The sequence below is a fragment of the Miscanthus floridulus genome, chromosome 4 (assembly GCF_019320115.1).
Source record: "Miscanthus floridulus cultivar M001 chromosome 4, ASM1932011v1, whole genome shotgun sequence".
In the NCBI taxonomy this organism is placed as follows: domain Eukaryota; kingdom Viridiplantae; phylum Streptophyta; class Magnoliopsida; order Poales; family Poaceae; genus Miscanthus; species Miscanthus floridulus.
The window spans coordinates 85,028,674-85,089,621 of NC_089583.1; the positions used below are offsets into that span (position 1 = coordinate 85,028,674).

Below are 60,948 nucleotides of genomic sequence, written 5' to 3' on the forward strand. Positions count from 1 at the left end.
GTTTTTCCTTGAATGAATCTCTTTAGTCTTTTAAGCTTCCTTGTTCTCTTATAAGTATGCTTCAGAATATTATTCAGACATGATTATTGAATCAAAACATACTTGTATAGAATTTTGTTGTATATATGGACTAACCCTTGCAGAAAAATATTCAAATTTTGTTGGGAATATTAGGAGATCATTCATAGAAACAGATCAAGGTTTGAGGTATTTTTCAAAACAATTTTACACATCTTTGCCTTAACCTTGTTGAAAATTTGAAGTAGTGGTGAACAATCAAGGTACACTATTTAAAACATGGGATAAAGATTCTATGCAAATTAAAATGTTAAAACCAACTTTTCTGTAGCATAGAAGGTGACCTTTGGCTCTATGACAACACTATCCTTACTTTGAATCTTTTGTATATTCTTTTGGATATGGGGTTGTCCACTAATCCTTTGCAGAGAAGAAACAATGAGTAGAGCAGAAGGTCCAAACAGAATGACAAGATCCACAAAAGAAAGAACAAAAAGATGGCATGAGAAAAGAATGAGAAAGAAGGAGTGCGACATGGGAGACAACTCATGAATAGCTAAAGCAAGGAAAGCTTCAAGAGAAGACCACCACAAGTTATTTTACCTTCATCACATGGTGTCATCACGCTCCAATAATGAAGGTAACATCTTAAGGTAGGTGGTCATCATTTTTCTCTTGATCTTGGTATGCACATAAATGAAAAAACAAACATGTTCAAGTTACAACTTTGCTTAATCCAACCTGATTAACTCAACAAGTCTTGTTCCTTAAGTTGTTCATAGCACCATTTTCTTGATCTCATAGCACCAAATGAGCTAAAATGTTGCATATCTTATCTTTGGAAGATGATAGTCATAGTCATGAAAAGTTTGATATATTATATAAAGATGGACAATCCTTCCACAGGTTAAGCAACTCCACTCTTTTTGTCACAGTCAAAATGCTACATTCATGTTCATCTTTCTGATCTTATCACCCATGTTATAAATAAATAATGCACACAACATCAATTTTATCATAATTCAATGTGCCTAAGGCTAGAGAAGGATAAATAAAGTTATGGTTATGTTGGTGTTTTCCCACCAATAGAGCCCATGCACTTGATCTCTATCTTGTTTTTATGAGCAGAACACACTTTGAGCAAAGTGTGGGGGAGTCAATCTCCCAAAGTCTACAAGTAAAAGTTTTGAACCAGCAATAATAATGCACACAAGATGTCGCTAGTTTTTATTACTGATGGTTGGCTTCAAAATGCTAAACAAGGACGAGGAACAAGTCAAGAAAGGATGAACCTATCAAACCTAAATCAAACTCAAACCCAAGACGGGTTTGGCAAAATAAAGTGGCACCACCATTGGAAGTGCCACTACTGGAGGCGCCACCTCAAGAATCCTCATCCTCAATAGCGAACCGAAGTACTCGATCAATGAACTTCCACAACTACCAAGGAAAAGATTATGAAGCAACCTCAAGTGGGCATCAAGGAGGACGCATGTCTTTTTGTAGCCAAAGGTAGGTATGGGACACGAGATGGCCAACCTCCAGCAACAACAGTAACAGCAAAATCAAAATTGGAAGGCTCTGTTCCAGCTCCTCCACATCCGGCCACCTCGTTGAGCAACCACGACAACGACCAGCTTGGGGGAGAAGGCATTCCCCATATATCCAGATAAGTATTTCTTTCCTTTAATTATTCTTAGCTTGCTTTATATATATTAGAAAAAAAGATGAATAACTAAAAACGAAGTAAAAGTTATCTTTATAGAAATATATATAGTTATAATATGTGATCTAAAAAATGAAAACAAAATTAAGAGAGTGTATCCAGTTTGCTTTAATTTATTTTAAGAGCTGAATAAAATAAAAATGACTTTGAAGATAATCTCTTAAAATGGAAATAATAAATAGTTACTCTGTTGTAATTCCTTTCAAGTACCTAGTTTTCAGCCTTGAATTCTCCCAGATTTTGGATAAGATTGTTTTGATATAAAGATTTACTCTGAACTTGAAACTCGTGGGTAGCATATGATTGATCTAAGTCTAGGTGATTGACGGATATGATATGAGAAGGTCTAAGTTGTTGTTTATCTTGTTCCAAGTAACACTAAAGTTCTAGAGATTTATCTTTTGAAAAACACAAAAATGCTACATGATGAGTTCCTGTATGACAAGTTTGAATTCCCACTAGAGTCATACATGTTATTTAAGTTAGAAAAACTTCCACATATATGCTACTTGCTTTTGCATTGAGTTTTGTCAAGCTTTGTTGACCCTTATGAGAGGTTTGTCATGCTCTTCAAATCAAGATCACGTACACACCACCCAAATATGCACTACTCCTACACTGGGGTAGGTGCAAAAACATGCTTTCCATCTAGATCTATCTAAAAATGTTCTACTCCTACACTGGGAGTGAACACCAAAAACATGCTTGATAGGTTTTCCATCTACCAAATAAATGCTCCAAGTCCTTATTGCTATCTCTCAAAGTTTTGTTGCAGAAAAGAGACATGGAGCTATGCAAAAGTTATTAAAAATAGAGAAAGAAAAGAAAAAAGTTGAGAAAAAATGGATAAGTGTCCGAGATATCTAAAACAAAGGGTACTCAGATGCCCACCTAAAAAAAGAAGAGATGAATAAGATAGCCCCTGCTCTCTAGCAAATATTTTCGAATTTCAAAAGAGAGATATGTTTCCAAGGAGCATAGTAGAATTAGGTTAGCCACCATACATATATCCATCATATACATCCACACACATGCACATCTTGATTTAATTGTATGACTTAACTCTCTTTGGATCTGAGGTTTAACTTTACAATATATGTTTTGCAAGTATGCTCTAGCTTTCTTCCTACCTATGAACTCAACATAAGCCTTAGTGGTAGGAAGAGAAAAGGCATAACATCTTTATTGCCTTGTTGAGGATCCATAAATACCATATATATTGAGAGACTTGAGAGTGTCATACAATAGAATCTCTGAGTTTTATTTTAAAAACTTATAAAAACTCTAGAACAATGGTAGAACAAAGAACTAGAGACATAGTGCTTGACTTGATCATTCTGTCTTTCAATTAGTCAAGATCCAAGTGAAGGCTAAAAAGGCCCATGGTGGAAGCTAATATGGGTAAGTTTGAAAGTCAGATCAGTTTATTCTAATCCAGAGGAGAATTTTTGATTGAACACATGTGTACTTTTGAGAAGTGAAAGCATAGTAGCAACTCCTGATCTATTACAGAGTTTAGCTTTGGTCAAGGACTGGAAAAGGTTAAGTGTGGGGGAGCTTATTGACGGTTGTTAACGTTCATCATAAGTCGTTAATATAACATATATAAATGCATGAAAATGATTACCAAGATAGGTTTAGGGGTTTAAACTAACAAATTCCATGAGTTTTGGTGAATCTGTGTTTTCAGCAGGGTTTATCTAGAAAACCAGCAAGGAGGACCTATTCGTTAAAGCAAATCATGTTTATCCACAGTGAAACCGATGTGGGAAGACTCTAGAAGACTCCAGAAGGCAAACCACCGAAGTAGAGGGCATGTGGATGCCAGGTGGGGCCGGTCGACCCTACCTGTAGTCCGCCCACCCCCCTAGGCCCACCTATCAGCCCCTCCTTCAAATATCAATTCTCCACCGCCTCCTAAATTGCATCTACGCCATTTGTTCAAGTTGGTTTGATCCGAGGGTCCAGAATTGATGCTCTAGCCTATATATACAGCCCTGTACCCCCTCCCTCAGGCCATCCCTAAAACCCTAATTCATACCTCTCATTCAGAGATAAAGATACACCAGGAGGATTAGGTCTAGACTCTCTAATGTAGTAGATTAGTAGCTCGAAAGTGAGGGTCGAGTTGGGCTCATGCTCAAGTTCCAAATCTAGTCTTGGAGGCTCGACAAAGCCTTATATCTTTACTTCTACATCTTGTAAGACTTATTATAAATTCATCATATTACTATCTACATGGCTATGCTTACTTTTAATATGTATCTTGTTTAGTTCAGGTTATCATTACATTTGTGTGCGGGTTCATAGAGCGCTTAGCCTGCTAGCTTATCGATTGGGCTAAGTAGCCGAGTCTCGTGTAAGCATGGTGCTTATATGATGCTCTGCCTATGAGTACATCCTGTTCTCTGGTTGAGTGGTAGCAGCAGAAGGTGACAGCCCCGTCTATCCTTTGTAGTCCACTCTGAATTGAGCAAGTTCTTAAATTATAGGACCGTAGTCGCGTCGGTAGAGTTGTCTATTGTGGGTACTCTACCGCTAAGCTGCGTCCCAAAGTGCACAAGAGTAGAGTTAGTCTTAACTATAGTTGGATGTATATATATTTTGACCATGTAATAAGAATGTCATAGGAATCTACCTCACTCGTTGCCCTCCCGAGTTGACTAGTTTATGTTGTCTTATAGATCTACCCCATGAGTATCATTATCCTTAATTCCTATCATTACCTTCACCCCTGCTCTAGCCATGCTGGTATGTTGACTGATAGATACTCCTTTGATATTAAATAAGTCTTTACTCTATTGTTTTCCTATGGTAAAATATAAATAATGATACCTGGAATACTCCCGGTAAAATGCTACAATGGTATTCTGTGTACTTGCGGAATCCTTCATATTCTATTTGCACTTATAAATGCCAACACCGATGCAACCTTACAATTAACCGATGATAACTAACTTACACCGTGTTTGCAACCGAGGGCAGCCTTACAAACAAAATATAAGTCATGACGGATACTCACAGACAAACCAAAGGTCGGACTTAACCGATGGCAGTCCTGTTTGTAGAAGAACTCACCGAGATCTACTCTACTCCTACTCCTAGGGGGTGGCGTAAGCCGAATGGTAAAGGTATTATTTGTTGATTGATCACTGAGATGTCTGTTACAATAGTCGGGGTTCAATATTTATACCCAAAACTTGACTACGAGTCCTGGCCGAACAAGACCGAATACAAAACTTGGAAAAGAAACAAAGCTTCCAAAATTATGATAACTTGGACCTCAATATTTCCCTTCTATGAAGTGTGACGCGTCTTCTCGTTTCATATCTTGTCGTTCCTGGCAATGGGGCCCATTCCCTTGAAATGATCCCATTGATGGCAATTTAGTTAGCCGATCTTGCTAAATATCTCAGCTTTCCCTTGATAAGTTTTCAACCTTATGGCCTCCTTATCTCGAATGAAATTTCGGTGTCAACACTACTGAAAAAACTTATTAAAAATGATGGATCCCCGTTCCCTCCGGCCTCTGGCGATATGACGAAGGGGGAGGAAGGGAGACCAGCGGTGGTGGTGGCAAGGGGTGGCGGTGGCGGCCGAGTCGCTAGACGCGAGACGCGAGGGCTTCCCGAAGCGCAATAGATTGTTAGAGGTTTCTAGGTGTTGTTCATGTCGAGAACACTACTTCTTTGACACTTAAAACTGCAATTGAGAAATTGTTGATGAAGCATTCATTGAGCTTATCTATGGTACGTGGACAAGGCTATGATGTAGCTAGTAACAAGAAGGGTCATGCTAATGGTCTCAAGAAACTCATTATGGATGATTGTCTATCTGCTTACTATGTTCATTACTTTGCACATCAACTTCAGATAGCTCTTGTGGCAATTGCTAAGGAAAACCAAGATTGTGTTTGGTTCCTTGATCAAGGTAGATTTCTGTTAAACCTTATTGGGAATTCTTGTAAGAAGACACAAATGCTTTGAGTAGCACAAGCTCAGAGAATTGTATAAGCTCTAGAATATGTGACATTGAAACTAGAAAGGGTTTTGTATCAAGAAATGGGTTTGGAAAGGCATGGAGATACTCGTTGGGGATCTCACTATAAAACTGTTATGTATCTTTTATCTTTGTATCCTTCAATTCGGAAAGGTCTCATAAAGGTTGACAATATTTCAGTCATACGAGTTTGAGTGCTCACAGGCACAAACTGTGTTGACAATATTTTTGCCATACGAGTTTGTTTTCATGTCACACTTGATGCAAACAGTCCTAGGGTTCACAGCAGACTTGAATCATGCCTTGCAGAAGAATGATCAAGATATTGTCAATGCAGTAGAACTTATTTCTTTGACCAAGCTACAAATTGTATCAATTGCGGGAGGATGTTGGGTGCGAGGATTTCCTTAAAGAAGTGGACTCATTTTGTGTCAAGAATAAAATCAAAATTCCCGATATGGACACATTCTATAGGCGTATAGGATGGGATAGGAGGTTCTTTTATCAAGATAAAGAAACTCCATCGTTACCGTGTTGACATGTTCTTTAGTCTCATTGATAGGCAGCTTCAGGAGCTTAATGAAAGGTTTGATGAGGTAAACACAGAATTGCTCGTTTGCATGGCTGCATTAAGTTCTATCGATTCATTTGTTGCTTTGACGAAGACAAATTTATTAAGCTTGTTGGATTTTATCCTAAGGATTTCTCAACCTTAGAGTTGCTACATCTTCCCGATACACTTAATTTGTACATTATTGATATGCACAATGATGAAAGATTTAGAAATGTGAGAAGTCTTGCTGAGCCTTCCATTAAGCTTGTTGATACAAACAAGCATCAAAGGCATATATTTGTTTACAGGCTTCTCAAATTGGTGCTAGTGCTTCCAGTAGCAACCGCAAGTGTTGAAAGAGTTTTTTCTATCATGAATTATGTGAAGAACAAATTAAGAAATAAGATTGGGATCAATACTTGAATGATCGCTTGGTTATATTTATTGAGCTGGAATTCTTTCTATAAGTTAATGACAAAGACATCATCAACCGCTTCCAAGCCATGAAGAATGGCAAGGTTGAAGCAACATTATAGTATTTTATAAGTTCTCTTTATTACTTATTAGTTTGTTACATATATTAGAGCTGATTAGCTAAGCAACTTTATTATTTGACTTTTTTTTATCTTTGATTATTGGTAACGTGCTACTCTAAATTATATTTTAAACCTATGGAATCGATTTTTTTTATATGGAAGCGGGAATGCCTAAGTATTAAATCCTGACTTCGCCACTGACACTGTGATGCCGGGCTCTACACTAAGCCAGGTTTTAGTATTTGTAAATGCATATTTATTAAAAAATATTGAGTTTTTTTTTTAATATTTCTACATTTTTTTATAAAGTCTAATTGAATCTTTGAACTATCTCAAAAATCACCTCTCTCATAATTAACGTGGTGTGCACATCAGTTGGAACCGCTTTCAAAATCACTCAGCGAGGTAAGTCGGACGATTTCAAAAGTTAGATTCTAAAATTCTTGTTTTCCGATTGAAGAGAACAAATAGAACTTTTATGCAACGTATGCCTAACTCGCTATGAGAGAAACAGGTCGGGATGACTAATCTCCCGCCTAAACCATGCTAAGCGAGCGCGTGCCACCCGTACACACTCATGTAGCCAGGTAGTAGTATTTTTTACGACGTTTGTCACCCACAGCGTTACGATGGCTGTAAACAAAACCAAACTGTCGGACCCCGAGGCCATCGCCCATAAAAAGGGAAGAAAAACGCAAGAAAAGACGATCACACATTCACATGCGCCGATACGCGCTCAAGCAAAGTCAGGCCGCGAGGGCGAAGCCGAGGCCGAGGCACGCCGAGAGCCCGAGACGGACGCGCCACGTGACCGACCGCATGGCACCCCCGGCCGGCCGGCCCTGAGTAAAAGCTGCGCCGCATCCGGTCCTGCCCGTCGCGTTGCGAATCACTCGCTGGTCGCGGACTCGCCGTGGTCGCTCCGCTCCCCCGGAGTACCTGCCAAACTACTGCCCGGTCGCGTCGCGATCGCACAGCGACGAGACCGCGAAATCACAGAGGCTCGCGCCCCCGTGGACTGGACTTACCGGCCACTCCGCAGTATACACGGCCGCCGCGCCGCAGCTTTTAGTTTCAGACGGGACGCCAAAAGCTCATGTACCGAGTACCGTCAGTGGACCGGAAGGAGCGAGTTTTTTTTTTTTTTTTGAGCAAGGGGAGGAGCGAGTTACTGGAAAGGAGGTGCTGGAAATTAGGCTGATTACCGGCAATTTCCCACGGAAATCCGTGTCCAGCAACTCGCGTGCCCCGGTGCCCGAATCCTTTTTGTACGCACGAAAGCTACTGCTGCTGCTGTACATGGGATATTCGTGCAAGTGCAACGCAAGCTCAAAAGTACTGGGAGCGTGCGTGCCGCGAACCAATAAACACCCCATGTGAGCAGTCTTCTCCCTCCGCAAGCTTGGCTGCCGATCGAAAGCTGTCTTGCACCGGAACAGGATGCCGTAGTGGCCTGCAGCACCGCATCCTTCCTGTCCTCGAGTTTTGCCGTTGCTGTACGAGCCAGCTCCTCCCAAATGCAGGAGCGGTGCCGACAACGCACGCTCTGTGGTCCCGGAACTATGCCGCGGCAGTATGCGCAACCTTAATTAGGCGCTCGCGCACCGGCGCAGCACGCGAAGGCAAGCCCCGTCACCACCGGCGCCGGACGGCCGGGGTCCGAGTTTTTTATTTTTTAGCCTTTTCTTTAAAAAAATCACAAATATGTTTCTGAAGTTATGATTTTAAAATCTGAACCATAGTTATGATTTTAAAATCTGAACCATTAGCTCGGTACCATAGTTGGTGGCGCCGAGCTTACACGTCTCAGCGCCATAGATTCTAGCGTCTAGGTCGGAGCCATGTTGACGGCGTGGACGCTGACATGGCAGCCAGCCCGGCGCCATGGATCTTAGCGCCAAGCTCGGCGCCGTAGATCTTAGCGCCGAGCTTGGTACTGTGATTATTGGCGTCGAGCTTGGCACCGAGATCCACGACACCAAGTTTGTGTTTTAACCCGGCGTCCAACCTTCCTGTCCGAGCCTTCTTCCTCTTCTTTCTCCTCCCTCTCGGGTTTTTTCTCTCCCCACTTTGCCCTACCTCACGAATCGGTATATTGGACCTTGAAAACTTTGATTTGATACATAAATCTTTGAGAGCAAGGTATCCTCGCTCCCTCCTAGTTTTTTTTTCAAATCGATTCGGTATATATTAGTCGGATTTTTCAACTTAAGAATCGTCATTACTTAGGGTTTTCATGTAATTTTAATATTTATATTATACAACCGTATGATGCCAAGACGTGGAAAAGCTACCAAACCAAGGTAACCTCAGCGCACGTTGTTATGTTATGGGTTCATTTTTATGGATCAAATGGGAAACCCTAGGTGTAAGGTTTAATGTTAATTGCTTTCAGATCTTAGAACGAAAATGGCTAAATTATAGTTATGACCGGACGACCGGAAATGCCTTCGACCCATTGTCTCTGTCTAGTGGTGTTCCGGTGCCCATGTGTTTTTTGCGACGATCCTTGCAATATACCTAAGTCTGATGAAGAGCACACGTATAGGCAGAGGTTTTGAATGTGTTCCAATTTTACGTTTGAGCCTACACTTCGTCAGCGCCACATTAACAAGATAGTGAGGAATCGATGTTGCGTAATAATTATTTTGTGTTATATGACATCTGTCATGTTTTTTTTGTTTTATAACAATTGCATTTGTTGCAGACCCCTCCACCGCTCTGTGATTTTGATCAGTGGATCGACACTGAGATCAAGCTTGAAGACAAGGAATGGATGCAGAAACTGTTGCGATGGGAGGCAGAGGACAAGGAGATGATGATGAAGAGACACGGACTGGAGGCTGTAAAAAAGGAGCACAAGAAAGAGGAGGAAAGGAAGCGTGTTGTTGCGTATAGGGAGGAGAGGGAGAACAAGCTTGAGCGTCCACGTCGAGCGAAAGCAGCGACGGAGAAGAATCCCGATGCCCTGAGAAAGGGAAAGTGGCCTCGTTGCCCTCAGTAGTCTCCATTACTTGCTAGTTCTATGGTTTATTCATGAACAATGTTGTCTACTGTCAGCACGTACTTCTAGTTTTATTGTGTTGTTTAATGTGGCATAGTATTAGACTTTTTCATTATGTAGTTGTTTTTATTATTTGTGGTCATAATATTCAGTACAATATTGCGAACGTAGTGAAATGTGATCACGTGCTGTAAACAAAACCTAACGAAGTAGGATATTATATAATTCAACACATAAAACACATAAAATTGCATGTGAGAACATATACCGAACTAGGGTACAGAGTTCATTCGACTAAACCTAACATGCCTTAGGTAATTAAACCAAACAACAAACACATGGATATGCCATGTGAATAAGATAGGGTCGTCCTATTAGTGTGACCACATAGCAAATTGTGTTGCACCTTCTCCACAGTAGCCTTCCATTGTTGGTGGTGGTGGTGGCGGGGGTGACGGCAGAGGCCACTTGTTCTTGTGGTTAGGGCAGGTGCAATATGGATCATTGCAGAGTGCCTCATGTGAATCGGCACCATTGTTGTTGTCGTCCTGTTCATCGTCCTTGTAAACGCTGCTAACTTCCCTTTCTAGATCGAATATACGGTCCTGCAGGTAGTAGATGTACTCCGTTGATTAATACGTACTTTAGACATAAAATTTTGGCATAATTTTCCCTATTTTTTTATGCAATCCATACACAAATATGAGATGAATATTTAACCTCAATACAACAGGTTTAAACATACAAATATATGCCACATTCATCTGAAACCATATACATGAGCATATTAATAGTCCACACTGTCCATAATTATAGTCCATAGTAGTTCATATTCGATAATAATAGTCCATACAGTCTATAAAGTCCATAATAGTATATAATAACATCTACCACAAACCCTCAATGTCTCCTAATCTTACCCTTACCCTTGTGACCATGAGCGTCAGTGCCAGGAGTGTAAGGGTCAGGTGAACGGCGTCGCCTAGTGCCTAAAGGTTGTGTAAGCTGAGTCGAGGGAGCGTCCTGGAGCTAAGACGGGTCAAGCTCCTCATGCCTCAGGTCCACCTCGTCATCGTCCTCGTTTGCAATACCTATGGACCCTATATGTACTTGGCTAGACGAACCTAAGCCTACGGAAGGAACGTGCACGTCTTGCGTCGTGGCTGTCCTGCAACCACAACGAGCAGCCACACGGCATAGCCGACGTGACAGTCTCTGTTGTACAAAATTATATTAACTAAAAGAATTTAATGTATTAATAATATATTTGAAAGAATATTTTGAATCTTATGTCTAGGAAGCTACACGTGTCATCGTCCTTGACTCTCGGACAAAAGCGCTCAATGTTTTCAATCGAGCATTTGAGAGTATTGCCCTGCAACAAAGTTCTCAGTAAGATCATGGTGGATATTTAAAAATGAGGACGCTACTAATCTAGTACGGAGTACTAGTTAATTCTTGACCAGTTCCTCAATTCCATCTGTTGTACTGAATTGTCTTCAAAACACCTAGCTGATTAACATCTACTGCTAGTAGTAGGTTTGTTCAATTTTTATTTTTGCATCCAAACTAATGATAAGCAAACCTAGCTAAATGATTGGTTTATGAACAGAACGTGTCAGGGACCAATACTAGGATACCCAAAGAGGAGGAGCTAATAACCATCAACGTTGATTCATCCGAGCAGTCAAGAGTGCGACTACACCTCTTGCTGGGCTCCGCCTCGTCTAACCACCAAGGCCATGGGCTCAGCCTCATTCGACCCCTGAGGGTTGGCTCCATCTCGATGGACACTAAGACCGCGGGCTCTGCCTCGCCCGACCCCCGAGGGTTGGCTCCACCTTGGCTAACTTCCAAGGGTTGGCTCTGCCTTGCCCTACGTCTGAGGACCGGCTCTGCCTCATCCGACGTTCGAGGGCTAGCTCCGCTTTGGCTGACTCCCAAGGATAGGCTCCACCTTGGTTGACTCTTGAGGGTAGACTCCACCTTGGCTGACTCCCGAGGATAGGCTCCACCTCGGCTAACTTCCAAGGATTGGCTCCGTCTCATCCGACCCTAGAGGGTTGGCTCTTCCTCGCCCGACGTATGAGGATCGGCTTCACCTCATCCGATGTCTGAGAACTGGCTCCGCTTCGACTAACTCCTGAGGGTAGACTTCGCCTCGGCTAACTCTCGAGGATAGGCACTGCCTTGGCCGACCCCCAAGGGTTGGCTCCACCTTGACCGACGTCTGAGGGCTGGCTCCGCCTCGCCCGATCCTTTGGACATGGTTCCTAATGGAAGCTCACGTCGCTGCCAACCACTACGGGCCAGAAAGTACTACTCAAGGTCAAACTTCTAGCATCGTGTAGGGAGCAGTCACATCTCAGCATGATCCATCCCCATGACATGTTATTCTAGGGAACTCACATCGCCCACAGTAATCGATATGTGGTCACCGTGCTGCCAACTCCATGCTTGACCATTAGTCAACCGGTGTTAGTTGACCGGCACTGTACTGCTAGCCCCCCACATGGCCCTTGTTAGGGACCCTTTGACCATTCCATCCGCTCAGATGGGATGGAAGACAAGAACGATGCATGATGCCTGCACGTATGCTATAGCAGCCAAACAGGAACCCTAGTGCCACGCCGCTGCAACCACGATCTACAAGGTCAGCGGGACCCACGTGAAGCGGAGAATGACACACCTCCGGGAGCCTTATTTTCTCTTTCTTTTTCCCTCTTCCCTTTAGTTGCAACCCCTGCTTTCCCTTGGCCTATAAAAGGGAAAGCAGGGCATCCAACATGGGGACATCGAACAAGTGCATCACATAGCATCAGTTCACCACACCGTATCAGACAACGAGCAATCGAACCACAAAGACTTGGGAGCTACCTCCCTCTCTCGCCAGTTTGTAACCCCCTACTACAAACTCAGTGCTGGTAACACGAGCAACTCAAAACTAGATGTAGGGACATTCAGTCCGAACTAGTATTACCCTTATGTCCTCTTAGCACACCATCCGACCTAGACGCACAATATACAAATTTACTCGTTGGTGCTTACTCAAAACACCGATAGTTGGCATGCCAGGTAGGGGTCTTTTTGCGTGTCTTGACATCAACACCAGGCCTTAGATGGCTCATCGCAACATCAGCTGGGTCCTAGGCGCGCGTGTGTATTTTAGGAACCTGGACTTTGTCATTACGATGGAGGGAGAGTTGGTGCGGTCTTCCGCTGCCACACAACCCCTCCTCTTCACCAGCCTCGACGCAATCACCGAGACACTTGAGGAACTATAGCTGTCTACAATGGAGGTCCGCACCCCTAGGAACAACTAGCTCCTTAGCCTCGACTACGGAAGGCTGCACACCGTGATTTTGGTGCACGAGCGTCTCGAGCTCCACCGCGATGTGCATGACACCCTCGACACTCGTAGACGCAAAGCACCCTCAGAACAACCCGTCGAGGACGTACCGATCCATCAGGCCCAACAGGGCAGTGGGCCATGCACCGCGGTCTCGGTGCATGAGCGTCTCGGCCTCCATCGTGATGCTCGCGACACCCTCGACACCCGCTGGCGTGCCTACGGCAATGCGAAGCAGGGGGCTAGCCGCAGCTACCATCCATGCCATGGCGAACGCTGATAGTGGTGAGGACCAAAGCTCAAGCCCTGACTTGATAGGATCTCAGGCCTTTGGCTGACACATCCTCAAGGGCAAGGCAAAGCAGGACGAGGACGCCGACAAAGGCGCCTCTAATCCTCCCAACAAAAGGAAGAACAAGCGGCGGCATGAGAGCTCACTAGTGGCCAACGCCGCCCGCACGGGGGGCTAGAAACCTATGGAGGGCACCCCGAGCCACTTTGAGAAGCTGCTTGAAGGGCCATGCCCAAACCATGATTTCCCCATCAAGGACCTATACAAGGACAGCGTTCTTTTGAAGTGGTTCTTGTCCAGAAGCTCTAACAAGGGGGAGCATAGGACAGAGCCCAGCAAGATGAAGCATGCGATGCCGCCCTCCTTCACTCGGCCTAGTACCAGCGAGCATTGTGCTGGTACAACAGCCATCGAGTGTGGGATTGAGCCTTCAATGTCGGGGACCTTGTGATCCGCCACGTCTAGAGCAGCATTAACCACCACAAGCTCTCCCCACCATAGAGGGGATTGTATGTCATCACGAAGATGTTCTAGCCAGGCGGCGCCTATAAGCTCAAAACTGTCAATGGCGAGGTCTTCGTTAATGCCTGGAACACTGAGTAGCTATGTCACTTTTACCCTTAATAAACACACATTTTCTCTTATTATCAGTTTCACTGTCGAACTCCCCGATCTTTTGTGACACTCAACCCCAACAGATGGCGAGGGGTCGAGCCTCACTCGAGGACTAATAAGAGCATATCTGTTCAGTAGATAATCTCTATGTCCGACCCTTTCTCATGATTAAGACCTAGAAGCGAAGTTTGCGGAAATAAACCCTGAGTATAACTGGTCACGCATTGGGAAACCTACGTCCTAGTGGCTACAATGTCTTTGCTCACTAGCATAATCAGAGTTTCTTTTCCACACCCTGGTCTTTTTTGGGCCTTAGCCATGGAAGGGGCCGGTACGCGTTTAAAAGTCTATCCACCTAGCAAACATTCTCAGTGCCTAACCCTCTTTTGTGTTAAGACCTAAGAGCTAGGTTTGTGGGAACAAGCTCTAAGTATAACTGGTCAGGCTTTGGGAAACCTATGCCCTAGCGGCTATGGCGTCTTTGCTCACCAGAATGATCAAAATTGTCTCACCTGGATCCTGAGCTTTTATGGCATTAACGACAAAAAGGGTCAAAATGCACTAACCTTTTTATATAAAAAGGGAGAGGAGCTAAAAAGTTGTTTACTATAACGAAGTTTAAGAGCTTGTCCATTTATTACATGTTCTCCGCCTGGCTTATCTACCTAACTAAATTCATGCGTGGGATATCCTCATCCTCTATCTTCGCAGGAAAGCCTTGTCTCAGCAGGTAACACAAGTCGATTGGACGACTTGGCCACTGTAGGGAAACAGATAGGGAGCAGTAGGATGCCCCGTGCTGGTTATGCTGACCCCGTCATGAACGATGGACCTGGATCCCGCTTGATCATGTCTGATAAGAGCTCTCTGAACCCATCACTCTTACTATCGAAATAAATCATGTGCCCAGGTCCCCTGAGTGGCTCCAAGAAGCTACCGAGAGACAAGCTCATGCCTACCCAAATCTTCCCCGCGAAGGATCCGCCAAGCGATGGATCACCTTCAAAGGCTATGGGCCACCGCAGGTAAGTGGGATACAGAGCTGAAAACACTCCCATGGCCCATTAATGCCCAGGAGTTCGAAGGCTGGCCCACCAGTGGGTTTGCGGCCGCTCTAGGACACCCTAGAGTAAGGGGAGGTTAAGGGCAGGCCTGCTAGCGACCAATACCTAAGGCGCGTGAAGTGCCATGGGTGTCCTGACCCTCGTTTTGAGTCTTGGATGATGCAAGGTCCATGGTTTTTCCCCAAAGAAAGGCATCGAGCCCTCAGACCGATCGAACAGATCCAAGAAATATATGGACCAGCCACCAAGAACCTAGAGTCAGTCACTAGATGACCTCGAATCGGGCCCCCATGAAGGGGATGTCGGGGCTCCACTCGAACAGGCCTGTTAACAACTCACCGAGCACCGTGCTCCGTCCAGCGAGGAAAGCACAGCACGGCTCAACCTCTCCATTCTAGCAAATGGACGCATGAGGGACGACGATCACAAGATGAACCGACCCCCTGACCAGACCCTTGCTATGTGTGAGGGCTTGGCATCACAAAGAGATTGAACACGCAATCGCAGACAAACAACAAGTCACCTCTAGTTGTAGAAACTGATGGCGGGGTGACGCATGAAACATGGCCAACCCCTACCGAGCCCCATGGGGCTCGGGGGGCTCAAGCCACTCAACCTTAAATTGGGAGACCAAGGTTCAAAGGCCGGCCCACGAAGGGCCCGAGGACACCTCATGTTGAACAAGAGCTAGTGGAGAAAACACAAATTAGCCCCAGCGGCCTTTGCCCAACCCGCCTAGAAGCGAATAGGGTCATCTCAACCTTCTCATTCGATCCTAACTCCTAGCTGAGCCCATAGAATCCCCATTGAGGGGGCACTTGTTGGAAGGCGGGTTAAGGTGCAGTGGAATGCCACATGAGGGCTTTGCTGAGACCGTCGTGACCGACGGACCCGAATTCTACTCGAGCATGCTCGTTAGCAAGCTCATCGAGTGGGTCACTCATGCCATCAAGGCAAGTGATGTTAGCTCAACCCCTCCGATTGCAGAAACTACGGATGGGGTGACAATCACAAAGTCGAGCCAACCCTTGATCGAATCCCCACTATGCGTGGGAGCTCGAGGAAAGTTGGACTCACAAGGAGACCAAACACGCGGTCGTAGAATGATAGCTCAGATCCTAGGGAGGAGGTACGTATGAAAACAAGAGACGTTTTCTCCTACTAATCTCGCTATCCTCTCCTTGATCTTTAGTAACACCTGACCCCAGCAAAGGCAAGGGGTCAAATCTCACTCGGGGGCTAATAAGGGTATAAATACTCCCTTTCTAAAACAGTCGCCACACCCGACCTTTTCATCACGTTAAACTTAGTGGCAAGGTCTGCAGAAATAAACGATTGAGCATAGCTGGTTGGACTATGAGAAACCTACGCCCCTGCGGCTACGGTACTCTTACTCACCAGCGTGATCAGAGGACTATAAGAAACCTACGCCCCTGTGGCTACGGTACTCTTACTCACCAGCATGATCAGAGTTTTCCTCCTACCCCTTGGGCCCCGTAGTCTTAACAAATGGAAGGGTCAGAACACACAAACCCCTTTCCGCACATAAAAAGGGAGGAAAAACAAACTCAATCAAACAAAACAAAATGATAAGTTTGTGCGATAGTGCAGAAGGGTCGGAGTTTGTCTGCTTGTTACATGAATGATTACTCGACCTATCTAACTAACTAACCCCTCCAGGGGAGAACTATGTCTTTTATTTTGTCTGCCAGGTCCCACAAAAGAGGAGCCACCACCGTCTCTTTCTCATCCAGCTCATAAGCTTTGTAGCTAGGTGCAAAGCCAAGACTCATCATCTCTAGGTCAATGCTATCCCTGTAATGAGAATGAGCACTCGTGAAGGATTGATGGACCCCACCGTGAAGGGCATTCCTCTTGAGCTAGCGCACCCGCACCATGATCTCGACGACACAGGCCATGAGCGAACTAGTCCCCTCTGACCGCACCACCTCTAGGTCATCATAGACCACTCCGAGGGCGGTGCTCAGGATACCGAGCTCGTTGCCCTCCGCTTGAAGGTTCCTCCTCACCTCGATGAGGTCCGTGGCCAGCCCGGTAGAGATGCCCTTGGCCTCTAGCCTCTAGGTCATCGTGGTACTGAGCTTGGCCTAGAGGGAGCCAATCTTCTGCTATGTGCCATCATGCTCTCAGAGGGCCTAGTCATGCTCCTCATGAGCCATGCCATGCTCCGAGCAGAGCCTCTCCGTGGTTTGGAACAGCTCATCCCGCTCCTTACGTAGTCGGGCGACCACCATAGCGTCCAGACTTGCCTTCTTCTCCATGGCCATGAGCTTCTCCTCGGCCCCTAGCTTTAGGTCCTGCTCCTTCTCAACCTTGGCTAGAAGGTCGAGGATCCACCGGTAGGTCTCGGCGTCCTTCTAAAGCAGCTCATCCCTCTCCCTCCTGACCTTGGTAGCCTCCTTGTCGTCCTTCTATAACCTCATTGATAGAGCCTCGAATGCCCTCTCAGCCTCATCCGCATGCCGACGGGCCTCGGCCACCTGCAATCAGAGACTGTTTGCCTCCTTGGCAACGGGAGTCAGCTCGACCACCTTTTGTTGGGCGGTAGCAAGCTAGGCTGTCACCACCCTGTGCAACCATGCCTCCTCGACAAGGTGGTCCCAAGTTTCTTTCTGCTCATGAAGGAATCGCGACTTCCCTCGGCTATGAGCAATATGGGACTAAAAGAAGATGATGATCAGAATACAAGAATATGCGAAGAAAGGAAAAAGCGAGGAGTAGGATCAAGCACGTACCTGGCCAGTGGGAATGACAACATCGGCCAAGGCACCTCACCCATAGTCCAGAGCTTCGAGCACGGACATGACTCCCATGTCGAGGCTCTCCCACTCCATGCTCTCAGCAGCGACGTCGAGGGTGAAGAGCGTCGACACCGGGTCCTTTGGATTTGTTCATTGGAGTAGGGGTTTGCCCCACACGGGCGAGTGGCTGCCTCCCGATGTTAGGGCTAGGGACAATTCTCCACTGGTCCTCTCTACCACCGCCATGATGTCTAGACACCCCCTGGCCGCATCTCCCTCCATCCAGCCCACGTCGAGTGACGTCGCTTGGGCCGTCGGTGGTGCAGGTTGCGAAGCTACCTTGGGCGCCGCCACGGTTGTGTCTAGCTGTGGCCCGCCTGTCATAGCCACCTCCACCTTCGCCTGCATCGTCAGGACCTCGACTGCCTATGTCGCACCCACCATGGCTGGCACCACCAGCGTGGAAAGCAGCTCTGTCCGCCCCATTGTCGATAGTGGTATCGCCTCCATCGTCGGCTGCTCGGCGACATCCGAGGGCATCCCTTGATCCTCTACACTCGCTTGTCCCGCTGAAGGCATGGGCGTCACTGTGGGCAGCATCTGACCGGACGGTGACACGGTCACACCAGCACCGCTCCCACCCAAAACGGGCATGACACCAACTGATGGCTGCTGCCTTGCTTGAAGGGCAACGCTCTTCTTTGGTGCCAGCGCCAAAGGATTACGCCGCTTCATGACACTATAAAGAAAGAAAAAGCATAAGTCACGATGAAAACAGAGAAAAATAGAGGAGCTATGACTTAAATTGTCGTTATTGGGCGACGGATACGTTTGGGGGCGAACCACCAGACCCCTGCTCCACCTCATTAGGGCAGGGCCATTTTGAGCCCACCCCATGCTCCCGGGCAGAGGGGATCGCTACCCTTGCATCTTGGGGCACGATGGTGGAGCCACCCACCTCCACTGGCACCTCGGGCGCAGCGACAGATCCGTCCACCCCTATTGGCTCCTGGGGCAGACCGATGGTCTGGCCCGTCTTCGCCGGCCCCATGGACGTGCCCTCCACTCCATGGAACGGGAAGGGCCTAACTCCTGCAAAGACGAGAAGATACCCATCAGCACATCCTCGCTCTCTAGGTCATCCCGCTTGGTGTCATCGACTTCCTCGTCATTGTCTTGCTCATTGTCATCATTATTGCTGTCGGTATCCTCCTCTCGCTCTCATGTTAGCAGCTTTTGCTGCCTCTTCTTTCTCTTGTCCTCCTTCACCTTCCTAAGCCACTCGCCCTCGGCACGATTCGATGCCCTCACGGATGAACCCCTCGATAGTGGAGCCGGGTGATCCATGAGCACGAGGTCCCTCGGCTAGTCCCCCCATCTTAATGTTAGTGTCAAGGGGTTGGGAGATCAATTGAAGAGGAGGCATGAAGAGAGAAAACTTAAGAAGACAATGTGGCTCGATTCTGGCCACATCGGAGGATGCCCTGACACTGGGTACACAAAATCAAGAGGGACACCTATGTCGTCCCGCGAAGGCTTATTGCCTCCTTGATGCGTTACGCGACTTCAGAGGGGTAGAGTGCTCCCTCGGCTAGCACCGTCCCAACAAATGACACCTCGGGCGCCATCCCATGCAGCGAAAGTGTGCGCCTCATCAACGGCGCCACCCTCCTCGCTTGGTAGGCCCCAATGATGCCCCACCCCTTCAGGCCCCTCTCCATTAGGATACGGATGGCGGCGAGGTGGTCATGGATCTTCCTCTTCTCCTTCTCCAGAACACCCCACCTCCACGAATTCAGGGCCTCTTCGATTAGGCACCTAGTGAACTCTGATAGGGGGGCAGCACTGTCGTTCTTGAGATAAAACCAATGTGAATGCCACCCCTTGTTGGAGGTCGACAACCGCATCGATGGGTACTCGCCAACCCAGTTGTTCCGAAGGTGGATGCCGGTGCATCCCATCGGCATATTTAGCTCCTGCTTCTTCTCCCTCTTCTTCTAGAGGGTGACGGTGAAGAAGTGCCGCCACAGATCAAAGTGGGGACTAATCCCCAAGAATCCCTCACATAGGGTGACGAAAGCCGCCATGTGCTAGATTTTGTTGGGATTGAGGTGTTGCAGCTCGATCTTGTAGTAGTGTAGCAACCCCTAAAGAAATCCATGAGCTGGGGTAGCGAATCCACGCTCATGGAAGTGCATGAACGACACCATGTAACCAACAGGCGGTGACAACATGTCCTACTCATTGGGCAGCAACCACTCCTTGGCCGCGATCCATGCATAGAGAAGACCACGACGGTCGAGGCCCTCCATGTGCTGGAAGGTGATGTCAGAGCAGCACCATAGATCCATTATAAGATGGAGGAAGGTGGATGCGAGCTCGACGATGGCTAAGACGCGGATGTGGGAAGCCTAGGCGATTGGCGGTGGAGGTTGTAGGTGCGAAGGCAAGAAGGCAAAGTATGAAACCCTAGGGGCAAACCCTTTGATTTTATAGGGGCAATGGATGCGAGGAAACCAACCGTCCACCTAGATCTCCGCACCTACCATGATCTGCCACAACATCATGCCACAGGATATGCACACGCAATCCCTATCCTTTCTCTTAGAAGACTCGCCGGACGTTTCTCCTCCTCGGGCAGGCCACGACTCTTTACAAGTAAGAAAGAATACAAATCAAAAACACAACTCTACGGCCCATCTAGGCCCAGAAGTTCGATGGTTGGCCCATCAATGGGTTCGACAGCCGCTCTAGGCACCCTTACAATAAGGGTGGGAAGGGATGGGCCCGCAAGCGGCCAGTACCTAGGTGCACGAGTGCCACAGGCATCTTAGCCCATGATCCCCATGAATGGGATGTTGGGACCCTAATCGAACTATCTAGCTAACAAACTACCAAATCTCATGGCCATACCCATGAAGGGTCCAACCTTGGCAAGAAGGAATCACCGTTCCCAGGACATGCCGTGGGCGACAAAAGAAGGCCAGGACCCTCAGAGTCCTCCCTTTCAAAAAAAACCTCCAAAGGAGTATTCTACTCCTCCGTAGGCTCGGTGGCTACACCCACTGGATGCACTCGTGCGCACCCACGGGCAAGTCAAAAAAACCCTAGGTGATTCTACCTGAATCACCCGGAGGCTTAGGGGCTACTGTCAGGGACTACACCTCTTGCTGGGCTCCACTTCGTCTGACCACCGAGGCCATGGGCTTTGCCTCGTCCGACCCCCGAGGGTTGGCTCTGCCTCGGTGGACATTGAGACCGCAGGCTCCGCCTTGCCTGACCCGCAAGGGTTGGCTCCACCTCGCCTGACGTTTGAGGACCGGCCCCGCCTTGTCCGACGTCCAAGGCCTGGCTCCACTTCGGTTGACTTCCGAGGATAGGCTCCACCTCGACTGACTCCAGGGTAGACTCCGCCTTGGCTGGCTCCCGAGGATAGGCTCCACCTTGGCTAACTTCCAAGGGTTGGCTCTGTCTCATTCGACACCCGAGGGTTAGCTCCACCTCACCTGACGTCTAAGGACCGGCTCCACCTCATCCGATGTCCGAGGGCTGGCTTCGCTTCGGCTAACTCTCGAGGGTAGACTCCGCCTCGACTGACTCTCGAGGATAGGCTCTGCCTTGGCTGACCCTCGAGGGTTGGCTCCACCTTGGCCAATGTCTAAGGGCTAGCTCTGCCTTGCCCAATCCCTCGGACATGATTCCTAATGGAAGCTCACGTCACCACCAACCACTATGGGCTAGAAAGTATACTCAAAGGTCAAACTTCTGGCATCGTGTAGGGAGTGGTCACATCTCAACATGGCCTATCCCCACGACATGTCATTCTGGGGAATGCACATCGCCCACAGTAATAGACGTGTGGTCACTATGCTGCCAACTCCATGCCTAACCACCATCCAACATCAGTCGACCGGTGTCAGTTGACTAGCATTATACCGCTAGCCCCCCGCATGGCCCTTGTCAGGGACCCTTTGACCATTCCATCCGCTCGGATGGGATGGAGGACAAGAACGATGCATGATGCCCGCACGTATGCTGCAGCGGCTAAACATGACCCCAGTGCGACGCCGCGGCAACCACGATCTATAGGGTCAGTGGGACCCACGTGAAGAGGAGAACGACACACCTCCAGGAGCCTTATTTTCTCTTTCTTTTTCCCTCTTCCCTTTGGCTGCAACCCCTGCTTTCCCTTGGCCTATAAAAGGGAAAGCAGGGCATCCCACATGGGGACATCGAACAAGTGCATCACATAGCATCGGTTCACCACACTGTATCAGACACCGAGCAATTGAACCATAGAGACTTGGGAGCTACCTCCCTCTCTCGCTAGTTTGTAACCCCCTACTATAAACTCAGTGCTAGTAACATGAGCAGCCTGAAACTAGATGTAGGGACATTCGGCCTGAACCAGTATAACCCTTGTGTCCTCTTAGCACACCATCCGAGCCAGACACGCAATATATAAATTTACTCATTGGTGCTTACTCAAAACACCAATAGAATGCATTCTCTAAAGAATGGAAGAAATCAAACTCCATCCAGCCCTCTTCTGAAGGCATGATTATGTTGCATCATTAAATTAATTATAAGGATGCTACGCCTTGAAGGTGCACCACAGATAAGGAAACCTAGCTAAATGATTGATATGCAACTTAACATAGAAAAATAAGGTAATTGACTTACCACTCTATCCAAGATTGGTCCTGCATTCACCTGCCTTGCTACATGAGTAGTTTGGTCGTACACCATGTCTTCATCGTCGAAGGACTCGATGTCGGCGTAGTCATCTTCTATCCATTATAGCCTCAGCCTACAACGTGTCGCACGTTGGTACCAAGCTTGGTAGCACCAATTCTCATGGTTTGTGTAAGGCTCGTTGTTCTCGTCCATGTTGTCGTGCAACAGCTCCCATTGTTCAATGTAGTACTAGTGGTGCTTCTCCTAATCAAAAATCTTTCTATTCTTCTGACGATCCAACCTGCACGTCACATACAATGTTAGTTTCTTAATCCATGTACATGTCACCATATTAAAAGTGCACATATGTCATCATTACTTCATCCTATATATGAATTAATGGAAATGGACCATCATGAGACAATTGAAATAGTAAAACACTTACTTGCATAAGTCAACGCCAGTCGAGAACGGAGCCGTTGGCCAAAGTTGTCTCACTCCAAATTAGTATGCAACTCTATCTGGTAGGTGGAACTCGATAGCATAGAAACGTATTAGAGGGCACCTCATCCTATAGAAGTCATTATCGCACACACACATGTTGTTCAACTGAAAAGAAAGTGCCCCCTCTCCATCATACGGCTCCCACGACACTTGCAACATGTCCAAACAAGATGTTAGATGCTATACTAAACCATTTCAATCTAGCATGGAAAATAAAATTTACTTACACTAGATGTCGTGAGCGTGTCTAGCTCGTTTGTGAACTCAATGTACGCCTACTCTAACCTTGTGTGCGGAACCCTAACCTGGTCCCAAAGGTACGCCCACGCTGGCTACCGACGAGGAGACTGGCCTACGAACCACTCACGACAAGCCAGAACCTCAGGACGGCCAACTAGTAGACGAGCCCACATCCACAACTAGAGCAGGTACACGCATCCACCAAGTGATGATGAGGATGAAGTCCGACGACACGCCTTGCAAAGTTGCCGGCAAAGAAAACCAACACTGTAGAGGCCCAGCTGTACTGACTCGCTTGGTCCCAGTCAGTGAGGTAGTGGACCCACATCCATGACGCAGTGTCATCCGTGGCGTCGGGGAAGAGAACATAGGCAAATAGGTGTAGGATCCACGCCCTGTAGTAGTACCCAACTGTCTCCTCATCTGCCTCCTCAGGGTATTGTGTGAACTCTTGTCGGAGCTAGGAGATTAGAACTCTAGAAGTGTGAGCCCCTTGCTCGTCAACCTCACGCCCAAGGAAGGACTCTACTCGTGCTCTCCAACCTTCTAACCTGCACTGCCCAGTCACTGTATTGCTGAATCCTAAGACCTAGCATCTTCTAACAATCCTAGAGCATGACTGTCATATCTCCGAAAGGCAAGTGAAAGTTGTGAGTCTCTGGCCATCACCTACATTTTAGACAAAGCAAGATTACATGTCAAAAAGGCAAGCGTATGAACAAAAGGCTATGAATGGAGGCAATGATTGAAGATAATACCTATCAACCAATGCAGTTATGCCCGTTGAGTTGAACTTAGGCAACCCACGACAAACCTAAAAAGAGATGACATCTAGGCTAGCTCTTTGCAGGAAAGGAGTGTACCTATTGTTGTACTGCATGTCAAGAACCCATTGTGGGTTCTAGGATGAAGGAGCGGAAGGTCCTGCATGGAATAAAACATAGTCTCCTGTTACTTCATGAACACATGTACGCTCACAAAAATTTGAACAAGACATATAGATTATTACCTACCCCTCCGCTATGAGACATCCTCGGTGGGTCTCCTCATACGCGGGTCGAGCAGGTGGAATTACGCCATCCTACAAAAAAGTCAATGAAATAGAAATTCAATATACAATGAAACATAAACTTAGAAATATACAAGTAATTGACACAATTACAAGTATAAATTGAGATATGCATAAAAAAGTGAATGAATACGACAAATATGAAATAATGAAAACAACCAATAGTCGCATCTCACTAATCTACCAATGGCAAGTGCGTGAATTGTGGCCAAGTCTACCGCACTTGCCGCACTGGTACTGCTCGGGGTCAGTAAGAAATGGGGTTCCTCTCCCGCACCTCATTCTTTCGGGTATCTGATCCATAACCATCCTATGCCTCGTCCTCGTCCTTGATCCACGCTTGTTCTAACAGTAAGCTAGATCCACAATGTACTTTGACCCATCATATGTAGGCCACTCTCTAGGGTCTCGAAAAGGCATGAAGCGGGGGCTCCATGTGTGCATAAGCGTGTCAACACTGAACTCATGAGGTATCCTGCTCTTGATATTAAAGTTGTGATGCCTAGCTGCTGCCACCAAATGAGAACATAGAAAGTGGTACTGCCTTGATTTACCATAAGTGCATGTGAAATCTTGGAGGATTACCACATCCATCCTCGACTCTCGGACCTCGCCGTCGGACATTGTACCGCCCCTATGCTCAACCTGATAAGTCCCTGTGCCATGGTCAAAACATATAACCTTATGTGTGCTAGTCCTTTCGTTTGCCTTCTCTAGGTGTGTCTTTAGTTTCGGAGCCCACATCTCTCCATCACTCCGCAACTTCAATGCATGGACGTGTCTATCATTGAACCAAGCAACAAGCTTGTAGAAGGTGAATTGAACGATTGCATTCACGGGCATACCACGTATCCCCAATAGCAACTTATTGAATGACTCCGCCATATTGCTACACTGAAACTCGTACCTCCATCTACCGTCGTCGTGAGCTCTTGTCCATTTCTCTAAATCCCTCATCAAACCTGTGAGCCATTGTCTACCTTCTGCATTTGATGCGATTCTGACATGCTCCAACTTTTTCTGAAAGTACTTGTCCTCAAGCTGTCGAGCAGCCTCCTAGAACAGATTAAAGTTATCCTTCACACCATCCTTTCGGAGTAGATTCTCGGTAAGGTTGTCCATCTAGTTCAAATACATAACGAAACACATATCCTTTAGTCCAAATTAGACGATAGATAGTATCTAACAAGTACTTTCTAACTACAAACTAAGTAAATAAGATAATAACTACGTATATATACAGTGTACTCACTAAATAGCTAGATCCTATTTAGTTAACTAAATATATAAATACCTATCTAAGCAGCTATCTAACTATATCTATGTACCTATTTATCTATGTTTCTATCTATCTACATTTCTATCTCACTAGATCACTAACTAAATCGACTATCTGAGTCATCATATTAACGAGTAAATAATAAATAATCGAACTACTACACTACAATCAAAGCTAACTAAGTACCTACATTGCATATTCATAATTTTTACCAGTCCGACGTGTTCAAGAGCTTGAGCCGGCGACGATGTAGGCAAACGAGTCGAACCCGAGTTGCAGCGAACGTCGGGCATGGGTGAGGGCGACGAGCCGAACCGGCGGTGGCGCGGCTGGGCGCTGCAGAGGCCGGGGCCGGCGGTGGCGCGCGGTGGGCGCGGGTCGACCGGCGCTCCGCGCGGCGAGGCTGCGCGAGCGGGCTGAGGCGACGGGTGGCGGGCACGGTGGCCGACGCGGGCGGGGACGGCCAGGGCAACGCGCGGCGATTGGCGCGGCTGTGCGACAATGCTGGCTTGGTAGTGGTAGAGAGAGGAAGAGATAAAGAAAGGAAGGGCTCATACGTAAGACCTGGCTCGGCGCCAATAATCACGTCGTCAAGATCCACGGCGCCGAGTTAGCTATCATGTCAGCGTCCATGCCACTAACGTGGCCTCAATCTAGGCACCAGAATTATTGGCGCCAAGACGTGTATGCTCGGCATCACCAAGAATAACGTCGAGTTAAGGGTCTCGATTTTAAAATCATACCTCCATAGGCATATTTATAAAAAAAAATTCAAAAAAAGACTAAAAAAAACTGGCGGGGTCGGGGTCGAGATCGAGACATCGAACGCAGGAAACACACTGACACAATCGCACACCCCAAGAGATTTAAAAAAAATGATGCGAGACACACATTCTCCGGCGCGGACCGCGGTGGCCGGCGCATGTGATTGCCATAGTAGTAAATAAATTGACCACTCCGACAAAATCACCACCATATAGCACACAAAAATTACACGATGCAGTCGGTAGTAGAGCGACGCTTCAATACTACTATTATACTCTGGGACTACTGTAACTGGGCACGCTAGCCTGTACTAGAGTGTAGACTGCAGTCAATGAACACACACACACCGGTCCCCCTGTCCATTCCATCCGGACGGGTTGCTGGGGAGGAACCGTTCTTCTCTTCCCTTCCGACGCACAGACGCACAGTAATCACCAAGGACAAAAAAGTAATTACTACTACTCTCACTCTCGCTAGGTACTATAGGTAGGTACACTGGTGATGTTGTCGCGGTCCCGCAGACTGCAGTTACTGGTTGCCGCGGCGGCAGGTACTCCGGAGTCCGGTCGCTAGTCGCGGTTAATGAAGGCGACGAGCTTGGCCATCTCGGCGAGCGCCTGTGGCGAGCCGAGCTTGGTGAGGAAGTAGACGTGGCCCTCGCCGGGGGTCTCGTACAGCTCGGCCTCCCCGGGCCAGGCGCTGCCCCGGAGCGCGGCGTAGTAGGCGCGCTGCCAGGGGCTCAGGCGGTCCTGCTCGGACACGGTGACCAGCACGCGGGAGGCGCCGAGGTGCTGCCACGAGGACGCCGGCAGGACGAGCGGGTCCGCGTAGGGATGGTTGATCGGGTACCTCCCCGCGCAGATGAAGTTCCAGGTGCGCGCCGCGGACTGCAGGTACGCCGGGTCCGTGGAGTCGGCGCCCACGGGGCTCCGGCCCTGGAAGTAAGGGTCCAGCAGCGCCACGCCCTTGATCCGCGCGCCGCCGTCCAGGCCTTCGTCCCCCGCGCGCAATGCCAGGTTGTGCGCGATGTTGCCGCCCGCGCTGTCGCCGGCTAGGAACAGGCGGGACAGGTCACCGTACTGGGACAGCCACGGGTCCGACCCGCCGGCCGCCGCGTTCGCGAGCACCCACTTGAGCGCCGCCCACGAGTCGTCGTACGCCGCCGGGAGCGGGTGCTCCGGCGCGAGGCGGTAGTTCACCGACACGGCCACGACGCCCGCCCTGGCGGCCAGCGTGTTGAGGTAGGCGTGGTAGATGGGCGTGAACGCGGACTCCACCACGAACGCGCCGCCGTGGAAGTAGACGAGCACGGGCACCCGGGTGTTGGCGCGGAAGCTCGGGAGGTAGAGCCGCGCCGCGACGCCCGTGGACGGGTCGATGGTGACGTCGCGGGAGGTGACGCCCGTGAGCGCGTCCGAGGACGCCGCCACCACGTCGGTGCCCATCAGCCGCTTCACGCGCCCGTTCTTGTACTCGATGAGGAACGGAGAGAAGTCGAACTTGACCTGCGAGTTCGGGTCCCGGGCTCGCCGCGACTGCAGCAGCTGCCGCCTCGCCGCCGCCGCCCCGGTAGAGCAATGCGAGCCCAGCAGGAGGAACAGCAGCAGCAGCGGGGGCAAGATCCGCGAGGCCATGGCTAGAGGCAGAGCAGAGCTCAGACAGGGGAAGTAGCAGCAGAGTGTGAGACTGTGAGCTACTTTGAGCGAGCTGCCTGTCCGCACCTAGCTGCTGCCTGCTGCTCCTCGTCCTCGGGGACTGAGGCCGTCACGGGGCTGGCTGGGGTCCGGTTATATGCGCAGAGCGGAGGCGGAGGCAGCCGACAAGGGCTGGGCGCACCGCACTCTTTTGTGGCGCGGATCGTGGTGGTGGGCTTTCCACGACCGCTTTAGCGCCGGCCGGCCCGCCCGCCCGGCCTTTAATTCCTCCTCCTCCTCCTCTCTCGCTGGACCGTACCGTGCAGGGCATGTGCCCGCGCGATTCACATCTCAGTCTTTAATGCTAATGGCGCGATTTCTGCTCTTGATTTCCGAGGGGGGACGGACTCGCGCTTTTTGACGGCCCGGAAAAAGGGTTTTCCAGCCCCCACTGCTTTTGATAGTAAAGTTTCAGGTTCTTAAAAAAACTGACGGTTCATACTTAGTCTATACTAGACGTTTGAGCTCTCAGCTCTGCGAAAAAAAGCTGCAAGCGTTTCCTGAATCCTTCCATGTTTGTGTTAACCGCAGCATGGGTTTTAAGCTAATCAAAGCATGAACTCAATACTCAAGCATCTTTCCACCGCCATGGTACTCCGTACTTCTTACCAGGTGCTGAGCCTGAGTTGTGTCCATATTGTACTGATGTACATAATTTCACCTGTGGTTAAACAGCCAGATTTGTTTCCAAAGCTGGCGCGCACTGGTCACTGAGCATTCAATGCCATGCGTGTACTCAGCACCGTTCCTCCTCCACACAGTGCTGCCTCGGTTTTAATCCGGCTCCCATACCGATCTGTCACCCGGCGAGTGGGCCGGCACTCGGCAATCAATCAATTAGTGGCCTGAAACGATCCAGCACGGCCAAGCCGAGTGTGCCGGCCGCTCGCTTTGTCGCAAAGGCAGGGCATAGTAGAACTGGCACACACAGGGCGGTGATGCCGGGAGCCTGCACACCCTGTACTCTCGCAAAGTCACAGCTTTCGTGGAGCCGCGCCATAAAATTATTCCGCCACGGGATCACAGGAGCGCTGCTGCTGTGGTCGGACGCTTGCGAGTCGTGTCAGTGTCGCAGCAGAAATTTCGCTTGTTGGTCCTTGCGTATATCACCTGCTCAATGTAATGCGTAGATGGATCTGGCGATACAAATCGAACAAGACTAGATACCCGGTGTGAATAGAACAGCGGCTCTGGTTGTAAATCTGTATCGCGGCACGTGTAATCTTCGCTGGATCAACACGTGTTACCGGGCGGCAGAATTCAGAGCGGTGCTAGCGCGTTCAGTGCCATGAGTGAATGAATGCCCAGTGGGTTTCATCAATTAGGGGGTGTTTGGTTTCTACAGGAAAATTTTAGTCCCTGTTTCATCGGATGTTTGGACACATACATGAAGTATTAAATATAGATGAAAAAATAACTAATTGCACAGATTGTGGCTAATTTACGAGACGAATTTTTTAAGCCTAATTAGTCCATTATTTGACAATGTGGTGCTACAGTAAATATGTGCTAATGACGGATTAATTAGGCTTAATAGATTCGTCTCGTAAATTAGTCTCCATCTATGTAATTAGTTTTATAATTAACTCATATTTAGTTCTCCTAAATAGCATTCGAACGTTCGATGTGACATGGACTAAAATTTAGTCCATGTAACCAAACACCCCCTTAGTCTCCCTGAATCCGTTGTTTCTGCCCCCGTCACCCAACTCAATAATTCCAGAACTGAGGCCTCGTTCACTTTGCAAAAAAATGAATTCGATAAATAGTACCACTTTCGTCTTATTTGGCAAATATTGTCCAATCGTGGACCAATTAGGCTCAAAAGATTTATCTCGTGATTTCCAACTAAACTGTGTAATTAGTTATTTTTTTACCTACATTTAATACTCCATGCAAGCGGCTAAAAATTGATGTGGTGAAGAGAGAATGAAAAAATTTAGAATTTGGATGGCATCTAAACAAGGCCTGAAACCGGCCCTGATACGACATGAGTAGAGTAACAACGACATCATTGTGTGTATTCATGCGATCCTCCGGTAAAGAAAAAGAGCAGGAGGCTATCATACGTTGGAGTTGGACAACATTGTACTACAGCTCTGAACCTCTGATTCTGTGGACACGCCGAGAGTTGTTGCAGGCATGACATGATGCCGTGGCCGAGCACGGGCGAATCAACGTGCTGCGTCGACGGGTTTGATCTGTTCGATGATAGTGTGGACCAAAGGAAGCTGTGAGCTTTACCCTTGCTTGCTACAACTTCTTGACAACTCCGTTGCGCGCTTTCCGTTTAACATTCTGGCTACCATCAAGCAGTTGATCGTGCCGTACTAGTTAAAACCCTGAACTGCCGAGTTGCGCCCGTGCTTAAAGACAACGACAATGATCTCGACGGCGACCGGCGCCGCCATCACGCCATTTGGAGCTTGGGGAGTTGCTGCCGAGAGACGGCAGCCGGAAATACCGTTCCCGTGCCCTTTTCCAGCATCAAAGCCTGTCACGGGGGCCTGCTCGTTCTCAGCTCTGTGCGTCCGTCAGGTTGCCGCGCGCGGAGCCGGTGTTCGGATCAGCCCCGCGCGGAGTAGGTCGCACCCTAGCCGCGACCCCGGCCTCCGCTCGAACACCAACATCCTGCCCGTGTTGGGATGGCATTGCGACTTGGAGCCTTCACCGACCTCAACCACACCTTGGGCCCCAGCCGCGGCCGGACCGATCGCCTTCGCCGATTTCCGGGCGTTCGGGGACTGCGCCATGAATGGAGCTCCGTGCAGCGCACATGCCGTGCCCATGCCTCGCGTGCCCGGGCTCGACGACAGCCGGTCAGTGAGCAACTCAGCGTCAGCGTGCTCCGGTCCTTAAAGGCCACGACAGGGACCACTGAAAATGACCGAGGGCCATCAAGCACATGAGCCGGCCAGTTGCGATTATTCCGGCGCTTGAACATGTAATTGTTCATGTCTTTTTTTTAAGAAAAAAAAGTTTGTAACTGCTGGTTCTTGAGCAGAGCTGCTAATACTGACTACTGTACTCTAGATGCGTCCTTGGCTGTAACAAACCGGACGTGTCAGTGCTCGTACTGTTTCTGCTTCCATCGAATTCGCCAGTCAGTCTGTCACCGAAGCCCAGCTGTACTGGTTGTGCTCTGCTTCAGCGCGTGTCCAGTTGGCTGAACTTTGGATTTTGGGCTATCGTAGGGCTTTCGTTTTTTTGGGTAATTAGTGTTCAATTATGGACTAATTAGGTTCAAAACGTTCGTCTCGAAATTTCCAACCAAACTGTGCAATTAGTTTTTTTTCGTCTATATTCAATGCTCCATGTACGTATCGCAAGATTTGATGTGATAGATACTGTAGCACTTTTTGGAATTTTTTTTTTAAACTAAACGAGGGCTCAGTGCACCGCACGAGGGCCCGGATTATTAAAGTGCAGTTGACACAGGCTGGCAGCAAAACCTTTTGTATCAGTAGCTGGACACATCTTCGGAAATGAATGTGGTGAATCATTCTAGTAGGCTAGTAGCATCCACGGACAGTTTTGGGCTTTGTTCAGCTGGTATTAAATAGGTTTCTACTGATTTATACGGCTGTTGTAGAAGAAAAATACTATTTTATAGTTAATTTGATGAATTAACGAACAAGCCCACTGTAGGAGTACTCGATCTGCAGTCTGATCGGACCGCACCTCGTTCAGCATCCTTGTGTCCTGAGCCCAGGTGTCTCGACAGTCACCTGCCGGTAACAGTAGCCAGTACAAGTGCACAGGAGCAGGAGTCCTCTCGACATTCACCTGCCAGTGGGCGGTAACCCCGTACGCCTACGTACTCCCGGCAGCAAAAATGCGTCCCCTGCCATATTGATCTTCTTGTGTCCCGGAGACGCCGGTGGTAGATCAGATCTGACAAAACGTCCTGGACGCTATTGAAAGCGTCCCACGGGCCATGATCGACGTTCAGTCCTGTCCTTCACAGCCCACAGGCCGCTCCATCACCATTCTTCGTTCCCCCAACGCGCCGCGATCCTGGGCTCCTCGCCAAGGCCGCCTGCGCTGGCGGCGTGTCCTACAGTCCTGGCTGTGCGACCGTCGGAAAAGCAGATCCAATCATTGCCCTAAATGAGGTCGCGAGATTGGCCGTGATATCGCGGGAATACGCGCCGACCACCAGTTGAGATCCCCCACAGGGCCACAGCAGTCCGCAGCTGCATCGGTCGGCCGGCCTCCCGCTCGGCACTCGGCAGTGGAGCGGGCCGGGCACGCACGCATGTGAGCCGCATAATTCCCGGCGCCGGCAGCTTGCATCCCCGTGGGCGCGGGGACGAACGGTCGTGCGCCCGCACGGCCCGCTGGCTGCAGCGGCCGGACCAGCCTCGACGGCCTCGGCATCTGATCCCAGCGGTCCCGTTAGTGCATGCGTGTGCGCTTCGGAGGGAGGCACCAGCAGCGTCGCCGGCTCCTCGCCCGCCCGCATTCCTGCAAGCTACCGGACGGTTGCTCCGGCCTCCGGCGCACGCCGTGCACATCATCATGATTCATGAGGCGCGTCGGTGCGTGCGTGATTACGTTTAGGACGGCGCGGCGGGCTATCATTGCGGCCGTTAGCCGTTAGGTAGACCAAAGCCACAGTTTTTTTCGCTCCACAATTACCGCGGATTCGGTGTGGTTTCCATGCGGGGTCGGACTTGCGTGTTACGCGTCCGTCGTGGTGGCCTATCACATCATCTCTAGTCTAGAACCAGAACCAGGTCCTTCATCCTCCTAAAAGGGCTCTAGATCTGACTTTTTTTATAGCAACTTCTCCTGTAAAACTAAAATCATCTTGAATTTTTTTTGGTGAAAACAATATTAGTTACAGTTTTCATTATAATTTGTACTAAGTTTGCAAGAAGAAGCTAGAAAAAACCAAGTTTTTCTTGGCTCCAACTTCTTTGTATAAAAAACGGCTCTAGCTTCTTCGCTGAGCTGCTTCAGCGCCCTTCGTTTGGCATGGCTTTGCAGCAGCCACCGCAAGGAGCCAGAGCCGGCAATGGCGCTGTGCCAAACACACCCCTAGTCTCTACAGTCATGTGCAAACGTATCGGGCGTGTTTGCGACCACGGTGTGATGGTTATATTATAATGCGGTATCGTGACCGCTACCTCTACCCACAACACAAAAAATGTGGTGAAAAAATTATCGATGCCTCAACAGGTTTAGCAGTTTTTTATTTTTATGGTAGGATGGCCAAGAATCCAATTTTATAAACAGACAAAAAAACGCCCATTTAAAAAAAAAACAAATAAAATGTCGAGAGGTCATAAAAATATCTCTAGATGCATCCAAAATTTAATTTAGCTCTTAAAAATTATAAAAATATTAAAAAATGTAGAAAAATTCTAAAACATTGTAATTTATGGATAAATACATTTTAAAACTTTCCAAACCAAAAATATGAGATAAATAGTAAGAAGAAAACATAAATTTGATGTTGTGTGGATTCATGCTTGGTGTATCTCATGCTTTCGTGGGGGGAAATTTTTAAAAGAATGGTTAGACATAATTAAATTGAAATATTCTGAGAATTTTCCATATTTTTTTTGTATTTCCCATTTTTATAGAGCTATTTTTTTTGTAAGCTTGATCCAAATATTTTGTTTGATGTTATCGTGTCCTAATATTTTTAAAATCATAGAAATATTTTTAACAATTTTAAGACCTTATCAAGTATTTAATGTTTTTTACCACAAAAGTTGATGAAACCGCCTTGAAAACCACTCCTAACCTGGCTAAGAGCTAATTTAAACAGTTTTGTGACTTGAGAGGCTAAGATTTCTGGTTTTGAAGTTTGAGGAAAAAATTAGATCATGACATAGTTTTGGAAGATAAAAGGGTTGTTTTCCCCCTTCAGCCTTCTGTGGCAGAATAGCTCATGGGCCAACGGATGGATGGAACTATGTGCTTTCCCTCTATCGGAGTACGAAAGTCAAAATAGGGCCAAACATTATAAAAAGAGGCCCGTCGATGTCAGCAAAGTATTGTTGTCCGCACGGGCCCAAATGGGTCGAAAGTGCTTACCTACTACGGGCTCGGGAGTGTACACTCTACGTGCGGCGGACAGGACCTTCCTCCCTCTATCCCTCGTGATATAAAAATTGGAGAATTTTTACGATGGTCATCGTAAAATGAACGGCTCATGAGGGCCGATCCGACGGCTAAAAAGACAGAGGAACCAATTAGATAGGCACCGAGTGCGTACTAAATGGTGGAACCATACGCACCAAGTGCATACTAAAATTGGTGGGATGAGCCCTTAAAAAAAGATGGGATAATTCTATTTTTGAAATTGTTTTATGTAATTAAGGGTAGAATAGTAAATTTATAATAGTAAAATAATGTTTGAGTAGTATAGGAATGATTGAAGTAGTATAGTTTGTCACGTTTATTTCTCAAATTCAACTAAAGCCACTCTCTCGTATGTCTGTTCTTCCTTCCCACCGAGTGTGTGTGCTGCGGCGGCACTGGCTACCAAGGCGAGGGCAAGGCAGGGCTGCGGCGGCGCTGACTACCAGGGCTAGGGCGAGGGTGGCAAGAGCAAACCATAGCTTCTCACCAGTCCCCGACGAACGGCGACACCGCGTAGATCCGGCGAAGGCAGTGAAGGAGGCGAGATTTGGGCCCGGCGATGGCGGCTGTCCCAGCTGCCGAGAGGGTGCGGGCGACGTGGTGCGCGCGTCCGTGACCGTCCGTGGTCGCTCAAATCGTCCGCCACAAAGACGGTGCAGGAGGCGAGATCCGAGACCAGCGGTGTCTGCGCTCCCGTTCGTCGCGCTGGGGGTGGGGCCTGGCTCAGCCACCGCGCGTCAACCACCGACTGTGAGCGGTTCCTGGAGCAGCCCATGATCGTGTTGGGGTGCTCCTCCTTGTGCTCTTCCTCACGGGCCTCACGGGGGCGCTCTGCCATGCCTCGTGCATCCTCTGGCTCTTCCTCCTCATCCTGCTCCTCTTTGCCTTCACTGTCTTCACCTTCGTCGTCACCAACCGCAGTGCCAGGTGGGTCGTCTCCGACAAGGGGTACAAGGAGTACCGCCTTGCGGACTACTCCACCTGGCTACAGAGGAGGGTCGAGGACTTGCAGAACTGGGCTAAGATCTGCAGCTGCCTCTAGGACGGCGAGGTCTACCAGAAGCTCATGGCCAGGAAGGAGACAGTCGCCCAATTCGTCAACAGCAACCTCTCCCCCGATCCAGGTACATACACCAATTCCCTAGTTCTTAAGTTCTCCAAGTTCTAAGTATTCCTGGATTGTTGAATTTGTATAGAATTGTTGATTTTGTTCTGCATTTCACTTCAGGAGCCAAATGTTCACTAAATATAGAAGTTCTGTCAGTTTTGTCTAGCAATCACTGCATTAAACCTACAATTTCTTATTGATCTGAACCTGCAATTTCTTATTGATCTGAGCTTGATTGGCTAGGTCATCTCGAAGTGATGTTAGCCTGTGACGAGTCAGAGCCCACTTAGTACTTTGAACCCTCTCACTGGGCTACTGTATATGTCTGATAAGCACTATCAGTCTGCTATCATGTCCGGTTTTGTAATTATTAGCCTTGTCGATTATCAAATAGCCAAATTAGTAATGGTACGTACTCATATTTATAGTGAACTTACCCATACTGCATTATCAGCTTGTGTACTTTTAGTTATGTCCAATGTTACTGATAATGATTTGGTGGATCATCAGTAAAAATAAAGTGATTGCACTATTTTTTTAGGCTATTGAATTAGAGGCCGAAGCTTACCCATTACAAGATGAGCTGATAGCAAAAATTATTTCCATCAACATGGAACGAGTCCGACGCTGATAATTTGGCAACCTGGTTGCATTGACATGGAGAGTCTAGAATATAAAAGTATGGTCATAATGATGCTTTTGCTTGCTGCGATCCTTTTAAAACTTTTTTTTTCAATATTCCAGTCCATATTTTTTTACTTAAGGTCAGAGATGAGATAGAGCAGCTGATGGATGACGATGGTGATATGGCTGAAATATATCTCACTGAGAAGATTGAATGCTGCTTTTTATTTTTGATAGTAGCATAATAAGTTAGCATGGTTATGTTAGGTGCACGACTTAGCGAGGTTGAATGCTCCTTTTTGTTTGAGAATGACATGTTAAGTTGGCTTGGAAATGTCAGGCACACTACTTAGTGAGTCTGAATGCTCCTTTGGATTTGTGAGTATAGCATGGCAAGTTTCGGTGATATGATGTGATAATGAGCCTAAACTAGCGCCAGTAGCATGAGCCTCAGTTGAGCTACAACATTGTGCAAACGAGTTTAATGTTGGCACATACAGAGGCTTTAGGCAAACTCTAGTTGGCTTGCATATCAGATGTCTGCAGGTGGGTGCTTGCCTTCAACTGCAAATACCTTCCATGTTGTTGTAATTATAAGGATTTTTAGATTTCTGTGTGGAAAAGATATTTCCTTTGAACCACTAGATGGAGTGCAGTTGTCATGTGTGTGGTCCTTGATTTATGATGAATCTGCATCTAAATGTGATGCATGCCAACCCCGCAGACACCTTTTAAGCACTGGATGGAGTGCATTTGTCAACAAGAAGAAGCTTGTCTCAGGGGACGCCAGATGCATATCTTTAGAGTACCCAAAGAAATGACAATTTATGGAATGACTGAAACTTGTGGGATCATATATTTAGAGTACCCAGAGAAATAACAAGTTCGTCAATTTGGGTCAACTGGAGCACTTGTCTCAGGAGTTGAAGCAAAAAGTGATGATGTAGAAGACTATATGGCATTTGCTGATTTAGTACTTCATTTAGAAGACTAGTTTTACTATGAAGCTTAGCTGCTGTTATTTCTCTGTTAGTAGTATTGCATGCTTGTATGAGGGGCACATTCCATACTTCCAGTTAGACATGTATCATATGGATGTTTGTATGAGGGACACATTTCATGTTCAGTTTTTTTTCAGAAAGAAACAGGAGACCATTAGTTTCTTCTTTAATTGTGCATGTTTGGTTAATGTCTCAGTGATTGTTTTCTTAATAATATCAGTAAAATTCATAGAAAATGCTATCTGCTTGATCTGTTAGAGGTGACATCCAAATTGTTTCATGTCCATAGGTCCATCAGATTTGGGAAGCTTCAGGGTATCCAAACTAGCATGTTATTTTATCAGACAATTGCTAGAGAAAAAAATTATTAGGCAACTAAACACAATGTAAGTTTGAACTCTTTACTCGCTAGTAGTTTCACACATGAATTGCTGAAGAAAATGTTTGACTAAGTATTTGCGCCTGAACACACATGAATTTAGTTAAGCACATCGTTTAGGTCTGAACACACATCGTTCTAGCCATCTGGACAAACTAAAGATCAAATATAGCTTACTAAATAGACAGCACATTAGTTCTAAAAAGGCCTAAAAGGGTTGGTCTGCTGTTTCTCTGGATGCTTGGCCCTTTGAACTCGTTTAGCGATAGATTCGCTACTAAATTCATCTACGATAGTAGGAGGAGTATTGACAACTAATTTCGTTGGTGGTCGTCCTCTTTTCCTATTTTGAGCTCCTGCTCCTTTTGTTCCTTTCCCTCCTTTCGTTCCTTTCCCTTCTTTCGTGCTGGCCTCAGGGTTTGGAGTTTGTCTCTATTATTTGAACATTGCTTGAATTTTTAGCCTGTTTGTGCTGGTGTTGTTCATCTGGATTGTTTGCATAGTATTCTTCCTCCTAAGAATCATCAAGAAAAATATTAGACCCAACATATTTTGTATAGTCTGGTATAAGTTGATGCAACTGGATCATTTTTAATGTGAATTAAAAGTTCAGACCGTGATAGAATTTTGGTATGATTATTGTCGTCTCATGTTGCGATCAGAAAGGAGCAACCTCATGCATATTCTCCGTTTAAATCCTTGCATTTGTGTCTATACAAGTGAAAATAGTGCACTGTCATATAACAATTATTGAATGAGTCTATAGATATTTGAAATTAACAAGGATTGTAAGACTCACGTTTGTGAAATGATTGGTCATTTTTTCTCCATCCCATGCCAACATATAAAATATTATGAACGCCCCGCATGAATGACTGCACGAACATAATAATTAGTAATTGAAGTAGAATATTAATGTAGAAAAGAGAAAAGGAGTACTCGTCTGTTTGTTGCGGTATGTTATGATAAGGAATTCTTTTCCAGACGCGCAAGTTAACCAAGCCATCGTTGCCCAAAGAATCAATGCATTCTTATATGCTTTCCACCTAGTGGATGGTGAGATAGATGTTAAATTTGATCGAACTGTAATTGTAATTGAATAGGTGGTACGTGTTACGTTGTACTTACCAATGCCTTCTCTTAGTTTTCATCTTGGGTTGAGTCTAACAAGTTAAGTAGTTGTACCTCTTTCTTTATAAAATTTAGCACTAGGAGAGCCCAGTGGTTTTTGTTTATATCCATAGGCACAAAAACCTGAAAACAATAATTGCAATAGAGATTACCAGAAATACAGTAAACCGTCCTAATTGACAAAACTTTGAAAAATAAATACGGATATTATCCTGAATGCAAATGTCAAGTAAAAGTGTCCAAACAAAATCAGTATTACATACCAAATGCCTTTGAACACATTTGTCGGCAATTAACTTATTAAATGTCAGGCGTTGGTCACCTAGATTATCTGTAGCCAACTTCCAGGCTTAGAAAGTTGTTATGAATGATGCCTCTTCAGTCTCCATATTGCTAAAATCAACATAGGCATTTATGACCTGCAAAGGGTGTAGTTATTAGTACATAGTAGGTGTTTGCATGTTATTGTGGAAAAAAAGGATCTGAAATCAGTTTACCTCATCTACTATAAAGCCATCTGTGAAATTACAGCGTAGCTGTTTGGCTGTAAGAACTTGATCACCTATTGGTACAACCTTAACATTGTCGTAAGTCATTACTACGAAGCATCCGACTTCTGTATCTATTGGACTCACTTTGTAATCGTTGTTGACAATTGGCTTCTTTGGTGTGATGTGTGTAGAGGCATCGCCTTGGTGCTATGTAGAGGGGTTGTTCTGCTGCTGCGTGTTCTTTTTCATCTTAACTTTTGTTTCAGTGTGTGCTTTAGCATTGATTCTCGCCAGTGGATGGGAGAAATGCAGTAGGCCACCTGGTGCTGACTTCTTGACTAGTATTTGTGGTGATTCCTGTAGTTGGTATTTTTGTTAAATTCTAAAATATCAAATCCAACATTAGACAAAGGAACTGAAGCCACATTTGCATACCCGAACTTGTGCAAATGTAGGCATAGATAACCGAACTTGCGAAGATGTAGCCATAGACGGCTGACCTTGTGCAGATGTTGGCATAGATGGGTCAACAATACTTTGCAGTAGCTGTAGGATTTGTTGTTGTACCTGTTGCATTTTCTATTTTTTGAGAAATTGTGTTAGACAATGAAGCACGGATGGGAACCAAAAATGAGTACTCACGCTGGTTACCTTGATATCCATTTTTATTTCTGCAGTATCGTCTTCTATCTTGCTCACCCTAGCTTCCAGTCTTTTGTCCAGTCTTTTCTCCTTTCTAATCTTAGCTAACTCCTCATTTTATGATAATATTTTCCTATCATATTTGTGGTCTATATCCATAATTTTTTTCCATTGCTAGTGCAATGTCCGTTTAGCTATCGTTCGCCCATTCTTCAAGGAATTGCTTCTACATAAATAGGAAAGAATGAATTAGGCACACAAACGAGGTTGTGCACAAAAATAGATGTCATACATACTTGTTCATTGCTTAGACCCTCCTCACGTATTGGGGCTTGTTCTGACATTGATGTTTCTGTTTTTATATTTTTTGGCTTGGCGGTCTGCTGTAGGGTGGTCTGACCAGTAGTGCACGTCATAAGCTAGAAACAATTAATAAGATAGTTAGGACGTATGCATATGAACAGCAGCATATTGATGGCATGTTTCAAAACTTACAGTTCCTCCATCTAGGCCAGTCTGATTAAAAGCATGCCATCGAAGATCAGCATTGTCTTCAGTCCACCTCGCTATCAGTGGTGGTTGGATTGTCTCGTAATTGATCCCGTACTTGGTGTACGCAGTGACACGCTCCCAGTACCAAAACTATGAACACAATGCAAAAAATACATAAGACCAAAAGTAAACATTGTTTATAGGTGGTTGTAGCTTATAGAACTGACATGCAGCAAAGTCAAATTGCCATATATGTTGACTTGTTTCTTAACTATGTAATTATTACATGAGATTAATAAATGGGTCAGAGTGAATTGGCCCCAATTGAATTTCAGAATGTCTGATACTTTTCTAACCATGGGTAGATAACTAGCTTTAACATAGGGCTTCATAGTTGGTGCTAGAATGACACCAATTGTGAACAAGACAAATAGTCTTTTGAAGTCATCATCCGGAGTGCTTGATTTCATCATCATTTGTTTCAACTTGCTTATCGTGAGAAGTTGGTCTGCATCTTCATACCACTTCATCAATTCAACGTCCACTTTTTTATCTTCATCTTTGACCTCCTCTTGGTTTACATGTTTAAAAACATCTATGCCTTCAATCCGGAGTCCCATTATGTCCCTGACATCCTCTAGATAAATATGAACATTCTGACCACATATAAAGAAGCATTGGTTGCTGATTTGGTATCTGTTTGCAATTTTGTCAATCATTTGTCTTCTGAGACACGTCCCTGGCATACGAAGCAGCCCCCCAAATCCTATAGACTTAATAACATCCTTGTGGTCGGTCGATAAGTCTTTTATAGCGTTTACAAAACTCTCAGTTGAGTTTATTAAATGCATATATTTTTTGCAGCAACCAGTTGGTCGATGATAAGGTTCTAACAATGCATAGGCAACTTACACAAAAATAGGGACTGGATATTGGGTATGGAAATTACCTGCTTCTTGGACCCTCCCTGCACTTTTTTAGTATGAACCCTAGTACCACTGTCAACTGCATCAAATGATGTGAATAAGAAATGTTAATAATGAATGCTATAGTTGTAATCTGGTTATGTGCAAAAATAGGTTTTCACTAATTATAGAGTTTCATTGAGTCTGTTTTTATTTTCAGGGATAGTAGCAATGCAACAGTAGGTGAGAAATAGCAGTTCTACCACAGTGATAGCAGTAGGGCATAGGTAAATTTTCAGACTTTGTTAATCTTTTAACTTTATAGATTTTAGTTTGTAAAGATCAATTCTTTTGGCAATTGACCTTTGATCTAGAGAATGACCAAGAGGAGCACGTGAGGGACCGGCTGAACAAAGGAGTTGTACCTGAGGACATTGATGTTCACTGCTTGGCCGGCCTGATTAAGGTAGGACATTTGTCAGCTTGAAACAACCATGAAACTATGTTTAAATTGGACATGCATGGTTCAGAGAACTGAATCTTCTGTACATTTGAATTGGACAGGCATGGTTCAGGGAACTTCCAGAAGGAGTCCTCAATGAACTGGAGGCTCATATGAACTCAAACATAGCTATGATTTGTTCCCTGCAGGCTTTTACTAGAGAGGAGACTGGAGGCTCATATGAACATATTGGACGGTTTTACATGCTCAAACACCTCTTGTTTTTTTTTAAAAAAAATAAACTCAATTCTGGTTGTAGCTAATTTCAATGCACTACATCTATCCGGCATAGTAGCATTGCTGTTTCAAATCAGGAAAATTACTCTTTACTGTTCCTCTTTATATGTTGACACTAATGCTCATTCTCAGTCTACAGGTGCGTCGTGTTTATATATATATATATATATATATATATATATATATATATATATATATATATATATATATATGAAAGGTGGTGCAGGTGTGTCTGTAGCTTCTGTCCAATGGCAGGTAGGGCCCGGATCAGAAAGGAATCGGTGGTGAACAGTGCAAAATATGGAACGACATCGGGTGTGCATGCATGACGGGTTCATGCGATGGACCCAGATGTATTAAGCTAAGCCTCACAAATTAGAAGCCATGTCTAATAGCAATAGATCTTAGTACTAATCGCAATGATGTTTATGTGGCACAATAGCAGTACATGGTTTTCATCCTTTAATCGTGGAGATCGTAGTAGTAGCACAAATGCACACATCAAATGAATACGAAGGAGAGATGTATATCAGTTACCTTCAACCCTGGTGCCGTTTGCAGGCGATGAATTACTGTAACGTCTTCTTTCTCCTGTGCTATCCATGGTGCCGAGTGGTGTAGCCATTGCCGCCGAGAGAAACTGTGCCACCGAAAGAAACTGAGAACGGAGAGAGGGACGCGGGTTGTTGAGATCCTATAAATTAGGAAAGTGGAACTGAAATGGCCACAGTGAGTCACGGTACCCAATTGAAATGGCGGGCGCGTTCTCTAGAACAGTCAATGAGAAGAGACGGTAAGCCCATCGCTAGTATGCTATTGGGCCATATTGGGCCGACGTGGCTCCCTGCTGTGGTTAAACTTGGCTTTGGCAAGTTGCCCAATTGGCCTATTTTCCATTTTTTGGAATTTATTTAAAAAAATTATGAACTTAAATTTTAAAATTGTTTGCTTATTTTTTTTATAAAAATGCATTTCCCTCTATTTCCCCCCTTTAGATGCTGCCCCACTAAATGTGCCACGTAATAAGCACTACATGATAGGAACTAAGCCGATATTCTCACTTGTCGTCTGAGTGGACTAATAGGTCTAACACGATAAGAAGTCAACCGATAACTCTCATGTCTCATATTAGTGGACTTGTAGTATTGGCACGACAGCAACATGGTAGTAGGTGGACACGATCGGGCACTCGGTGGCATATGACATGGCACTCGATAGGACGAGACTGCACGCGAAGTTGTTGGTCACGACGTGGCACTATCAGTACGCCAGCACGACATGTACCTACGAGTGAGACTACCAAGTTGTTGGTTATGATGTGGCAATCTCAGTACGACGTACTAGTGAGACATGATTGGACGGACATGTCCTACTAGCGAGACATGATTGGATTGGATGACGTGCCACTCAAGTTGCTAGACATAAATATTACAATGAACTAATTTGTCCTTGCAGCAAGTTCTTGTATGTTTAAAACAATATAAATATTTTTATTTGAAAAACTTAAATAGGTTTTCTTATCTACAATATTCATCATCCATATGACCATGATACAAATAGGTTTTAAAAAATTATAAATGCAGTTCAAATGCTGTATTTAAAAGTTTAAACAAAATTTGTAAGAATATGACCATGATACAAATATGTTTTCCAAAAATATATATGCAGTTCCAATGTTGAATTTAATTAAACAAAAATTGCGACAAAAATTAAAAAAAAAAGATGCATTTGTTTGGGCCAGCCAAGGAGTCTATAAATTAGTAGTTTCCCTATCCCTGATTGGTTTCCATCATCGCATCCCAGCAATTCGCATCTCATAACCGCCGCCGCATCTGATCCATCTCTGGCCTTCCGGCTTCGCCTCCCAACTCGACTCTGCGCTCGCGTCCCGTCCCCGTCTCGAGCGGCAGCCGCCCTCACAAGTCGCCCCGCGCCCCCGTCCCCGTCCTCGTGTCGCGCCCTCCACCGGCCAGCTGCCCGCTTGCTCCGCGCGGGTGCGCCCCCGTCTCAGCCCTTCGGAGTCCGGCCTGACGTCCTGTGCGTCTCCTCATTTGGGCGGCGTCCGGCGGCCACAGGCAGCCGCCCAGCGGGCAGCGGCCAGCGGCCAGTCCCAGGCGGCCAGCTCTCACTCTCCTGTCTCATTGGTGAGGTACTGACGTATTAGTGATTCAGACATTCAGTGAATTCATTTTGGAATATTTCATATGTAGGGAAACTGTTGTATGTATACATACAGAGATGGAATCCTCATAGGACGAGATCTATTTTGATTTCTAGACCAAGATTTTACCTGTTTCGTCAAAAATAATGCTTTCACCTGTCTCATAATTTTAGTAACCTTGTATACGCTGCACCTGATATTTGATTAGTAATTGTTGTCTGCCTCTGCCAATAGCATAACAAAATTCTGAATCTGCTCAATATAATGCTGAATAAACATGACAGAGATGCATAGTGAATTTGAATGAACTGGAACAGTCTGTTAATGCTGTATTCCTCTTTGTGTACACATTTACTGATAGCTTATATGGGTCAGAGGCTTATAGCTACCATTTTTTCCAACGTCATACTTTTTGTGCAGCTATAGATGCAATTTATTGTCTGATACATTATGTTGAGCAATATATTTTACAGAAATAGTGTATTATTTTTATTCTCTACTACTGTCAATGATTCACTGCTCAAAACTTAAGCCATTTTTATTTGTTTATGATTTACGAAACTGCTACGTCAAACTTCAGGTACCATGAATCTTACAAACCACCTCAAGGAGTGGGACGAGATGGCTACCAAACTAAAGGCGGCCTTCGAGGATATGAAATTGAAGTTACAACTTGACCGTTACGACGCTGACATCAGAACAAAACAAGTGTGACAACAAAATGAGCGGTACATAATTTCTCAGCGAAAACTGTTGGACCAAGGGTCAACCATTGAGCAGAATGACGTTGCTGTGAGAATTGAGTTTCACCAAAATTCTTTCATGGTACTAGGCTGCTATAAGCATCCCCTTTGTTTTGAAGCATGTAAGTCACACTTCCATGCCTTTCATGAGTATCTAGAGATTACCCATATCTCATAGATGGTGGCTAGCAGTCGAACTCACATAGGTGTTTTCCTTCTAGGACGTTCTGTAGGACAATATCCCTGCTTAAATAAGCCACTTGGAATACATTACGGAATTAGCCATCCTGCCATACAACATAGGAGAAACAGTGCATCTCATAACGATTTGGACCTTAAAATAAGGGGTTTCTCCATCAGTCAACCACTAGCTTGTTCACCATCCTACTTTATGGGATCTCCGATCACATAGGACATGTTACCACTATGGAATGACCTCAACTAGTTCTCAAGCCCATCTCTATTGATGCACTATCTATCACATTGCGTGACGGTCCCTTTATAAACTGATCTGCCAGATTCCTAGATGTATGGACATAGTCCAATGCAATTACTTCGAAGTTTCTTAGTTTTCTGACAAATTTTAGCCACCTCTTCACATGCCTTGTAGACTTCATGTTATCCCTAGAACTGTTCACTTTGATTATCACAGTCTGATTATCACAGTTCATGGAAATAGCTGGTATTAATTTTTCAACCACCGGTAAATTCATAAGGAGTTCACGAAGCCACTCAGCTTCAACTGAGGCAGTATCTAGTGCTGTGAGTTCTGCTTTCATTATTGGCCTTGTTAAGACGGTCTGCTTGCAAGACTTCCATGAAACAACGCCACCTCCAAGTGAGAACACATATCCACTTATGGCATAAATCTCATTGGCATCAGATATCCAATTTGCATCGTAATAACCCTCTAGTACCGTCGGATACCCGGTATAGTGAATGCCATAGCTCATGGTCCCTTTTAGATAGCGCAATACTCTCTCAAGAGCATGCCAATGATTACCTTTCGGATTTGAAACAAACCGCATGAGTTTGCTTACAGTAAATGAGATGTCAAGCCTCGTTGCGCTAGCTAAATACATAAGCGATCCAATTATTTGAGAGTATCTGAATTGATCCCGTGCTATTCTTCAATTTTTCCTTAATAGCACACTTGGGTCATAAGGAGTTGGAGCAGGCGTACAATCACTATTTTCAAAGCGATTCAGCACCTTTTGTACGTAGTGGGATTGCACAAGTGTTACCCCACAATTTTCTTCTCTCATTAGCTTTATGTTAAGAATAACATCAGCCTCACCCAAGTCTTTTATTTCAAAGTTACTAGACAAAAAGTCTTTCACTTCTTTGATCACATTAACATTATTTCCAAAAATTAGTATATCATCCACATATAAGCACAAGATCACACCTTCTCCTCCAACATAACGATAATATACATATTTATCAGCTTCGTTCACAACAAAACCTACTGTTGTCAAAGTTCTGTTGAACTTCTCATGCCACTGCTTAGGTGCTTGTTTTAGACCATACAAAGATTTCAATAACTTACACACATTTCCCTCTTGACCCTTTGCTACAAATCCACCGGCTGATCCATATAGATCTCTTCCTCAAGCTCTCCATTCAAGAAAGTTGTCTTAACGTCCATCTGATGAACGAGAAGACCATGCGAGGCAGCCAAGGAAAGTAGCACTCGTATAGTCGTTAAACGGGTAGCTGGTGAATAACTATCAAAATAATCATCACCTTCTTTCTGCATATAGCCCTTCACTACAAGCCTCGTCTTGTACTTCTTAATAGTACCATCAGGCCTCAGCTTTTCCTTGAACACCCATTTACATCCCACAGGTTGGCACCCATAAGGACAATTAACCACCTCCCAAGTTCCATTAGACATAATAGAGTCCATCTCACTCTAAATTGTTTCCTTCAATAAGTCAGCATAAAGAGATAAATATGCCTGTTGTATGGTCGTAGGAGTATCATCCATGAAGTATATAATATAGTCTTCACCAAAGGACTTTGCAGTCCTCCGTCTCTTACTCTTTTGAGTGACTATATTATTACCCTCCTCTAGATTTTCTTCATGGGTTTCAACATCAGTATGTATTACTGGTTCATGTGTCTCAGGTAATAAAATAGATTCATGACCAGAAGTGCCAAGTGTATTCTTCATAGGAAACTTATTCTCAAAAAATGTAGCATCTCTAGATTCCATGATAGTACCAACGTTCACATCAGGTACCCCAGAATTTATCATTAAAAATCTATAACCCATGATGTGAATAGTATAACCAAGAAAGACACAATCAACTATTTTTGGTCTAAGCTTTTGCTTCTTGTTAATTGGCACATTTACCTTTGCCAGACAACCCCATGTTCGTAGGTAAGAGAGATTTAATCTCTTCTTCTCCAATTCCTCAAATGGTGTAATTTCTTTGTTTTTAGTGGGCACTCTATTCAGGACATGACACGTTGTTAATATCGCCTGACCTCACCATTTCTTAGATAATCCCGCTGTCTCTTCCATGGCGTTAACTAACTCAGTAAGAGTGTGGTTCTTTCTCTCTATAATCCCATTGAATTGTGGTGAGTAAGACGGTGTCCTCTCAAAAATAATTTCATGCTCAACACAAAACTCATAAAAATCATTTGAGAAATATTCTCCCCCGTGATCAGTTCTCAACCGTTTGATGTTCTTCTCAAGTTGGTTTTCTACTTTAGCTTTATAAATCTTAAAATAATTCGACGCTTCATATTTTGATTTTAGTAAATACACATGGCAAAATCTAGTGCAATCGTCTATAAACGTAATAAAATACCTTTTGCCACCTTTGGTCAGCTCGCCATTCATTTCGCACAGATCGTAATGAATTAGTTCTAATGGAGCCAAGTTTTTATCCACAGTAGCTTTGTGAGGCTTGCGAGGTTGTTTTGATTCAACACATACATTGCATTTAGAACCTTTGACCAAATCAAATTTCAGGATTAAATTTAAACCAGTTAAGCGAGTCATACAACCAAAATTATTATGACATAAGTGCGAACACCAAACATTTGTCTCATTAACCTGGCTCACATGGTTCACATAATTAACACATGCATCGTTTAAATACAAGCAGAACAAGCCTCCGCTCTCGTAGCCTTTGCTAACAAAAGTTTCATACTTAGTACACACTTATTCGACTCAAACACAAGTTTATAACCATCAAGATATAACAGAGAACCACTAATCAAATTCTTCCTTATTGAGGAGACATGTTGAACGTTCTTTAGCTGCACGGTCTTTCCCGAAGTAAGCTTTAGATCGACCATACCAACACCACATACAGCCGCACGCGCCCCATTTCCCATCAACAAGGAGGAAGCTCGTCCAACTTGATAAGAAGAAAACAAAGAAATATCAGCACATACATGAATATTAGCCCCTGTATCCACTCATCAATTAGGTGAATGAAAAACCGAAAGAACTGTATGTAATAAATTACCATACCCCGATGTTCCTCCATCAGCCTCAATCATGTTTGTAGATTCCTTCTTGGGCTTTCACCTGCCATCTGGGCAATCCTTAGCATAATGCCTAGTCTTGCCACAAGTGAAACAATTCCTCTTTTCCTTGTTCTTCTTCTTCATAAAAGGTGTAGTGTTCTTTTGTTTGAGTTCTTATTGGAATTTCATCTTGTGGGAATTTTGAGGATTTTTCTGCACCACATGGGCAATAGAACCTCCCTCAACAGTTTTCTTACCACGAACGTCCTTTGCTCTCGCCTTCTCTTCAACATCAAAAGAGCCAATGAGATCAACAATATCAAACTCTTATCTCTTATGTTTCAGAGAAGTAGCAAAATCTATCCAAGCCTGTGGCAGCTTTGCAATAATACAGCCTACCACAAACTTATCTGGCAATACACAACCAAAATTTTTGAGCTCTTTTGCTAGTGTTTGTATCTCATGAGCTTGTTCTACTACAGAATAGTCATCAACCATCCTGTAGTCATGAAATTGCTTCATGACATACAACTCACTACCAGCATTAGAAACCCTATATTTGGCCTCAAGTGCATTCCACATCTCTTTACCAGTTTGTAGCGGCACATATGCATCCACTATGGTGTCTCCTAGCACGCTCAGAATTATAGCCTTGAATGTAGTATCAACATGTTTGAACGCACGCTCCTCATCAGGAGTATACGGCCCAACAACCCTAGGTTCAGTGACAAAATACCAGTGCACAGCAGTCAAGCGTAGAATGCACCTCTGTCGCCACCTCTTGTAATGAGTGCCCTCAAAAACATTTGGTTTTAGCATACCCACAAAAGCCGACTACCGAGAATTGCCTATCACGTTTTTGAGTAATAATTTAATCTAGAAAATAGCAATAACCAAAAGGTTTGTGACATCATGTATATGCTTGTGTGATCTAAGCATGAATATCATGTAGATGATACTAACCAGCAAGATATTAATCCAAAACTTTACTGGATAGCAAACAACGGAAACATACCCAATGGTAGAGCCGGATGCACTAGTCGACATAGTGCCTATCGGTGTAGTCATCCCGCTCGATGCAGTGTAGAAGGGAAGCAGTGCCAATCACTAGAGAACCTTTGCCGTGTGCCAGGAAGAAGAGGACGTAGCGAGTAATCATGCCGTCAGTGACACTCCCCAAAAACATGATTGTCGTCTTCCACCCGAGCAGGTGAACTCGTAGACGACAAGCATTTCAGAGGCCTACTCTCCTAGGACTCATGCGCACAAGTACTAGGACAAAGAAACTTTGAGACAGCGGAAGAGTGGTTGTAGCTAGCGAACCGGAAGATCAATCGAAGGGAGGCACTATTTAGTCACTTGCGGGGTAAGCGAAAGGGCTCAGAAGGTGTTCAAGACACAGGAGATGAGAGATCTCTCACCATCATTGTTCAGCAGCGATAACGGAGAAAACTCCCGTCATCAAATTGCCACCAATTAAAAATGGAAGAAACTCCCATAATTTTGTGACTTACCATCTGTTCGTCCGCTCGCTCACCGTCTACCTACCTACCATGCCCTGGCCTGGCCCGCCGATGGCAGCACGTGCGTGTGGCACCCAGTGTCCTTTTTTGAACTTTTCAATATAGGTGGACAATATCCAACCATATAAATTGAGTTACCATTCTATCAAAATCCCATATGGTGTTTGTCGGGTTCATAAACTCAGGGGTCCCTCGGGGACCGGCTTTCCAACAAAAGGCTCAGCCCAAGTAGATAGTGAGCAACTCATCGGCCGGCCCAAGTATTTGAACAACAAGCCAGAAGGGCGATCCAATCACCGATCGGAAGGTCTGGCTGAGGAGGTGCGGCACCAGTTTTCCGACTCCGGCCCACCTCTCCGAGCGGAGCGCTCGCTCTGACTCTTGCCGCCTCCGAATAGCCTCTCCGACTGGAAGGCCTGGACAAAGTACTACTTCTGACTTCGACCCCACGTCTTCGACCAGGATATGCAGAAGCCCTGCTCACCGCTCTTCTCCGACTAGCGCAACCAGAGCCGACTGGGACCAACCGACCGGGGACGCCCACCTAGAAAGGACCAAGGAACGAACAGAGAAAGAAAGGCAAGGCGCCCTAGTCAAACTATGATACCAGGGACTGTAACCTATACACCTACAGGAACAGTACTCTATAATCGCTCAGACATGAACAGTGTTGTAGGCACCGACATTTTACCAATAGTATTGTGGGCGCCATTAACTCCCATACGGTAAGGCCCCCCCCCCACATGCCTCTGGGCGTCGACAGTGTTGTGGGCGCCAGAATTTACCATACCGAGTGAATATGGTGAAACTCCTCACATGCCTCCAGGCATTAAGAGTATATGCAGGTGCCAACTTCTGCCATACCCAAAACAAGATGACGTAACCTCCCACATGCATCTGACATCAAATAGTGTTGTGGGCGCCTGCCATCATCCTATACCCGTCGATGTGGGCAACAAGGTTTAGAAGCATACGTACTCTCTCCCTCTCACTTGTAAGGCCATCCCCTTCATCTATAAAAGGCGATGCGCTCTCTCCCAAGAGACTCAGCTGATTCAAGTTCATACAAGTGAATCTAGATCGACCAAGTTCACTAGCTCACAACCATAGAACCACCAGGTTCGGACCTCAAGCACACGCTTGAACACTTAGCTCATAGCGGAGCTCTTGTCGCCCTCGGCCCTTCCAACCAGAGCCGACCAGACCTCTTGTACATCCCATCTTTCTCCTTCTTGTTTGTAACCTCACTGCAAATTTAAGCACCTAAACTCAGGAATAAAGTCACCAACCAGCTCAAACTAGACGTAGGGCACATTGCCTGAACCAGTATAAACCCTGTGTCATTGAGTGCTAGGCCACCTCCGATCATAACGTACGGCAAAACTACAAATATTTACTTCTTGGTCACTTTCTGCACCGACAGTTGGCGCTGTCCGTGGGGAAGACGATGTACGTTCAATACTTTTTGGTCATTGGATGGCCCACTTTTCTGCCACCTTCACCATGGCGGGCTCAGGCAATATGATTCGCTTCGGCTTACTAGAGTTTCCAGCACTCCCACCTGTTGAGATGTGGGCTCCACCCGTCTTCAAGCCATCCCAGGCCTTCCTCCTTGGAAGCCTAGACTTTGTTGTCGACCGGCTCGGCGTACTACACCTCCACAAGGAGGCACTCGTTCCGACACCCGTCGAAGGGGCACCCTCCATCGACTCCAGGACGCATGACTTCAACGACGCAGCATCTGCGCTTCATTCCGAGCAAACACTCTGCTCAAACCCCACTATAAGTAATATGCGTACTGTTATTTACTCTTTATTTACTATCTCTAGCCGATCATCCAGAGGTACCATATTGCCGACACCACGAACACCGTATGATCAGTTCCCCTATGGCCTCGCGTCCCTCATGGATGCATACGCTTGGGGGCTCTGAAGGATGCTAGCGCTATCCCCCCTCACATCCGAATTCATGGGAATGGTGAGCTATGCTCCCGCCACCTTCCACAAACTCCCAGATGATGAGGGTGAGAGCGACGGCTCCAGCATCGGCGATGTGGCACCTCACCACCGTTCGTCCCGAGAGTGCGCTAAGGCGAACGCTCTGGGACAGCCACCGGTGGTTGTGGAATCTATGCAGACTCACTCCCCTCCAGACCCACATGCGGGGGGCCTCGTGTCTGCGCAAGCACATGCCAAGGAATTATGACAACAGCGGCAGAATCAGCCATCACCTATGGCGGCGCGCTCAGTACAGCATGTTGTGCCTTATGCATGTGGCCCAGTGGGTGGCACCTGGGCTCGCGCCCGTCAGGTCCAACACAAAATCATGAATGAGGGGAACGATCTCCCACAGTTCACTCGGGCTAGCCAGAACATCGCTGCTGATACAATGCTTCTGTGTAGTGTTCCTAAACCCGTCAACCCCCAGGAGCGGGTAGTCTACCAAAACCTCTGGGTTCTAGTAGAAGCCACTGCTGTTCAACAGGCAGAAAGCTCTGCATCATGACTTCGACACGCGCCCTCTCTCCCCACCGGGGGAACGAGGATGTGCCAGATGGATCGCTCCATCTGCTCGCTGCTACAGCCGCTAGGTGCGGCTCGGGAGGCAGCAGTCGTGCCTCGGTCGGACCTGACACCTGCTCCACACCGACCGTCGGTACACGAGCGGCCTGGTCTGCACCAGGATGCTCGCAGCATCGTCAGCAACCGGCATCAGGCTCGACGTGATGATGATGTCCATCGGGCAGCGGCGAGAGCAGGCGACACGAATCCTAGCCAAACCATCGAGGGGAGCGGTGAAATGTGCCCCAGGCACGGTCGCCGGCCGGACGACCGGAGTCCTAGCCCTAAGGGCCTAGGGCCATGGTCCTTTGACCGGCGTATCCAGAGAGCGCCATTCCCACAGCGCTTCCGACCGCCCACCAACATCACTAAGTACACCCAGGAGACAAACCTCGGTATTTGCCTCGAAGATTTCTGGCTCGCCTGCTGAGCCGGAGGGGTGGATGATGACTATTTCAGCACTCAATATCTCCCCATCTACGTGGGGGGACATGTCCGGGCATGGCTTGAATTCCTCCCACACGACAGCATCCGCGACTAGGCGGACCTCAAGAGGGTCTTTGTTGGGAATTTCTAGGGGACGTATGTCTGTCCTGGGAACTCCTAGGACCTCAAGAGTTGCCAGCAGGAGCCTAGTGAGTCCCTATGGGACTACATCCGTAGGTTCTCCCAATGATGCAACTATCTCCTTGATGTCGTTGACGTGAATGTCATTAGCGTATTCCTCTCCGAGATGACCTGCGAGTCCCTAATCCACAAGATTGGATGCCTAAAGCACCGTATCACCCTCGACCTACTCGACATCGCCACTAACCATGCCTTCGGCGAGGAAGCAGTTGGAGCGGTCTTCAACAGGGGCCGGGACAAAGGCAAGGCCAAGCGCATGGACCAAGACAAGGGCCCCTCCGCATAGAGGGGCAAGAACAAAAAGGACCGACGCCGACTGGACAACACCGCATTGGTCGCCGTAACTGACCCCACGGGCAAGCAGCCCCAACAGGGCCTGCCTGAGCACTTCAACAAACTCAGGGATAAGGCATGCACCAACCATGCCTACCCCATCAAACACCACTACAAGGGCTGTGAGCTCCTCAAATGTTTCCTATGATAGGCCAGTGGGCCGAAAGAAGGGGATGACAAAGAGGCGACAGCCAAGAAAGGAGGCACGGCGGGCAAGGACGGAGATAGTTTCCCCAATGCTGATGAATGCATCATGATCTTCGGTGGATCCGACATCATCAGGTCCAAGCGCCAGCACAAGGTATGCTATAGGGAGGCATGCACCACCTGACACGGCTGTCTCCTCCTTCCTCAGCTAGTCAGAATCTTCGATCACCTTCGATCAGAGGGACCATCCCTCCCACATTGCGAGACTAGGATGCTACCTACTCATTGTCGATCCCATCGTCCAAAAGAAGTGCCTCACCAAGGTGCTGATGGATGGAGGTAGCAGGCTCAACATCCTCTATGTCGACACCCTCAACGCCATGTGCATCCCCCAATTGAAGCTCCACTTGGCGGGCTCTCCCTTCCACGGAGTGATCCTGGGAGCGCAGGCATACCCGCTCGGGCAGATCGACCTGCCCATCACGTTTGGCAGCCAAGCAACTTCCGCTCGAAGATCCTCACCTTCAAAGTGGTGGACTTTCTAGGGTCCTAACATGCCATCTTAGGGCGGCCATTGTAACACCCTAGGTGTTAGACTTGCATAATTTGAATTGCATTGCATGAGCATGAGCATCGAGCATTCATATATAAGCTTTTACAATTGAAACATGTGATTGAAATATATGAAACATGCTTGTTATTTTATGTTTCCTTGTATATATGCATATGATCATGAGTGAATACGTGTAAATGGTTGATGTGAGTCACTAAAACATCTTAGCTACACTTAGAATGGTTAGTGGAACAATGTTCATGAAGGTCACTTTGCATGATCGAGTCCTTAAGTGATGCTATGTATGTTGACCTAGAAAGCTTTATGTGTAACGAGTGTATGAAATGACTGTGTGACCTTAGGAATAGCTTAAATATATTTGGAATGTCATTAGGAACAACTTTGGTATTCTTGGCTAGGGCTAATTTGGTCACTAGGTCATAGTTTAAGTGTATACCATCATTTGAATGTAGTAGGTTTGACCTAGTTTGAACTATGTCATAGAGACCTTGCATGGATGTGGTCACTAAAGCAAAGTTGTAGTATTTGATGAGGGGAACAACTTTTATTTTTGGGTCATAGACTAGTTTAGCTCCTAACATGCTTGAAATTGGCTCACAAAAACTAGCTTTGCACTGTTTTCAACACTTATTTTTGCTAAGTCATGCTTCACTGACAGTTTGACAAGCTCAACTTTGGGTTGACTTTACTCGGTATTGGTTGAGAATTAGCACATGATCCTTTAATAAGAATTGTAGCTGGTACTTAGGGCTACAAGTTTTGTTCAGTTGGTATGCACTAACAAGCTACGGATTAGGAGATTTAAACGATTGAAATCGCTCTGTCAGGCTCGGGTTTAGGCGCTGAAGAACGCCACGCCACGCCTGAACGAGGCCGACCATGGACAGAGCATGGCCGCCGCGTGGCCACCGTTTGGCCAACGCCTGGGCCTTGACACTGTGCGCAGGCAGCTGATATCTGAGAGCCACGTGCCTCATTTTTGCTCACTCCCACCCGCTCTCTCACTCTCCAGTGCTTGCCCTTTCTCTCGCCGCGGAACCAGAGCACCGTCGCCAAGCACAGCACAGCTCCACCGTCGCCTAGCACCCATGCCACCACACCGTCGCCGCCTCCATCTTGCCCACAGCTGCGCCACATCCCCATCTACCTCCTCGACTTGATTGCAGCAGCTAATGAGCTTCGGTGAGGGCGTATTCGCCATTTTCTTCCTCACCGGAGTTCTCGGCCGTCATGATCGCATCCACGGTGAGCTCGCCGCCACGTTGCTCGCTTAGGCATTTGCTTTGATTCCTTACGTTAGGGCTAGTCTGTGGTGTGTTCTTTCTTTGTGCATGATGTTACCATGGTTAGTGGTCTCATCGGTGTGGAACACGGTGACCCGCGCCACCGCGCTCACACCTCTGCGCCACCGTGCACGTGGCCGGAGCTCGTTGGACCACCTCGCGCCACCTAGGTCACCTAGATAGATCAGTATGGTCACCATTATGCTGGTGCGCTCCTCTCCTAGACTCACCGAGGCCGGAAATGGCCAGCGCACCGTAGAGCAGCGCCGCCGTGCCACCATGGTCGGCGACGAGCACGCTTCGCCGCACCTGCGCTGCCACCACCTAGGTCACTAGATGCGGTTTGTTCTATAAACCATGTCGGTGCACTTGGTTTCGTCGGAGAGCTCGCCGGCGACGAGCTAGGGCCGAGCCGCGTTGAGCTGCGTCGCTCCCCTGCTTCCTGTGTCGCTGACCTATGGGGTTCGACTGACCTGAGGGCCCTAGCTGTCAGTGACTCGGTTGAGAAGGATAGTTCATTTGTTTTCAGATTTGATGCAAACTTTAAAAAATGATAAGTGGAGTTGTAGAGATCCAAATCTTGTGAACCAAATTTTATAGTGTTCCTTAGGAAGTGTAGTATTTTATAAAAATATGATATGTACAGTTTCTGATGTTTTTATTAAGGATTAAAATGTATTTAGATAAATGCTTTTTGTATGTTTACAATTTTGTAAATTAGATATCTTGAGCTAGAAAACTCCTAAAATTGTGATTCCAATTTTGTGGGTTTTATATTGACATGCTCTAGCTAGAAAAAATAATAAGCTTGCTGTAAACTTGATTTAAAAAATGGTCTTTCTATTTATTTATTAATAAATGACATTTTCTAAGGAAATTTGTAGGGATAAAAATATGAAAGATAATACTATGCAAATTTTTGTACAGTAGTATGGCACTAATGTGAAGCTAGAAAAAATATATAATTTGTTGCTTGACACTTTTCTATAGGGTTTTCTATTTTCACTAAAAATAACCCTTGCTAGCTTATCATTTTTGCATAGGATGTTATACATGTGCAAATGGTATAAATTTTCATAGTAGTCTATTATGAGCATTTGGAGTCCACTGTAATTTTCTCAGAATTTATTATGCATATTGGGTATATATTTATTATTTAACCTAATTATCTAGTTAAATTGATAAAGGTTTTTAAATGAATAGTTTGGGAGTGGACATTATGTTTTCTTGAGTTTATTTGATGTCCCTGAACTGATGGTATGCTTGGTGAGGTCAAATTGGGAATGTTGTATATGCAGTAACAATATCATTACTTTATAATTCGGGTGAGAATGGTTTTCAGACAGATTCTGTGGTTTGGTATGTTGCATAGTAAAAATGATCTTTGCTGTAAAAATGGTTAATAACAAAGTTGTTAGGTAACTTCTTCATATATCTTGTGTTAAAAGTTTAGGACAATAGCCAAAGGGTTTAGGAGTTATAGCTGTTTAAAGTTAGTATTCCGAAATGCTCCATCTCTGGAATTTCTGGACAGCACTGGATTGATTGTCTGTTTTGGTTAGGATAGAGTGTGAATTAGCTTTTGGTGATTAAATAAGAGTTGTAGACAATTCTATAAGATTTCTAGAAAGTCCAAGATCACAACATTTGGGTAAGTAGAACTTCAGTTATGAGTAAAACAAGTAGCTACTATTTTGTGGTGTAGTAAATGAATTGTTGAAGTGCTTGATTAAGTAATCCAGAAGAGATATGCACATACCCAGTAAAATGTGATGCACTTGTTATTACTTTAACACCATGCTATTAAGAATACTTACACGAATACATTCATCATACTATACTTGTCAGCATGTATGCATTCGTAATATGTTATGCCATATTCATGCATCTAGGGTCGACAGATGAGATAACGTTGCTGGAGTTCAACGAAGGAGAGAAAGGGGACCAGCAGGAGATTCATCAAGCCACAGCTCCCGAAGAAGAGGAGCAGACCCCAGAAGAGCTTCCGGAGTGCCCTGACCACCGCCCCACTTCTTTTCTAAAAGGCAAGCCCTAAAGCATTCTAAGTCTCCCAATGTTTTATAAAATATTACTTGAGTCCTTTATGATTGATGCATTAGGTTATAAGAGTTGATTGAAACCACTTGATGCATATAATTTTCTTGTCCAGAAATACTCCTTTAACCCGGTGTAGGTCTAGGATCGAATATATGCTTAGCCATGCTTAGACCGGTAGAAGTCGAGTGATTTCCTGTCACCTGCGAGATATAGGTGGATACCAAAGCACGGTTGGCTATATTTTCTATCATGGAAAAGAACCATGGGATAATATAAATCAAGGCCGGGCGGAGTCTATGCGTAGGTTGACTCATGTGATTCCGTCTATGTCGATTAAGAACCGTACCGTTGTTGGGACTTTTGACAAGATTGAACGCATGTCTATCACTTAGCTGGCCGAATAACTCATTCCGACCATGAAACCGAGTAGCTCAACTCAGGTCAGGCCCCGCTCTATAACAGTGCGCACTTAGATGGTAGTAAGGATGTGTGGGGAAACCAGACATGAGCCCAAGGGCAGGATAGTCCTAAATGTCCTAGCAGTTGGTTGTCCCTGATTGTGCGGCGCTGGGCGAAACCACGACATGTATACTTGAGTTGTACCAAAGGTGACCTAAGGTGACCGTTGATCTGGTCCGCCTGGGTTTGTGTTAGGAATAAATTCCTAGCTGGTTGAAATCGATTTGAATCATCGTCTCTCCCGGATAGTGAGAAACTTGGCTAGCCCCAACATCGTAGTAATTGTATTATGGAATATGATGGTTCGGATAAACATGGAATTACTATACCAGCTATGGTTACTATTGTATGCTCTTAAAATGATGTATCACATGTTTGGCATAGGATAGTTGCTAATTTAGAGATGGATAGTTATAATTAACTTGTTAATAGAATTATAATTGTATAACTGAGTTATGCGCTTTTTATGCAAAATGTTGTCAAGCTATCTCCACTTATACAGCCTTGCATAATCCTTGGAGTCAATTTATTTCTAGTTTATGACAGGTAAGTCTAGCTGAGTACCTTCTTGTACTCAGGGTTTTATTCCTATTGTTGCAGATGGCATAGTATATCATGGATATTGCAAGAGTTGCTTCTATTCCACTGTGGATGAGGAGTAAGCCTTGGGTAGGCTTCTTTACTAATCCCTCTATATGCTTTTATGGACTGTGATCGTATGTTGGCACTATATTAAACTATGTTGGCAAAAGCTACTTTCGAACTTAATTTGCTTCCGCTATTATCTATCAAACTTAGGTTGTAATAACTTTATTTCATACTCTGATGATGAAAATGTATTTGTGAACTTTGTGTAATATGTGATGTGTATGTTGAATCATGTACGATCTTAGTTGTTTCTGGATCGTTTATCGAGACCCGTTGTGGTACTCGACAGACTACCAGGTTTATATGGGCTCAAGTATGATAGTGTGACCGCTTGTGGGCTACCATTATACTTGTGCTCTTATAAATTGGTCGGTTCTATGACAGCCATGCTATGCCAAATTCATGGCAATCCCCAACTACACCTACCTCAAGCTGAAGATGCTAGGACCGAATGGCATCATCACCATGAGCAGCGCCTTCTCGTACGCCTTCACGTGTGACCGTGAGCACTATGAGCTCGCCACTGCGGTTGTCAACTCGTCTGAGCTCTCGCGGCTCAGGGAATCATCAATCCCGGTAGTCCCAGACTACAACAAACTAACCTCCTCGATGGCCTTCCGACCGCTTGAGGAAACCAAGGTGATGGGAATCGACCCCACCGACCCAACCAGGACGGTTTGGATCGGGATCCAGCTTCCAGCCAAATAGGAACATGAGCTCATCAACTTCCTGCGTGACAACCATGATGTCTTCGCTTGGTAGCCTTCTGACATGCCAGGCATAGCACGGGAGGTCACCGAGCACGCACTGTGCCTCATCCCAAGCTCAAAGCTCACCAAGCAGCGCCTGTGTCACTTCGACAACAAGAGGCATAGGGCCATAGGCGAAGAGATCGCCAAATTCCTGGTAGCTGAATTCATTAGAGAGGTATTCCACTCCGACTGGCTTGCCAATCCTGTTCTTATTAAAAAGAAGACCGAGAAGTGGAGAATGTGAGTTAATTATACTGGCCTCAACAAAGTATGTCCTAAAGGATCACTTTCCTTTGCCACGCATAGACTAGATAGTCGACTCCACCTTGGGTGCCGAGATCCTCTCCTTTCTGGATGCCTACTCACGCTATCACCAGATCATGATGAAAGAGTCTGATCAGCTTGCAACCTCGTTCATCACCCCGTATGGTTCGTACTGCTATGTAACTATGCCATTCGGCTTGAAGAACGCTGGCGCCACCTACCTACCAAAGGTGCATGCAGCAATACTTCAGTTGACCAAATCGACCCACTCAATCAGCCTGACCAAACCGAGTGGCCAAAACCAATGATCACCAGTCTATGTTGATCACATAGTAGTCAAAACAACTCAAGGCCTATGACCCAATCAAAAACTTGGCCACAAGCGTTTACGAACCTCCGAAGATTCAACATCATGCTGAATCCTGAAAAATGTGTTTTTAGGGTTCCAAAGGGAAAGCTGCTATGATACATCGTGTCCGAGCACAGGCATCGAGGCCAACCCCGAAAAAATCAAGGCCATCTCCAACATGGGTCCCATACGCAATATCAAGGGCATGCAAAGTCTCGCCGAATGTCTAGCTACCCGAAGTCGATTAATCTCTCGACTCAGCGAATGGGGGATCCCACTCTACAAGCACCTCAAAAAGATGGACACTTTCGTCTAGACTGATGAAGTCCAGCAGGCCCTGGAGAGCCTCAAAGCGTCCCTAATGTCAGCCCTGATCGTTGTCGCTCCCGAACAGGGAGAACCCCTTCTCTACATCATGGCCAGCAACCATGTGGTAAGAGCCACGCTGGTCGTCGAAAGGGAGAAGCTGGGACACCAACAAGGTCCAGCAGCCCATATACTTCATCAGGGAAGTACTCACCGACCCCAAGGTTCGGTACCCCCAGGTGCAGAAACTCTTATATGCTGTGATGATGGCTTCCCAAAAGCTCCTGCACTACTTCACCGACCATGAAGTCACGGTCGTCACTTCATACCCACTCGGGGACATCATCAGCAACCGTGACACCACAGGATGGATCTCTAAGTGGGCACTCGAACTCATGGGCCTACGACATAAGGTACATCCCCCGTACCGCCATTAAATCTTAGGCTCTCACAGATTTTGTCGCTGAATGGACAGAGGTATAGCTATTGACCCCGAACGTCACCCACGAGTACTGGACAATGTACTTTGATGGGTCCATAATGGCACCCGACTTAGGGGCTAGGAGTGGTTCTGATCTCCCTGAATGAGAGTAGGCTCCGCTACGCCATCCGCCTCTACTTTTTAGCCTCAAACAATGCCGCGGAGTACGAGGCCCTCATCAACGGACTACGCTATCGCCATCGAGCTCGGTGCTATGCGACTCTACATTTATGGTGACTTGGAGCTAGTCGTTGATCAGGTCATGAAGGAGTCCTCCTACAAAAGTCCCCTCATGGTAGCATACTACCAAGAGGTGCGCAAGCTCAAGGATAAATTCTAGGGCATCGAGCTACATCACGTCCCACGAAGGGACAACGATGTCGCCGATTTTCTTATGAAATTGGCCACCAGGAGGGATCCATCCCCAAGCGGGGTC

General features: G+C 46.2%; 2 protein-coding genes and 2 long non-coding RNA genes across 4 annotated transcripts; 2 read left to right on the plus strand and 2 right to left on the minus strand.

Moving 5' to 3' along the window:
- Window positions 1–26,635: 26,635 nt before the first annotated feature.
- On the minus strand, window positions 26,636–28,330 carry LOC136551931 (probable carboxylesterase 2). Its single transcript, XM_066543458.1, has one exon. It carries the CDS (start codon window positions 28,084–28,086, stop codon window positions 27,022–27,024), a length of 1,065 nt encoding a protein of 354 aa, XP_066399555.1. The 5' UTR covers window positions 28,087–28,330; the 3' UTR covers window positions 26,636–27,021.
- Window positions 28,331–30,528: 2,198 nt separating this feature from the next.
- LOC136548735 (tetraspanin-7-like) lies at window positions 30,529–35,284 on the plus strand. Its single transcript, XM_066540155.1, has 2 exons — window positions 30,529–30,727; window positions 35,013–35,284. Exons 1-2 carry the CDS (start codon window positions 30,529–30,531, stop codon window positions 35,282–35,284), a joined length of 471 nt encoding a protein of 156 aa, XP_066396252.1.
- A 2,151-nt stretch (window positions 35,285–37,435) lies between these two features.
- On the minus strand, window positions 37,436–38,579 carry LOC136551932 (uncharacterized). Its single transcript, XR_010782700.1, has 3 exons — window positions 38,154–38,579; window positions 37,970–38,065; window positions 37,436–37,868 (listed from the first exon to the last, which is right to left on the minus strand). It is a non-coding gene; the product is annotated as an uncharacterized lncRNA (long non-coding RNA).
- Window positions 38,580–43,553: 4,974 nt separating this feature from the next.
- On the plus strand, window positions 43,554–58,485 carry LOC136551933 (uncharacterized). Its single transcript, XR_010782701.1, has 4 exons — window positions 43,554–43,903; window positions 44,496–44,780; window positions 57,088–57,240; window positions 58,313–58,485. It is a non-coding gene; the product is annotated as an uncharacterized lncRNA (long non-coding RNA).
- Window positions 58,486–60,948: the final 2,463 nt, after the last annotated feature.

What these genes read in the sequence shown, in the direction of transcription:
- LOC136548735 (XM_066540155.1), top strand. Translation starts at nt 30,529, where the DNA reads ATGATCTCGACGGCGACCGGCGCCGCCATCACGCCATTTGGAGCTTGG. An exon ending in TCGGATCAGCCCCGCGCGGA is followed by an intron (nt 30,728 to 35,012) that starts GTAGGTCGCACC and finishes TTCCTGGAGCAG; the next exon opens with CCCATGATCGTGTTGGGGTG.
- LOC136551931 (XM_066543458.1), bottom strand. Translation starts at nt 28,086, where the DNA reads ATGGCCTCGCGGATCTTGCCCCCGCTGCTGCTGCTGTTCCTCCTGCTG.